This window comes from Microtus ochrogaster, unplaced genomic scaffold, assembly GCF_000317375.1.
Source record: "Microtus ochrogaster isolate Prairie Vole_2 unplaced genomic scaffold, MicOch1.0 UNK6, whole genome shotgun sequence".
NCBI classification, from domain to species: domain Eukaryota; kingdom Metazoa; phylum Chordata; class Mammalia; order Rodentia; family Cricetidae; genus Microtus; species Microtus ochrogaster.
In genome coordinates, this window is record NW_004949104.1 from 5,479,199 (window position 1) to 5,551,287 (window position 72,089).

Sequence of the window (72,089 nt, forward strand, 5' to 3'; positions counted from 1 at the left end):
GCTTAACATGTACATGCATGAAATGTCACAGTGAAACTGATCATTTTGTAAATTAATAAATCCTAACAAAGTGGCAGAAGAAACCTCTGTGGAAGTTGATGACAGATAAACCCCTACAAGAGCCTCCCATTCTCTGTGCCATGTGTTATTATGGTCTTGGAGAGGAAAAGAGGGAGACTCTATTATGCGTAAGATAAGTGGTCTGCCGAGAGGATGGCAGCTTTACAGTAGTCCTGGGAAGATTGCAAGTGGTCATGAAACACTTCTTGCAAGAGCTAGAAGCATGCAGTACAGGGCAACAGTTGGGGAAATGAGAGCCTCCTTTTTCGCTGATCCTTGGATAGACTCTGAATGTATCTCTGTTGTAGGTAGCTAGCATTATTGCATGTGCTTGGGAATGACAGACAGGAGCGAAACTGGCCATGCCTCAGCCCTCGTGGTGCATAGACGCCCTGCGGAAGCGACGGACAATGAGCAAACAAGTATGGATTATGTCATATGGTGATAAGTGTCATGAAGAAAAATGAGGGAGGGAGCAGGGATAGCAGCAGCTGGGAGGAGAGCTTGGTGACATTTTATGAGAAGAGGCAGGGGAATCTCTCTAAGAAAATGACATTTGAGAAGCGATCAGAAGGGCGGGTGGGTGATCTATGCAGATGCCTGTGAAAAGATTGCCCAGGCATAGAGAACAAGAAGAAAAGGCTTGAGCCTGCAGTGAGCTTGGCTTGACAATCACAATGAAGCTCTATTTGACTTAATGAGTCACTATGATCTGTGCTGGTATATATTGGTATAGAACCTAGTTTTCCACCGAGACAGTCATTAACTTCAGAAGCCAAGCACAGCTGAAATTAGTTTTTTCAGACATCTACATCTAAATGCCAAGTCCACCTGTTCAGTGTCTTAAAGTTTTCCCCCCATGTAAGGTACTCCATGTTTTTCCCTTTCTCGGTGCTCTACTTCAGCCATATTCATTTTAACCTCTTCTGAACATCCCTACCCATTCCTCGTTATCTTCCTAACAGCCATCCTCACTCTCCTGCCACATTGAATAGAAGCTGGGACGCCCAAAGACCATACTTCCTAAACTCCCTTCCTTCTGCATTCTTCATAAAATATTCACAAGAAGAACCATGTTCTCAGTTAGAGGAGAGAAATGGCACCATTGAGGCCTCTGCAAGCGCTGGCGGGCTAACAATTTGCTTGTCTCCACAGCGTGTCTCTCATGAAGGTCCTTTGCAATTATTCTCAGCCTGAAGTTTGACCTAGCAACATCCAGAGGTTTTGTGATTTGCCTTCAATACTCTGAGTGGGCCCTGCTCCAGATCAATTAAATCAAGTCTCTGGGGTGCTGAACAAGTCTTTGTGCTGTTATACAGCACTCTAGGTGACTGCTGTATACTGACACCATTGCAAAGCATTACTCCGCTGCCCAGCTGGTCTCTAACTTCTCGGAACCACAGCCAAAGTCATGGTAGCAAAGGCAGCTCCAGACTGAGTCGCATTCTTGAGTTTGGATGAGGCACGGTGGTTCTTGAGTAGGTAGTAACTGTAGCTGTAGCTGCACCTTGGCCAGTCACCATGACAGTGTGACTTATATAACTGCCAGATCTGCAGAGTCAGCCCTCAGCCAGCTAGCTCCCTGCCCTTCCAAAACCTCACTAAGCTGCTTAAAATCTGTACTAAATCCTTTTCTGCTAAAAGAGGTCATGCATTGTTCTTCTGTCTGTCACTGAGCCCTGACAAATATTTAAGTATGACCATATTACATCTTTAGTTAAATATTTCCCTCCCTAAGTCGGAAATGCCTTCGTGTGATTTACAAGGTCTTTTGTGACCTGTTGCCTATCTTAGGGAAAACTTTGATAGTACTTCAGGATAGACATAAAGTTATACACCTGTAATCCTAAGACTCAGAAGGCTGAGGCAGGTGGATCACAATTTGAAGGCCAGGTGGAACTAAATATCAAGTCCATTTAACAGAAGAAGCAAGTTGTCATAAACCCAGAACTATGAAGCTGGATCAGAATGATGGTGAGTTCAAGGCCATCCTGGCTACACAGAAAGCTCAATAGCACCTTAGACAACCAAAAATAAAAATAAGTAAATATGTCAGCAATCCAGAACTTAATTAAGAAATTGCACGTGTAAGAAGTGTTGCAAGGCAAAAAACAAGAATATATTAGGTCAAACAGTATGTATAAGAATACATGTCACTAAATCTATTTTTTTTTACATAAACAACCTTGAGAGACTTTCCAGATACTGGTCTTATAAAAGGTTATAATATTTTATTATTTGCTACTCTCATTTCTCAAATTTTTCAAAGAACATGTAACAAATCTATCCAAAAACAAACAAAAGAACCAACAGTTTAAACCATTTTCACTTAAAAAAAAAAAAGAATATGATATTTCTAGTAGACAACCCAAACCAAATTATCAGTCCCCCCTGGATGAACCAAGACCTTAAAAAGGGGGGGGGTCCTTTCTGTGGGTGCTGCAGCTCAGAGGCCCTTTCTTTAAGGCCCATTTCCTTTCATACAAGCCATCTTGAATGCTGCAATGTCCTTTCTGGTGGAGAAAGAGGTGACAGGAAATGTTATAAAGGCAGAGAGGAACTCAGTATCTTGAACGTCGTATCTATTTGCTGGCTTGCAAGATAAAAGTGAGAAAGAGCCCTCAACAAAGAACTGAGATCAAAGCAGGCCGCAGGGAATTAGGAGACATTTTCAATATTCTCTGGTATCTCCCGCTTCCTGTGCTCCTCCCTGAGCAGCATGCGTTGTGCAGGAAGAGAAAGTCATTTGATATTGACTGAGACACACACAGATAAGAAATCATCAAAACATGTTCCCAGTACCTCGAATCACCAGGAGCTTTAGAGAACAGATAGATGTCACTATTATCTCAAGAGTATCTTACCTGGTCCCTTCAATAACTCCGCATGATGGCGATTTCTGCATCATTATTTTAGGTGGGGAAATTGAAGCTCCGGGAAATTAAATCCCTTGCTCAGATCAGCACAATTTATAAGTGGCAGGCCGGGTTTCACAGTCAGCTTTCTCTACAGATTGTCAAATGGAAAATTTACAGAAACAGCTCAGCTTTCCACCAGGTCTACAAATGAGAGAGGGAACGGGAAGAGAATCGCCGAGGGAACACAATAGCAAGCAGGGAAGTCCCTTGAAAAGCAAACAGAACCTACTAATACCCCTTTTGTCAAAGTCAATTTGAAAAGAAACATTCCTTTTGGAGACAAAGAGGAGGTTAACTCAGGAGACTTTGTGTGGGCACAGGCTCCATGATGCTGAGAAGGACCCAGAATTTCTCTGTCCTGTGCTCTTGACCATTTTTGCACCCCCAAGTGGTCAGCAAGAACCACAGTGTTTCTCTCCGAAAATGGTTAGCTTTCCGTACTGCTGATTTTAACATCAAAAATGCGTAGGAGATTTCTTCTTTTAATAAATACTGTCTACTTTGCTGAAATGTGCACTAACTGGAACAAAAGACACCGCCTCCAATATCTTTCCCACCCTTCCACCTGTATATTTTATGTATATATATATTTAGGTGACTCTTGAGAACATTAATATTGATCCTGACAGTGAAAAGACACATGCCCAGAACATAGTTTTCTTCTATTTGCAACAATTCTCTTTCAAAATATTCACAGCTATACACTGTACACCATGTTTATTGATACTCACTGTAGCAGTACTGATAATAATGAGGAAAAACACAGAGTGCTGGTCAATAGATGTATTATCAGAGAAACTGTACCAGAGCCCCATCTCAAAACAAAATATACAAAAGAAAAATAAGCTAGATATAAATAGAAATATGTAAATTTTTGCCTATCAATCCTTCCTCCTAAGGGATTTCATGTCTGTCTGCGAGAGGGGTCAAGTTCAGAGAGCTCTAGGAAAAGCCTTTTTACTCTTCACCCCTAAATCACTAATGAAATGAAACTCTTCAACCCAGATGATTAAAGGGAACTGCAAAAGGTATAATTAAGTTGCACCCGACAATGGTCAAAGTAAATGAACTTCGTTGATTGAAAGAAGCCAACACAACAAAACCAAGCTAGTAAGGTATGGGAGCTATTTTTGCTACTACCTCTGACTCCATCGAGGCATCCAAAATTTTCACGCTCTCTCTAGCTTCTTGCTATCAGCTCACAGACTGATCTGGAATCATTCATTTACAGCTTACTGGGGATACCTTTCAGAGCCAAGGTAGACCTGGCTGAACAGCTCAAGAGCCTATTCCCAGAAGTTAGTGGGCTGGAGAAACATATGCAGATAAAACACTCCGTATCTTGTACAGTAGAATTTCTTTCTATTTCCCCCATTTTAAAAATAAGATGTTTTCATTTTAAATGTGTAGTTTTCAGCTATAAAGGGCCAAATGTGCATTTGTGGACTAGCAAGAAGGATGCCTTTTTTAATACTGTTGAAGAGAGAGGTGTGACCTAAATTCCAACACAATTGATATCCACACATTTAGAAAGCATTGTTTCTACTCCAAATGACTCAGGTACTAAATTAGAAATTGAGGTTTCTAAGCAGCACAGATGGCTCCTGAAGGAGCATTTGCCTTGAGAGCAGAGTTCCGAATATTCTTCCTGAAGGTGATAGGAAGCCACTGGGGTTATGAGCAAGAGTGACAAAAGAAAAGTGACACTTTCAGAAATCAATTTGTAACTGGTGTGGAGAATGTGCCAGAAAGGGCAGAGTTGAAGGCAAGAGAGTTTGCAAGCTTCTGCTTTGTGTCTGCCACAAAATAATATCTCTCACATCGAACTTCACGTACTCATTGGAGTAATGATACGATGCTAGGATTTGTGTAGTCATTTGGCAGGTTGAATGCCTCATTGAGACACAATGGTTGTGACAGAATCATGCTGCTGTTAAACATCTCTACTCATGTGAGAGAAGAAAGCATATAGTAATAACTTAGGAGACATTTGACAGGTAGGAACCTTAGATCACCTACTGTGGTGATGAGCACTCTCCAAAGTGATTCCAATTTGGTTCTTCACCAAACCATCTGAACTGATACTTAGAGTTTTCAGTCCTTCACTCCAGGTTAGAATGTACCTGATGAGTAGACAGGTCGGGAAATCGCTGCCACAATCCAGAAGATTATTTAGTCATCTGGTCGCAGAAGAAACTGACTTCGGGGGATTACTAATTCCAATTAGAACTTTTCAACAGGAGACAATGGCAAACCATGTGAGAAAAATCAACAAATAATTTAATTAAGACTGGAGATATAGCTCATAGCTTAGTCAGGAAAGTGCTTGCAACAACATGAATTTGGTTCTCTAGAACCTAAGTGAAAAACAATAAAAGACATGACAGTCAAGCAAGCAAAATTTAGGAAATCCCAGTGCTTGGAAGGTGAAAGTAGGTAGAAAACGAAACACCTCCCTCCCACCTCAGCTATCCACCTTTGCCTGCTAAGTGGGTGCTAAGATGGAGGCAGATCATGTCACCAAAAAGAAATGTAGATATATAACACATAAGGAATGGTAATTGAAGTTTTTCCCTAACCACCATCTACATGCACACACGCTTATACATGCATGCACATACACAAAACAACAACCACACAATAATAAATAGCAATAATAATAAATAGATTATGTTATTTTTGAAAGTAAATGTCAAAATAAAAAGGATGCATTGTGCCATTTTCTCCATGGATATGATAGCATCTGAGAGCCCTTCCCAGAAGAAAGGAAGTAGAAACTGAGAACAGAAAGTAAACACATAACCCAGGGAATTATTTTAGCAAGAAGAGAAGGCTATAAATGACTGAGCAGTGTTTGAACAGAATTAAACAGACACAGAACTAGGAGGATTCGGTGCCACTATAAAAAATAAAAGAAAAATGGAACCTAACCCTATAACTATTAAAAGTAACAAGCATTGCCATTGGGGTACTGGGCTACCACTAGGTGAGAAAATATAATGACTTAACTCTGAACGAAATGAATGAATGAATGAATGAATGAATGAATGAAATTTAGGTCCTGGCAATGCTGAAGCATGCATGGGCAGCCCAAATATGGCAGTTCTGTGGAACTTGTCCATATTGGGTTTCATGGTCTAAGTTGAGAAGGATGACTGACCAAGTTGAGGAAGAGAGAACTCTAAAAGAACTCACAGCGAACCAAGTAAAGCCCACCACACTTTTCTCTGAACAACTGGGAGGTAGACTGTACATGTAGCAAGAAAATATGGCCCAGGAGACAACTACAGGGGTTTGATCTGATCAGTTAGTCCTGTCCAGTCTGACTGACAGGGCCGCACCTCCTGAAGGAAGCACCTGATGTATGGGGCTGCCTTGGACCAGAAGATCTTGAGTTTTTTGTGATTCAACACATAAGCCAGACAGGTCTTTGTCTGCATGATGAAGCTGGACCAACTTGTCTAAGACACTAAGGCTGCAATGCTGCATCATATAGCTCTATTTTGGAATGAGGAAAGATCTAAAGCTCAAGTTTGCTTTTAGTTTGACGATGGCATTGAACAAGGAGGATCTTGGGCCTCGGGGTCATATGTTAGACCACAAACTATCAGAACTCTTTCTGATAAAGTGGGGGTTGCTTATTTTTCTTTTCCTATTGAATGACTTGAACCTTGCTCAGGGTTAAGGTTCATGTAGTTCTGGGTCTCCTAATGATCTGGCCACCCCAAGTTCATCCTGACTTCTTTCAAGGCTGCATTTGGACTCAGGTAAGCAGTCTTCAGGAGTTAGAGCAAAAAGAACTAAGCAAGCCAAACTTAAAGGTAAGGCTACGGTTCAAGTAACGTAGAGAACCATGTACAACATCAACAGCTTCCATTCCAACTTGAGTGAACTGTCTCCATTTCTATCTCCTGAGGGAAAAAAGAGGTAACACTCAGGAGTATACTCTCCTCTGTCACCTGTGTTCCAGCCCCTATCAAAGAGAAGAATCCCTTTTCCTATGGTACATTAATACCTTTACACATGCATTGTACTTCATCCCTCTTGCCTACCTAGGACCCTTCCTTTTCTTCTAAACTGCTGTTTTTACCTTGTCTTTCACATACCTTCATCTCTCCCCTCTCAAACGGATCCTTTTCAACATAAGCAATACCCAGGGCTCTCCTTTAATTTAAGAAACTTTGCAGGACTGCATCTCTCTGAGTCCATACTATTATGGACCCCGCAGCGTCCCTTCAATGCTATATTTCTCAGAAAAGCGATCGAGCCTCATCAAGTCCATTTTGCCATCAGCTTCTCTAACCTTCTCCAATACGCCCTCCACTCACCAAACTACTAACGTGCTTCTCAGTTCTCCTTTTGGTCGCTCACCTTATGCCAGAGTCAATGGGCGTTTTCAGTTTTTACCTTATTGGACTGTTAAGAATTACTTTTAGGAGTGATCATGACTTCATTTCAGAAACTCTTTCCCAGGCTCCAGTAAGAAGGACAACATCACTTTCTCTATCTCTATAAAATTTAATTTTTTTTCTGTGTCTTCCTCCCTGATCCAGCCTGCTCTACTTGACTGATGCTTGGCTAATTTTAATATTATTCCCTAGCCATTTTCTGTTAATATTTTTCTTCTAGTGATGATTTCCATCTATATAATCTAAACATCTATACTATAATGAATTCTAGTGTACATATATTCACTCTGCTCCTCTTCTCTGAACTCTAGAATACAATTTCAGCTTCCTACTTTAATATATTCATTCGTATAAAATATCTTGAACTTCATAATGTCCCAGAATGAACTCGAGTTCCCCTCTCAACTTCTGTTTTTCCCATATTACCCCTTCTCTCAGTAATGTAAGTGTGTAAATTTCAGAACTGTATGAGTAATCTCTTATACATCCATTTTTATTTTTTTTATTTTTTTTTTTTTTTTTTTTTTTTTTTTTTTTTTTGGTTTTTCGAGACAGGGTTTCTCTGTGGCTTTGGAGCCTGTCCTGGAACTAGCTCTGTAGACCAGGCTGGTCTCGAACTCACAGAGATCTGCCTGCCTCTGCCTCCCGAGTGCTGGGATTAAAGGCGTGCGCCACCATCGCCCGGCCATTTTTAAACCAACCCTAATCCTTGAGACTCTTAACTCTTGCGTATCCCTGGCCTTCATTCACTTGTCCTCACGCCTGGAGCTCCCACACTGGACCAAACCCCTCTTGTTTTCCCTGTATCTCAATACTTAGTTCCTAACTGGTTTTCCTGTGTTTATTCTTGACTCCTTCCAGATGGTTCTCTATGCTGTGTGCATTCCATCATATTCCAAACCTGAAACTATCATCCTCAGTTTTAAGTCTCTTTCTGTCACCTTCCCCTGATTTACTATAATCCTACAAGCCCTTCACAATCTCATGTTTACCAGACTTTCCATTCTCTATCTTAACTCACACATTTTCTTTATGATTTTTCAGGGTAAACTACACAGACTGCTCCGAACTACCCTCCCTTCTCTCTCTCCCCCTCACTATATGTGTGTGTACGTGTGCATATGCATGCATGTGTGTATACTTCACATTCATGTACTTCTCTTAGTTCACTCAAACACTGTCATTTTAAAAATATGCATGAAAAAAATCCCTGAGACATTCATATCCTGACATCATAGTCTTTTCTGTCACCAAAACAGAATATAAAAGTCTTTTTTTCTTTGCCCATTACCCAGACACTAGTACTCTCACATTACAAAAAAAAGTATAATTAATAATTATTACTTATTAAAAATTAAATGACCCCCCTCCCACTATACTACAATCTCTCCAAAGTGGTATTCCTTATATAAAATAATTTTAGCCCACAGTAACCTCAAATATTCACTGAATTTTTTCTGTTAAATTAGGTAAGAGTTCAGAAACAGGAGTCAACTTAAAGTTAGTAAGAATAATCATCATCATCATCATCTTCAAATCTCAAAATCAAGTTAGAGTCAAGCTAGCAGAAAGGGAGTCTCATGTCCTTTTACTCATATTTACTGTCATGAATGTAAGAAGTTCATCAAGCAGCCTTAAAGAGGACCAACCAAGGTAGAGTTATCCTCTTACAGGATTGCTCTATAAAGTAAAAAGAATGTATTTTTTCCTACATTGATTTGTGTGGGAATATTGTTCATGCAAAGTTCAGAGGAGAACAGGTGGAGTTGGTTCTCTCCTTCCTCCATGTGGGTTAGTCCCAGGGCTTGAAACATATCATCATGTTGGGTAGCCAGTGACATTGCCCACTGCTTCATCTCAACAACCCTGTAAGAAAATGTCTTATTAAGTAAAACAGCCATAGATTGATGGGTAGATTTGGTTTAAGCTCATATAATGCGGCATCAGACAGACAGCAGGAGTCTTTAATCCCAGGTACCCCAGTACCCAGAAACGTGCCTGGCACATAAACAATTCCATTAGTGGCTTGTTGTGACTGAATAAGTGGTCCACCCTCTTATTTCCTTAACAGGAAGATTCCTTGACTATATTTGTTGAATAATTAAATCTTCTCTTTGAAGAGTCAGGCTGTCCTTAGAGGGATTAAAATCAAAGCTTCTAAAAAAAATAACATAGACTCATATATGATATGGATTCTGAAAGTGGTGGGCTACTCAAAATAATCCTGTTCAGATAATTCTGAATCCTATTTATTTTGTTAATTCTTGACAATCAACTAAAGTATGATGTCCTTTAGAAAGCCTTCTTGATTCCCAGTGTTTAATATTCAACATCCCCACATAATACTCCCAAAAGAGTGTAGCACTATGGGAATATCTTTTTCATAACACGGTTCCCATTTAAAAAAAAATTTCACTGATCTTCTCCCCGAGTCTCTAACTTCATTTGGGAAAGTAACATTGTCTTATTCTTCTAATAATTCTTAATTCCTAATATAGTATCTGGCACCTAGTAGATGCTAAATACATTTCTGTTAAAGTGAACTCAATTCTTGAAGATATTCATAGATGCTATCAATTTTATAACCTGATTCGCTCATGCATTAGCTTCCAGCTAGTTTTTTCAACTAATCCCTGTTCATACCTGGGAGGAATGATAACGTATCATTTCATAAAGACTTTCTGGACTGCTTTCAAGGTGCAGAATGTCATCTTGAAAGAATTCTAATCAATAATGGTTTAAATTAGATATCAGAGAATCCAATGCATACATAAGTGCTTGCAGTATTTATATAAAGCTAAACTCAACAGCTTTTCCCATTTCTTTCCTTCATTTAGCAGGACATTTTAGCTGATATTTCTGAACTGCTTGGTAGAGCTAATGCATTTTTATTAAAGCCTCCTTGTCTCCGCGGCATTCTACCATGATTCTCATGAGTCTTCATTTTATGTATACTTTTCCTTTGTTTGCTTTATTGTCAGAAGAAAAGAATTTACTTTGATTCTAGTTAAATAAATAAGGCTCATCCAAGTTGCATGTAAAACTTAAAAATGCAAGGCTGAAGAGATGTCTTAGCATGTGAAGTGACTTGTCACCAAGTCAGACAATGTGAGTTCAATCCACACATGATAGAAGGAGAGAAGGAGAGAGCCGAGTTGTCCTCTGATTTCTCTATATGTGCACTGTGGCGCGCGCGCACACACACACACACACACGTAAACACACACACACACACACATGCAAAATAAATGCGGTTTTTAAAAGTTAATTCTAATGTAGGGATCAGCTCTTCCCTCAGCGTTGTATAACATGTGGTCAATAGAGATCTTTCCATGGGTTTCTTTTCTCTCCAAATCACTTTTCTGGGATATTCTGGAGTTAAAGAGACTGCAATAAGATCCAGGGCACAGTGGAAATACCTCACCCTTAGGAAATGGAGTTCACGTGACTTCCAAAGGCTAGGCCACCGTGAGTCCATACACTCCATATAATAGCTCTCTTCAGGAAATGTGTTTCCCATGTGCATACTACCGGATAGTGTTAAAGCATCACAATGCACAGAAACATTTCCTTTAAAAACTGTGAGAAAAGTGTATAATTGCTTAAGCGAATTTTCTTTTTAAATGATAAATGGAAACAATGTATTGCAATGTCTTCCTGTGGTGGGGTTTGTCTTCAGAAAAAAGAATAAAGGTTAAGGCGGGGGGGGGGGTAATTTTCCATGTTCTTAACAGCTCTTCCATTTCCAAAAGGATTTGTGATTATCAACATTTTGCAGCATGTTTTTCGCTTGTTCTCTTGCACCTTCTCTTTCTTGATGCTATCTATACACACACGCGTGCACACACATACGTGCACACACAAACACACAATCTGCGTGTGTATCTCAACACAAAGCTCTAGCAAGATGCTTTAAAGCTTATTGTATTTCCCTGACTGATGTCCGTTGCAGCCATTTCATTATCGCCAGTCATTTCCCGTTTCTCAAATGTCTTGCCTCAACACATCTGACATTCTTCCAAGTTCTACTTCGGATCAACAGCCTAACTATTGTTGCTCTGCAGCGGCCCCTGCTGGCCACAGACACTCTCCAAAGTACCTGGCCTTTCTCGGTTGGGTTTGTCAAGGCTGGGGCTTAATCCTGGGGGAGCCATGTCTCAGTCTAGCCAAAGTAACCATAGTCTGTCTCACCAGGAGTGATTTAACAATCAGCAAACCCTGGACCAGGGCTGCCTGCCGTCTGCAGAGTACCAGCTGGTCATTGTTACCAGGGTGGAAGGAGGATGCCAGGCGAATGCAAGAGTTTAGCGCGAGTTTTTCTTTGTTTCTAGACACATTAAGTAAGAGGAGAGAGAAATTTGAAGCTGTGACTAAAATAATAAAAAGAAATCAATGCAGAAAAAAACAGGCCACCTGAAAATCTTCAGCTGAAGCACAAGTTGTGACGTGATGTCAAAGAGGCATTCTTTTCAGAGAGAAAGCAAATTAAATTATGCTCACACCGACTGCTCTTCCAATGACTCTTGATAAATGTTTGGGAGAGGAAAAGCTCCCTTTCTGCTTGACCTTAAGAGCTGTCTTACCCCAGGCCTTAAATGTTCAAATCTGAACATAAAACATTGCTTCATTCATCTCATAAAAGTATTTTCAACCTGTTCCCTTTAGCTGTTGCTTATCATTGGCTCATGCATCCAGACAAGGTACGGGTGCATATAGAGATGGAGGTATGGATATATTAATTCTGAGCTGAAGAATAAATACATTCATCATTCAGGATGACAGAAGCAGAGTGGAATATACTCAGGTGATTGCAAATTGTTTTGCCATGCAGCCATGAAAACTCCCTGCAATGGAAAGAAAACGGAGCAGGCCAGGTTATGCTAATAGAAAATAGCTGTTTTTCTCACATTTATAATTATACTTAAAGCAGTCTTCCTAAAGAGACTGGCATGTATATATTTGTAATAAATACACTATTCCTCTAAGACTGAGTTGAATAAAAATACAAGACTGGAGAACTAATCTACATGAGCTTGAATAATGCAGTGGAAAAAAACAGGATGTTGGTTGGGAGAAATGAAGGATACAAGAACAATACGAGACAGGAAACAGGACGCAGAAGACACTGGCTTCAAGATTTGTAGTATGTGTCTATTTTGGGACAAGGAAATTTATACTTAAGAGGAAGGGTGAATAAGAATAAAACAATGGAAGAAACGCCACATTTTTGTACATAATCTTTACAGGAAGAGCATCCTTCTAGTGTGAGTTCAGAGTCCCTTCCAACTCACATTTGATGAATGGTGTCATTTAACTTCGTGTTAAATATGGAAAACCAAGTGTGTCTGTTCCTAAGAGACTATCAACCAGCCAGACAGGGAGTCCTGTAGATCAGCCTGTGGTTTTTTGAAGACCTTTTGCGTAGCAGTGAAACATGATGGACAAGGCAGAGTAGCAGTGTCCACCAAGGCACAGAGGATGAGAGAGTTTACAAAACTAAATCTCCACAGTGCCTCTTTGTTTTCCCTATTTGAAAATAAATTTTTCCTGAAGAGCCATATAACGTCGCAGTTCAGACTGATAAAACTAAACACTCTCTTAGGCAAAGTGAACAAGCTGAGAGTTGTTAAGAAAAGAGAAAAGCCAAAGAAGTCAACCCAAAGTGCTGTATGTCCCCTCGATGCACTAAATAAACTTTCAATTAGTGACAGAGGACTTTGACTTATGGTAAAACTTAGCTTTACATGTCAGTGTACATGTTGAGAAACAGTCAAATCATCTGATCTGACCTTCATATGTACTCAAATTGGTAGACACTTGAAAACATACTACCCCAAGCCAGTCGGTAGTGGCACACACTCGGGAAGCAGAGGCAGGCGGATCTCTGTGAGTTAGAGGCCAGCCTGGTCTACAAGAGCTAGTTCCAGGACAGGCTCCAAAGCTACAGAGAAACCCTGTCTCGAAAAACCAAACCAAACAACCAAACCAAACAAAACCAAAAAAAAAAAAAAAAAAGCTACCCCAAAATATCACTTCCATAGAACCATTCAAAATCTCACACGTATTACCATCTCAGCAAGAGGAATGCCCTAGAATTTATTCACTGATAATGAATTAACAATAGAAGGAGTATATTCATATGTTATTGTGTGGTAAAAAAAATATTAAGTAATGTCTCATTATGCCAATGGGTACATGTTCCTTTGACAGCCTCCTTGGCAGCGATTTAAAAATTTGAATCTTGGGGGCAGGGGAAAATGTCAGGAGAGCCCAGCTTATTAAATTTTGTAAATCATAAGGCTTGTCTGCAAATGCTGAGCCCTGCTGCTGATTTAGATGTTGGCCTAGAAACTCTGCTGTGGGGACCGTTAAACAGGTCCAGAGTTTAAGTTGCACAGTAAATTATACTCCAAAGAAAGAGACTTCACATCCTGTTTCCATCGGTGCTGCAGCAGCTCTAGGAGATTGGTCCAGTTTTCCTGGGGATGTGCCTGGGTAGCTCCTCTGGATGGAGCTGAGTACACCTGGAGCTCCTGTCAAGTTCTATGACTTCTAATATCAAAATGGAGAACTAAATTAAAATAGGTTTTTTTGTTTTTGTTGTTGTTGTTGTTGTTGTTTTTCTATTTGAACAATCTTCTCAACTGGAGTGGAGAGAACCAAAATTCTTTTTAGGTGACAGCAGCTTGTACAGTCACTTTCACCAAGTGGCTATTGTTAAAAATAGCAATGACGACCTGCTTGGTAGTTGAAAAATAAAGGGTTGTCATTTTGAATCTTTTCCCTTAAAAGGAATAATGAATTGTCTATAGCTACTCTGACTAAAACACCCAGTTAGAGTCCACAAATAAATGAGGCCATAAAGAAAGCAAAGTCATATGTCAAAGAAACCTGATGCAATTAATCATTCTTTGTAGTAATTCTGTGACGGATCTTTCTAATGTTTTTTGTTTCTGAAGTGTAAACTGCTAGTTGGTGGTTAAGAGCTTATAAAGTTATCTAAAGTTAGAAAAATGCTCAAAAACATTTCCCTTAAAAAGTAAAGTTTTGAAAGTTTCTAATACTCAACCATTTCTTTTAAATTAGCTAAGAAATAATTTTAAACACAAAGTAAAGAGAAATTGTTTACATTTTATAAGTTTATCTTGTTTATATCTTGAAAATATTCTATTTTGTAGCTATTAAATAACCTTAACATTTTACTGACTGAAAACATATACTTAACTTGCCCCTAAGGTTGCTTTTATTAAAAATTTCCGCCTCCTCCCCGCCTCCCATTCCCCCCTTCCCCACTCCTCTCCTCCTCCCTCTCCAGTCCAAAGAGCAGTCAGGGTTCCCTGCCCTGTGGGAAGTCCAAGGTCCTCCCCCCTCCATCCAGGTCTACAAAGGTGAGCATCCAAACAGGCTAGGCTCCCACAAAGCCAGTAGATGCAGTAGGATCAAAACCCAGTGCCATTGTCCTTGGCTTCTTAGCAGCCCTCATTGTCCTCCATGTACAGAGAGTCCAGTTTATCCCGTGCTTTTTCAGTATGAGGTTACATTTTTAAATCATCATAAGAAAAAAACATCTTATTCAAAATCACTGAGGATGGAGCCCTCTCATAGCAGACATTTTTAAGTGATGGTCCATGATAAGCACAATGCATCCTGTTCTATGGACCTCATAAGCATAGAAACTTCACATAGTTTTCATGGCAAATTAGTCTCAACCAATTGCTATTACTAATTCAAATTTATGAAACCATTTTCAGAGAAAACGAAAATTAATGCCAATAATTTATTGAGCCCTCCCTACTGCCATTAAAGATTCTTAAAATCCAGTATCCTCACAGTGTAAGTTAAAGATCCTTAGAATCCAGTACCCTCACACTGTAATGGAACCCAATGCAGTTTTCTTAGATTCATTTTTTAAAATTCCCCCTTTGATTGTTTTTTTATGTTAAGACATTAGAATCAAGTCTGGTAGATATGATTAAAATGTGGTTTGCTATCAATAGGAGAAGGAAAGGCCAGAAATCAATACTGTGAAAGCTAATAAAGACAAATGTTCTGTGATTCACCAGGGAGGAAATAATGGATGAAAAAATGAATATGATTCAGCAGTGTAACACTGTCACCAAAAGGCAAATGCTCTATCGGATTGCATTAATAGACATATCATGTAAAACAAGAAAAGTGATTTTCCAATAGCAGCACTTCCCAGCACCATAGGCCCAAACTGGAAAGTTCCTACACTTTGGGACACAACCGTTACATAGGAGACTATGTAGTGTTCATAAGAGGACATTTGTTAAAGCACAAAGATAAACAGATAAAATAGATGATAAACTATTAGAAAAAGAAAGCCCATTAAGCACAAAGTTCTCTTCATGTCTGACATTCAGAGATGAGGGGAATTGAATCTATGTTCAGTCCAAGAAAAGTCCCCTAAGAGAGGACATAATTATTGCAACATGACATGCATAAAGGGAGCAAGGCTTTAAAAAGAAGTTGGTATCCAGCCATAATGAATGATAGAGTTTGGAAAAAAAAATGCATTCCAGCTGTTTTTTTTTTCCCAGACAATATTTACATTAAACAGGAAAAAAAATCACTTTCACATAGTCTCTAGGCCCTTGTCCCTAGGTACACTCAAAATAACCAGGATAGTCAGAATTTTCTAAGGAATTTTGGATTAATGAGTGTATGACAATGCACATCTTCGAACATTTGTCATTATTTCTCGGTTCATATGACATGATCTTTAGTCAGATTAGCTGAAAGAGCAAAACTGAAAACAGTATCTGGGAAAGTGCAGGCCAGAGTTACAAAGCAAAGGGGCCACTCATTGCCATATGTCCATGAATTCCTTAGACTGAAAATATAGAGTGTAACACTGACCACCATTGTTGAGAACCGAGAGTATTCTAAGCCATGTCCTGTATTTCTTGTAATTAAAACTCAATTTAGCACTCAAACAGGTTAAAGAACTATGCCCTATTAGCCTATTGTTTCTGTTTTACAAATCTAAAGCTCCAAGATGAGGAAGGTCCAGTTAATTTTCACTGATGAGTTTCCAGACTCCAGACCAAGATCCTGAGTACCTTTAAGGATAGCTATGATTCCCAAGAAGCTAGACTGTCCCTCAGCCGCCTCTGAGAATAATGTAAAGTCTGAAAGGAGCTAATGTCCCCAGCTTGGATGACTCCTTATGTACTAGTAGATAATGGCAGTCAGAGACCAACAACAGAAGAAAAAAAAAACCTATGAAGCAGAGGAGAAAATTAGAATAGAGATAAGGAATTGTTATGGTCTATGGATGACATTAACATTCATGTAGATATAAAGCCCCAAAAGAGTCCATCCTCAGACTTTCTAAAATCTGAGTAGTTTAGAGTTTTGCCTTTCTGTGATAATTTTAGGAAACTTTTTCTGAGTGTGGCATATTAAATTAAGTCCTACAAATTCTGAGAGTATGTGATTTACATAAATCCCAACATTGCTTTGGAAACATCACACTAGGGGGGCTTCAAAGGAAGCATGCAATTTCTATCTAATATAGATTAATTTAATATTTAATTCCTGACTAATGTAGATTAATCTCATTAATAGGGGCAACTAACTACAAAAAAATTCATATCTCCCAGGCTTGCAACTCTCATGCTAAGAACAGGCAATTGGAAGTGGAAACTGAAAAGCAATCCAGAATGTGGCCATGATTATGATAATTACCTAAATCGTCTCACTTACAGTATAAGCGTAAGCGATTCAGAAACCTTAGTCAAAGACACACTCGTGACATAGGAATATCTAGCTACTAAATACACTTTGCATTCATATTGCCTCATAAAAATATCAATGATTTTAACTAAGTTCCTCTGGCCCTCAGAGCTTCCAGATATTTCCATGCGCCTTGGTGTCCTTTTTCACTTTGTTTCCCTCTATTCTCTGAGCTGGATTCAATGATATCATACTTCACTTCCTCCATAATAATGGAAATAAATGGCAAAGGGATGGTCCTGGAGTAGATGGAAGGCTCTCGTCTCCATCACTGCATGGCCATGAGAAGCAATAGTGCTACTGAGGGCAGAGCCCCAGTTACCTTGTTATTTTATTCCTTCTCACTGTCTAAGAACCTTAGAGATCGAGTTCTTTCATAATGGTTCATTTACCTGCCTCTTGTAGATAAAATTTCACAAATAAATAATTATACTCATTCTTCTCAAGGAATTATTTTTTCAAAACTCCTGTGTGAAAGATAAAACTTTCTCTAATCCAACTTGAAGTTGTTGCTTGTAATACTGGCAAATAGATGAATTTAATATTAGAGTCAGAAAGTTATTTCTCTGGATTCTCATTCCTGAGTTGTCCTAAAACTAAAACAACACTAAACCAGTTACATTATATTCAAAGCCAGCTCACTATTGTGCTTTATGGTGTATCCAGGATTGACAAAACATTGTCCAACCTAGACACACATCAAATATTGGTTCAGATATTTATATACTTTGTCAACTTGGTCCTATGTCCTTTCTATGTATTTAATAATTATTTCTGCAGCATGATTATGAAGATTAGCAACAAAATCAAATTATTATGATGTTGTTCATAGCAGATTCCCAGTGAATGGTGTCTTTTAAGTACATGTACAAGGGCTGGGGAAAGAGCTCATTCAGGAAAATACTTACCTTGCTGACATGAAGACCTAAGTTTGGCACCCAGCTAACACATGTAAAAGAACTCCGGCTTGATGTTACACACTTGTAATGCCAGTGCTGAAGTGGCAGAAACAGACAAATCCAGGGAGTTTACTGGCTGGCCAGCCTAGCCTACTTGGCTAGCTCCAGGCCTGGGAGAGGCTCTATCTCAAAAATCAAGGTTTATAATGAATGTCACCATGGGTTGATGCATGTATGCCCCTCATGACATGTACAGACATGTACAAAACATCCCCTTCACACATGTTCACATAAAAGGAGATGCATATGTCCATTTCATGTTGCACACATTCAATAAAATGTTTAAAATGTTGTTGGAAAGACAAGAAAATACCAAAATAAATCAGTGATTTTTACATAGCAAAAATTTTTTACATTGGAATTGCAAGGAACTCTGCCAAGCTTCTATTCCCCTAGACCTCGTTTGTGCCTCTAAGACATCTGCAATGATAGGGAGCACTGAACAAGAGAGGGTCCAAAGCACCACACTTTCCATCCTAGAATCTCAGCTTTTATTTATTTGGTGCATGAGGTTTCCAAATAAGATGTTGTTTAAAGGCAAGGGAGATGGCTAAGTGGTTAAAGACAAATGATTAGATTTTGGATCCTCAGAACCCATGTTAGTGCAACATGAATGTGATTGGTAATTTAAACTGTCAATTTGATACTATCTAGAATCACTGGAATTTTCTACATCAGGGTGGCCTGTAGGCATGTCTGTGGTGTTTCTCTTGACTACACAATTGATGGGTGGCACTGTTTCCCAAGTTTCGATCCTGGACTATATAAGGAGGAGGTGAGCTGAGTCGTGAGTATGCATACAGCAATCATGTTCTCTTTGCTCCTGACTGTGCATGTGACTAGCTGCTTCATCTTCTTGCCTTGACTTTCCTATAATCATAGATTGTAACTTAGAACTGAGAATTAAAAGTAAAAGGAACCATTTTACCCCAAGCTGTTTTTAATACAGTGAATTTTGTCACAGCAGATAAAAAGAAAAAAAAAGGAAGAAAGAAACTAATACAGCAGGCATAGCAGCTGACCTGCAATTCAAGCCTTGGAAGACAGAGACAGGGAATCCCCTGAGCAAGCTGGCCAACAAACCTAGCCTTATTGATGAGCTCTGGGTATGGGTAAGGCTGAATCTATCCAAAAAAAAAAAAAAAAAGCAGAAAGAGAGAGAGAGAGAGAGAGAGAGAGAGAGAGAGAGAGAGAGAGGATGAAGAGTGATGTGGGGAAGATTATTGACATAAATTGGACATCTACATGCTCCAGCACACATCTATGCACACACACGTCTGTGTACACAACACACATCACCACCACCCTATCACAACCACTACCATACCACATATCTATATGTATAAAAAGAAGAAAAAGACTTTCTTAGCTTAGAGTTTATTTTAGTTGAATAATGTTGGAAACTATGAGATATCTAGAACATAATTAAATGTATTTTTTAAATCTTTAAATGTTGAAAAATTAAAAGAGTATATGTAAAATGAAAATACGTAATCTACCCTAGTTCAAAAATTTATAAAGTTAAAAGAAGAAATTGGTCAAATGCCCTTACAAATTGCTGAAGATTTTTATACAGAACAGTACTTCTATTTCGGTTGTACTAGGGAGTGAACCTAGGACATGACAACACAAGACACTCTACCACTGGGCTACAGCCCCTAGAATAGAACACTTTTAAAAAACCAAAGCACTTTTTTTAAACTTATTGAAAACAGATTTTTCTAGCTCCATTCATTTGCTTTTAAATTTCCTGGTATCCTTGTTTTTAACAGCTGAGTAATACTTCATTGTTTAAGTGTATTAATCCTGAATGAGGTAACCCAGACTGAGAATGACAAACATGGTATATACTCACTCATAAGTAGCTATTAGCTGTAAAATAAGGATAACTATGCTCCAGTCCACAGACCCAGAGAGATGAGTTAACAAGGAGGGTTCATAAAGGGACACCTGACTCTCCTTGGGAAGGGGAAATAGAAGAGATTTTGTGAGTGAACTGAGAGCAGGTGGGGGTGGGAACACCAATGATCAGGATCAGATGGGGCGGGGGCAGAGCCAACCCAGTCATATAACCGTCCACCTGCAGTCTGTCCTGCCTATGGGATGTGCTGGGATTGGTGCCTAGCCCAACAGAGAGATTTCATCCAGTTTTCAGTTTCATAAGGTCCCATTTATTAAATATTAATCTTAGTGCCTGTGTTAATGATGTTCTGTTCAGGGAGACTTTTCCTGTGGCAATGAGTTCAAGGCTATTCCCTGCTTTCTCTTCTTTTGGGTTTCATGTATCTGATTTTATGTGGAAGTCTTTGGTCCATTTGGAGTTTAGTTTTGTGCAGAGTAGTAAGTATTTATATATCTGCATTTTTCTACATACACTCACCCAGTTTGACCAGCACTATTTGTTAAAGATGCTGTCATTTTTTTCCAGAGTGTATTTTTGACTTCTATATCAAAAATCAGGTGTTCCTAGGTATGTGGATTTATGTCTGTGTCTTCATTTCAATTCCATTAATCAATGTGTCTCAAACCCGGAATCTAAAAAGACAAGACTTTTAGGTGACTAACCTAAAAAAAAAAAATGGAGTAGTAATTTTTAAAATAAATTTTTAAATGCTGTCTTAGATACATAAGCCTGTCCTAAAGCAATGCTGATAAATCTGCATTCAAAAGGTTGGTCTGATAAAAACTGAAGAAGTTAAATGGCTTCTTTCTGGTCAATCCTTTCTCTGAAACACAGACAAGCCATTTATACTACCTAAAGTTTCAACATCGGATAGTTACTTGAATGAATCAAGCCTGGAAGCCTTGTGGTTTGATTGTGAGTTATTTTGGGATTTTGGCACTCTAAGACACATGGCATGCTATTCAGGAAAGGATTTGGAGGGTATCATTAAAGTACATTTTACCTTTTGGTGTCATGGTTTTACCTGCACAACCCTGATTGGCCAGTCTAATGAGTTTTTGAGTCACTTGATAGTTTACACCCATAGTGAGAAGGGACTTTTCCAGTATATACCAGTGGGTTACAGCCAAGACACCAACAGACACAACCAGAGTACAAAACTAAGAGTTTACTATAATAAACTGCTCTCATTTTTTCTTACTCATTGCCACATCTGGAGAGAACTCACAGTATTAAGAAGAATTTGGGAAATTATGTAAGACTACTTTAATGAACAGTAAAATTTTAATCAATTTTTAAAATATCGTGTGTAAGTAACACTGGCTCATACTTACTTTCAAGTCTGAACAATGTTAACATAATCACTGTGTTATTCCTTTAAGAGTTTGTTTTCATGGCTTAGGGGATTTTTGTGTCTCTCCTAAGTGGAATTAAAGTTAGTTGATTGGCTAGCGGGAGGTGGAATAAGCTGGTATTAGTTGATTGGCTAGCGGGAGGAGGAAGGAGCTGGTACCACAGCATTCAGTGCCTATGAAACACAGTACTATGGGAACAGAGATGGGAAGCCACTGGGGGTTGGTGGCTGACACCATAGCAACAGAGCTAGTGGGAGACCCTGTCCATCAGGAAAAGTAGCTAAAGAACCACCCAACATTTCCAGAATAGCTTAATTTAGTGGGAGAATTCCCATGGCCCTCTGAGCAGAGCACAGAAAAAAAGCCCCCCCTCCAAAAAACTGATTACTTAACTCTAAAGTATACAACATGGGACTTCATAAAACTTAATATGCTCTCTAAATGAACAATCTTAGTTCTCAATTCTTTTTTTATATTTATTTATTAAAGATTTCTGCCTCCTCCCCGCCACCACCTCCTACTTCCCTCCCCCTCCCCCGACCAAGTCCCCCTCCCTCATCAGCCCGAAGAGCTATCAGGGTTCCCTGCCCTGTAGGAAGTCCAAGGACCACCCACCTCCATCCAGGTCTAGTAAGGTGAGCATCCAAACTGCCTAGGCTCCCCCAAAGCTAGTACGTGCAGTAGGATCAAAAACCCATTGCCATTGTTCTTGAGTTCTCAGTAGTCCTCATTGTCTGCTATGTTCAGCAAGTCCAGTTTTATCCCATGCTTTTTCAGACCCAGGCCAGCTGGCCTTAGTGAGTTCCCGATAGAACATCCCCATTGTCTCAGTGTGTGGGTGCACCCCTCGCGGTCCTGAGTTCCTTGCTCGTGCTCTCTCTCCTTAGTTCTCAATTCTTGTCCAGCACATTTGGCTGCATCTTCAAACATACTATTAGTACATTTCCAAACAAGCAAATTTAAATACAAATGCTTATTGTTATTTTATCCAGGTAAAAATATTCTCCTAGATTTCACAGATTCATTCCTAAATTAAATTGGAAAATTCCTGGAATGCCTCAAAACGGATATCCATAAGTACATCCACAAGGAGACTTTCAGTGTCTTTCTTTCCAAGATTTTCTGTATCTATAAACAAAATTGCTAGTGTAAATTTAGGTTTACATTTTGATTTCCTGTGTTTGTGATAATAGCATTTAAGACAAAAGCTAGTGTCTTCAACTTTTCTATACCACAACGTTGCTAACCATAGGCATGCTGGCATGCAGCTGACCTGTAGAATTTACTCAGTTTGCACAACTGCAACTTAACAGCCACTGAATATGAGCTCTGCATCTGGGCCCACCTACAGCCCCTGACAACAGTCACTCTGCTCTCTGCCTCTATCTCTTTGACTTTTAACTACTGATTTATCTACGTCAGTGTTCTTTTGTCTGGGTAATTTTATTTTGTGGGCATCTTCCAAGTCTGCAAAGATGTATGGGAAATAGTTTTTAATGACTGTGTATTACTTTATTTCATAAGCATAAATCTGCTGATTTTCAGTGTTTTCTATATTTAAATACATATATGTACTGCTTGCCTGTTATATTACATAATTAAGCCCTAAAACATAAATATGCCAATCAAATAAAATTGACTTGAGGGGCTAGCAAGATTGCTCAGTAGATAAGAGTGCTAATTTCTCTCACAGAGGACCAGAGCTGAGTTCCAAACATATATATCGAGTGGCTCACAACTGTCTCTAACTGAAACTCCAGTGGGGAGCTAACACCTTCTGGCCTCAAGGGGTACCAGTATGCACATATGCATGCACACATGCACAATTAGAAAGAAAGAAAGAAAGAAAGAAAGAAAGAAAGAAAGAAAGAAAGAAAGAAAGAAAGGAAGGAAGGAAGGAAGGAAGGAAGGAAGGAGGAAAAATTTTAACTGACTTAAATATATGAATTTTATCAAGTTCCTAAGAAATTAATTTTATTTCTTGTTTTTTTTTCTAAAAATCTATCATATTCCCTTTCTCCTTAGCAGCAAAACCTTAATTTCCTATATTTTAAACATTTAATACAAATTCTTTGATTTTCCCTTTTCTCATAATTATTCAGTCAATAGGTTCATTTCCATTGAATCTAATCATTCTCCATTACTGGGATGCCAAATTTCCATTTTTATCACAATTATATTCACCTAAGACATTTATTTCTTAACATTTATATCCACATTTTCCTTTTCTCATTTCCCAACATACATCGCATGAACAGTGAAGAAGAGAATCCAGTAAAGCATTCAAATAATTACACAAACATTTCCATCAACACGAGTCTGCCATCACATCAAAACCGAAATGATAGAAGATGTATTATCATAGATGCCAGCAGCCGAAATCAGCTCTCACTTGCCAACCACAGCTAAACATAAAGTGCTTAGATGAGCATGGGGGTGTTGCCAGAGAAATGAAGCACTCATGGGTTTGGATGACAGTTACACTGACAAGAAACACAGGAAGTCTAGCCTGTTCAGGGCTCTAGAAGAAAGTGTCCATCTTGTCAAACTGCCCTGGAGAGCAGAGAGCACAAGTTGAGAAGACGATCTGGAGTGAGGGGCCTGTGTTTTCTCTATGAGAAGGTGGACATATGGAATATACCAATGAGGTGTCATGAAATAAAAGATAGACTCGCCAAAGGGCAAATAGGGGTCTCTTTATCTCAACAAGACACACCATAGAAACTTAATGAATACTTAAATCAAACTACCAGCTTCAGGGGGAGGGAAGGAGGGAAGAAAAGTAGAATAGAATGATGGAGATGCAGAAGAAAGAAAAAGAGAAGAAAGGGCAAGATCTCGGGGTAACTCATGGCAAATGTTACTGAAGAATATAAACTAGGTGTCACTTTTTATTTCGACACAATGAGGAACTAACATACTGTCATCAGCTTTTGTGGCTGGCTTTCATGTTGACTCTGAAAGGAGTTCTCAAAGGAAGTTCAGAAATGACCATCCATAGTGGCCTTGATGTTGGTATAATCTAGAGTTTCCCCCATGGGGCATATTCAAGGGCTCGTTTGAATACTTGTGTCCTGATATGCAGGCTTCTTAAAACTTCACTTATGATTGTATATTTTATATTTTTTCACAAATTTATTGGTTCATAACTGCAGTATGAGGCAATAGGAACACCAAGACAAAGGCAGAAGGGATATCACTTTAATCAAGGTAAGTTTGATGAAATTTAAAGATCAAATATAATTTCAAAGACCTACATGGTTTTTCCAAATGCATTTTTAAAGCCATCTAAGAGCTACAGTAATAGTTGCCATATATCTGACACTGACTATAACTAAGAATAAGCAGTTTGCATCCAATCATCCATTATACTGGCAATGACTGGCTGCGTACATAACATTGCTCCAATTTTACAGGTTAGGAAATTCAGGGTCAGAAAGGTTGAATTGCCAAGTATGCAATAAAGTAGAGGCATGATCTGAATATTAGTCTGGTCAACGCTACCCATGGGTACAAAGCTTAGTATAGAAGTACAAAGTGCAAAAGAAGAAAATTAAGCCACACATTCCTCAAAGACACTTAATAGTTGCTTGTATGTTCAGAGTGCTCATACTTGAATCACTCAACTTATGTTCTAAAAGATGCTAAACTCAAAAAAGTGATCAATTATTAAGCCAGCTTTTAAAATGTATCTTTTTTCCCTGATTTTTAAAAATCGACTTACTCTATATTTGAAACAAAACTATTTGCTAGGGGCAAGATATGGAAGCAATGTAAGCATTCATCATTGGATGAAGGAATAAAGAAAATATGATCTATAAACACAACGTGATTCTTTTTTATTTGCTTGATCTTGATTTTGTTTTTTCTTTTTTTTATGGTTTTTCGAGACAGGGTTCTCTGTGACTTTGGAGTCTGTCCTGCAACTAACTCTTGTAGACCAGGCTGGCCTCAAACTCACAGAGATCTGCCTGCCTCTGTCTCCTGAGTGCTGGGATTAAAGGTGTGTGCCACTACCGCCCACCTTGATTTTGGTTTTTCAAGACAGGATTTCTTTGTATAGCCCCGACTGTCCTGGAACTCATTCTATAGACCATGCTGGCCTTGCATGCATTCAGATATCTGCCTGCTTCTTCCTCCAGACTGCAGGAAGTAAAGGCATATGTCACTACTACCCAGCACAATGGAATACTTCTGAACCTTGAAAATAATAAAATAAAATAAAGGAAATCATATCATTTGAGAGACCATAGGTAAAACAGAACATTATACTAAGTAAAACAAGACAAAAAAAAGACAGTTATCATGATCTCACTTGTATATAAAAGCTACCAAAAATTTGAACTAGACCATCAAAGAATAATAATAAAAATACTGGAAACTCAGTAGCAAAAGCAAGACAGATTTATGTTCAGTTCTGAAGAAGCTGAATATCAGCCTGGACTAAGGCAAAAACAGCTGGCATGCCAATTTGGCACAAAAACAGTAGCATTATATTCTTGAGAACATGCTCCTGTCCCTGATTGTCTCCTTTGCTGGAGAACTCTGCATTTAAGGCTGCAGATCACCACATCCGGATAGCTCTCTGAGCTCTGCACAAAATGGGGGAATCCATTTTGTGCAGAGCTCCCCTTTTCTGCCCAATCAGATTTGGAGAATGTCCCTAAACTCGAATGCCTGGCCTTAATTGGAGAATGGCCCTGCACAGAGCTCCCTGAAAATGCTGACTCAGCACCTACGTCCTGACCTTTCCTCCAGCCCATAAATAGGTGCTGTGTCGTGACCAATCACCCCTTCCCACCTGTAAACCTTAAGAACCCTTATATACCTTATCTCTGGGACAAGAAAATGGGCTTCTCTCTGAAGCTGACTCCCGAGTAGTGTAGGAGGTCTTTCTGTCTTTGTGTTGCTTTCACTGGTCAATAAAGAAACTGCTTTAAGAGAAGGCAGGCCAGGGTCAGTAATGACTTTGGGAAGGAAAACAGGGCTAAGCAAGAGGGGAGATGGGGGGGGGGGATCACAAGAGCAAAGTCCAGAAGCCTGCTAGAGCACCGGCCACCGACCAAACGTACTGAGTGGTCCACCTATGGTCCACTCTCTTCCCCAGCATCTTAGTTTAGACTTGTGCTCCCCGCCTGGCCCATCTCTACTGCACATTCATCTAAGAACCCTCCCCACAGAACCCTCCTCAGCATCCTGTTTTCCTTCCCAAGCTCATTACTGACCCTGGCCTGCCTTCTCTCAGCACTTTGGCTATTCTTCTCTCTTAGCAAGGTGCTGATGGCGTCACAAACACCCTGCCTCCCTCCCGAGAGAGATAGCAGGGGGATAAAGAAAGGCTAAATGAAGTGACTGAAGCGTCCACGTCTGGCTCACCTGCTGAAACTGAAATGTTTGCCGAGAGAGGCGTGGAGGTGAAAATGGTGTTCTGGTACAGAGCGGGGAGACCACTGAGGTGTCCTCGGAGGCAGGAGAAGAGCAGACTGCTAACTTCCTGAGGATAGGAAGCAATTGTAAAAATAATCCGAGGAGTGCGGTAGACACTCAGTGTTTTGGTGACATCTCCATAATTAGAGAACTGCAAATAAAAGCACTGACACTCTTGTATTTTTTTTTCTTTTTCTTTCTTTCTTTCTTACTTTCTTTCTTTAATTTTTTGAGACAGGGTTTCTCTGTGTAACTTTGGAGCCTGTCCTGAAACTCACTTTGTAGACCAGGCTGGTTTCAAACTCATAGAGATCTGCCTGCCTCTGCCTCCCGAGTGCTGAGATTAAAAATGTGTACCACCTCAAAAAAAAACTGCTTTAGGCCCTTGATAGGGCAGAACTTAGGAAGGCAGAATCAAAAAGATTTTACCTGTTAAGCTACTGCCATGTGGCGATACACAGGTTAATAGAAATAGGTTAAATTAAGATGTAAGAATTATCCAATAAGAAACTAGACCTAATGGGCCAAGCCGTGATTTAGTTAATACAGTTTCTATGTGGTTATTTCAAAGCTAAGCTAGCCGGGCGGCAGGGTAGAACAAGCGGTCTGGCCCCTCCTTGCAACACCTGAGAGTTCTTTCTGTCTTGCTCACAGCTGTCCAAACCCTGCTCATTGCCTCTGCTCCCTTTACACTCATGGGTCAACAATCCCCAAAGAAAAGAAAGTCCCCATGAGGAAAAGGGAGACACGCGTCACCTGAGTTCTTCAGGGAGGTAGATCCTCCCCAGTTGTCTAGCATCGTCTCTGTCCCAAATCCTTCTGGGGCTCAAGGTCGCCTTCCCTTTTAGGATATGTGGAATTAGTTAAAGAGCAGATTGTAACTTTTCAACCTGAAGTTAAATTAAACGGTGCCCAGGCATGCAGGTGTCAGCTGCTAGCTGGGGAAGATTTTCTGAGGTACATTCAAGAACTTGAAATGTACCTCATACTGAAGACAGGCCATAATGATTTGCTTTGTACAATCATTTCATACAAGTGGTTCCCAGGATGAGCAGAGAAGAAAGTCAAAGAGTTTTAGAAATATGCTGTGCAACATGATAACTGTAATTAGCACTAATAGCACAGATCTTTCAATTAAACTGTAAGCTAGAAGCTGGAGAGATGGCTCAGCAGTTAAGAGCACTTCCTGACGTTGCAGAGGACCTGAGTTCAGTTCTCCACGCCCACACAGCAGCTAAAAATCGCTGTAACTCAAATTCTAGGAGATCTAACGCCCTCTTTAACCCCGTCAAAAAACAGGCACACATAGGGTGAGTGTACACACATATAAACACTCACACATAAACTGAAAATAAGTCTTTTTTAATAAAATGAAATCTAATCATGTATCCATAAAGGATATCAATTTTAAAAATAAAACCTATCTAAAACATTGCCAAGTAGAAAGGAAGTGAGGAACTTTCCATGAAAGAACAGCAGCTTTAACCAAGGCGCCACACTCCATTGATTTCTTACATATGGAAGAAAAGACTATGTGTTTTCTTTAATGTCCAAAGAACAAGCCTGCAGACATCCTTAGAATGGCTTGATTCCAGTGCCAGTCTGCATGAGACAGTAGTAAAACAGCGCTCATAAGGACCTAAAAGGTGTGTGGAAAGAACAGCTGTTCATAATAAGAATTTCCAGATCAAAATGAACAAAGGAGAAATCTGACCGTAAAACTGTTTTCAGCATTGCAGGAAACAGGATATGAGGTAATTTGGGCCTTCCTGTTCATCACATATCTTATGAACAGAAGTGAAAGTTATGCAGTAGCATTTATTTCAAGGTCTAGTTCAATGCCTTCCATGGGTGGGCAGTCAAAAACATTTTATTTGGAGATAATATTTATGCAGTGATAATCAGTCTCCTTCAGTGTTGCAATTTGGGGGAAGAATATTGTCTGTGCTGAGGTTAAGCTTTGTGAGGTAAAATAAATAAACGAAAGGGCCAAGACCAGATGTGGAAAGTATTCAGATGAGAAATTAAGGTTTATGAAAAATTTACATAAACATTAGCAATTACAATTCGGAAAGGTAAATGCATTTACAGAAAAGTTTGAAACACGCTTTGGTCAACGCAGAGAGTGCATGACAATTATGAGTGCTTTTCATCCCTTCCTAATTCATCAACTCATGCATGCTTACTCATTCAAAGAGTGAAGGTGAGGATACACAAGGCTTCTGACCCTTGTTTCAGGGCAAGGGAGATCAATTACTTATAATTGAGTCCTTTTGCCTTTGTTTCTTGAGGTCCTTGGATAGTAAATTAACAAATATCAGCAAGCTCCCAAGAGTTTTGTCACAAGAGAAATTGAACTGCATCATTTTGTACAATGTTTTAATGCCGTGGCTCAACTTTATTCATGATTCAAAGGTCACAGAGTGGAGGGGGGTTTTGAGTTAAGAATCTTTATTTTCCTAACATCATGAATTCAAATCTTCTATCTTATTCGTAAACACACACACACATACACACACACACACACACACACAGACACACACACACACACGAGAGAAGAGAAAGAGGGGAGGAGGAAGGTGCGGAAGGAGGGAGAGAGATAGAGGGAGTGGGGAGGAAAGGGTGGAAGAGAGAAAGAGAAAGGGGGTAGTCTCAGAGATAATGAAAGAATATGGTTTATATGCAGAAAACATTTTAAACTGTACTAGAAGTTAATCTAGAAAACTATATTATGAAATAGAGGCAAAAGGATGAGGCATTCAAGGCTGCCCTGGCTACAGAGTGTCCTTAAGTCTAACTTGGGCTACCTGAGACTCCATCTGAAAACACCAAATATATATAAGATAAAAATGAGCTAATAGAAAAACGCAAACTTTTCCTTCATGAGTGGTTCATATTTCATATAAATTTGCACAGCCTTTTAAAGTAACAGTACTTAAAATATTCTTTTGGGAGCTTGAAGATGTGGTTCAGCAGTGAAGAGCACTTATTGCTCGTGCAGAGGATCCAGCTTCAATTTCCAGTAGGTGCATGGTGGCTCACAGTTCCAGAGACTAGACACCCTCTTCTGATCTCCAAGGCAGTAGGCCCTCAGGTGGTGCCCTAGACACAAGCAGGCAAAACACTGAGACATATAAAGTAAAAGACATACATCTTTTAAAATGTGCTTTTTTTTTTCTATCTAAAAGAATACTGATATTAAGGGACAGTTTATGGAAAGGCCTAAAACACAAAGCGTAGGAGCAGCAGGTCCCACCTCCTAGGCCTGCTTCCCAGCAGGTGGTAGGATGTCATTCCCTGCTTTGTCCACTACAAAGATGTCTCTTTTAGAAGCTGCAAAGGAATCTGGACTCAAAACCAATATTCCAAAGTTAAAGAAGCAAACACCTAGCGTCCAATCTGTCTCACTCAATACACGTATTAGTGGTGAGAAGAAAGCCACACAATGCATAGGACACTGTTAGCAATTCATGGGAACTCAAGTTTCATGCAAATGTCAGGTAAGTGAATGACTGAAAATCATTTCCATAGAAATGTCCTGTTTTGGTTTCTTAGAATTCACCATATCCTCTCTTTTTTTGTTTTCTAGTTTGCAACTGAACAACACTTGACTTGAAGATTCCAGGACCGTGTTAGCAAAGGGAACTTTTACCTAATGTCTCATGGTGTTGGAAAACAGATCTTGGTTAGCAGAGAAAATCAAAGTTAAAGTTGAAGTTCTTTTCCTTCCTAGCTGGAGGGGATGCCTAGAAGGGTCAGGTTTCCAAGTGTGGGAAGCAACACAGTCCCCTGGAGCAGCAGTTATACAAACATCCAGAAGAGAGAGCCTAAAACAACAGTGCCTTCCTCTTTCTGGGCTTTCTCCTTTCACACAGATTGTGCTTGGTGTGCACACCCCAGCTTCATCTTTGACTTCCTTTTGCAGGAAAGTCTGTTTTTACAATTTAAACAGACCAGATCTACAATAAATCTTTGCTAGCAGACACTGAAGCCTTGGGAAGAAGTCACTCTGAAAACTTGGAAAGGACCAAATTTCATTGTATGTGAGAAGCTCAAAAGTATTTATTTTGGTAGGAAGATACTGGGACTCCATCCAAACACACACACACACACACACACACACACACACACACACAGAGAGAGAGAGAGACAGACAAAAGGAAATTTATCATAAAATCCAGATAACCTGCAGAAATGATAAGCAACATTGTTCTCATTCTTTGCAACATTTATAAACTTAGAAATTACTAAATGAGAATATTTCTACCAATAAGATGTTTTTCACAAGAGGCAGGCGGATCTCTGTGAGTTCGAGACCAGCCTGGTCTACAGAGCTAGTTCCAGGACAGGCTCCAAAGCCACAGAGAAACCCTGTCTCGAAAAACTAAAAAAAAAAAAAAAGATGTTTTTCACAATAAACTTCTGGGAGAAGTCTTTCATAACAGGATGTGCATCTAGTTGAGTCATAGGTGAGCAAATTATAAGCATGAATTGAGTAGCAGTCCTGTGAAAGAAGTTAATCCAAGATCAAACAGAATAAAACCCAGAATAGCATATACTATTTCCAGCAGGAAACAATAAACATTTACTCCCTATTTACTAAATTTGAAATATTTAGTGAGTACTCATAATACTCGAAGTCAAAATTTTGTTTGAGCAAGTTTGCAGAGAATCCTCATAGAGGAGCCCAAAGGTGATGCATCTGGGAGTCTGACAACAGAAAACAAAAATTTAAGAGAACAAAGAAAAGGATCAGAAGCCATGACAGAGCTGGAAACTGATGGAAATGCACAAGACTGCATCCTGGATCTGTCTAGCTTGGTATAGAGGTGTTCCATATCAGTTCAGCAAAGTTCTCATAACAGCAAAAGGGAAGTTGAGGATAAAATGTATATTTTCTCTTGGTCCCCATATCACACCACCATGATTCCCATCTTCTCAATTTTCTGCTCAAATTCCCTTAGTACAGAAAAACTTCCTAAAGCTTCCCTCCATTCAATTTGGAGCGTAGTCTGTTCTCACTCACCTCCCCACCCACGACTTGCTCTTTCAAGCTTAGTGTGCTTATATCAGTACCTTTATTAGCGAGTTCTCACAAAAGCTAGGCATTGTGCCCAGGGCTCAGCGGGACTAAGGAGGTAGCTCATTCAGTAAAATGCTTGCCACACAAGTGTGAAGACTTGAGTTCAGTCCCCAGTACATAAAACGATGGGCATGGCAATGCATAACTGTAACCCCAACTTTGGTGGAGGCAGAAAGATCCCTGGGAAGGAAGACAGAAGAAGATATCTAACATCAGCCTCTGGCCTCCACAAACACAAGTATACATGTGCACACACACAATCACACATTCACACACCACATATACACACATAAAAGAACTAATACTTTGCCTAATAATTTGCAGCCTTCAGAAACTGTGTTGATACAAAAAGATTGAAATGTCCCTTCGAAGTCCATATGATCCTATAGTGTTCTGCCTCCTGCTTTACTGAGCTCACACTTCAAACAAATGTCCACCTACTGCATGATTTGTTCTGATGCCGTTCTCGATTGATGCTGAACTGTCTGGCTTTTGCAACACTTATCACAGCCAATCACAGCAATTGATTTAGTGGCTTGTCTTTCCTTCAGAATGACCCACAAGGCCACTTATACTCCAGTATTCAGGCCAATGCCTGTCATAGCAAAGGTGTTCCATAAAATGCCATTCAGTAATCATAAATAAAGGTGGCTTTAAAGTCACAAGAAGTAAAAGGGACTAAAAGCAAAGGCAATTCTGACTTCAAAGACATTCTTCTTCCAAAATACCACCCTGGTCCCAAGGAAATCATGGATAAAATTTCTTTCCTGGTGATAAAGAAGAAATAAGTTGCTATACCCTGTCCTCCTTAGTAAGTATTAAGAGAAAAACAAAAATAGATCCAGTCTTCCTTGTCCCTAAATCATTACATAGTAGGAGCTCAATAAATCTCTGTTGAATAGCCAACCATGATCCTGGCATGTAGATATCCTGTTTTACATGTTCCTCACTATCTACACAAATTAGTGAGCTCTATGTGCTATGGAATTTTGTTCTTCATACAGTTGTCCAGAAACCAGGAACGTGGGCATCACAGGAAATCCACTATAAATTTAGAATCCCAGGCCCCTTCCTAATCCTACTAAACTGGGATCTGCTTGAAACTTGACAACCAAGTACCTAATATACACAGTGAAGTTTGAGAAGCCCTAGTCGAGAAGAGTAGTTAGGTATGAAGATGGGATTCCCACCCCCAAAGGACTTGCAATTGAAGATAGAAATAAAACTCACCCAGATGTAAAGTACAATAGATAAACATTGTGAAATGAAAACCAGAGGGAAAGGGGACGGCACTACTCACTGTAACATAAATGCACATAGCAAATAAAATACAGATTCTAGGGGGCGCTTACACACATCTGGAAAGCACAGATCCGTCAGTATGGGTGCTGTCTTCCAAAAGCAAGTCTCAGTTTTACAAAGAAGAGCCTGGGCTTAAATTGGATAAATGCAAACAACAACCAAATTCACAAGCTAAGACCTTCTTTGCAGCTAAAGAGGAGTTTTCATGCAGTAGAAGGTTCTGGGGAACTTCAACAGTCTAAAGCCTTGTATGGGTTGTTATAGCTCAGTTACTATAGGTGAAGTACCGTGAGAAAGCACTTCATTTGCAGTGTTGCCTTAAGCGTGAGCTGCAACAATGTTTGGAAGAATACCTATGCAAACACTCAACGAACATACCAATTGCCACATCATAATCTTGTGGAAAAACAGGCAGTTGCGTATTGTGGGATGGTTTCCCACCCCAGACAGGCATTAGCTGCCCCACTGTCTTCCCAGTTCCTTCTGAAGCCATGACTCTGATGATAACTAAGGGGACAGGCGATCATAACACTCTTTACCTTGTATAAGGACATACAGTTTTACTCTTACATCTCCTAGGAAGTCCTCCATTCTTTAGCTTTACAAATCCATACTCTTGATTCCTAGGATGGGGTAGCAAAAAGAAAGTGTCTCAGTAGGTCAAATTCTGTTCTGCCTTCTGGAGTTGTGTGACATACCTAAACATGCCTCATCTTCCAAATGGTGGCAAGAACATGGCCACCATCAATGGGTTTACTAGGTAGGCTTTTGTCAGATGAGATGCTATCTGAAATGGTACTCCATAGCCATGTAAGGCTTCCAGATTTTAGTACAATTATCAATGAAGAGGTTTGTAAACATCTTCTCCTACAAGTGGCTCAGTAGGACACATTCCAAAGAATCTACGGCCCTTACCAGAGCTGCAGCAATGAGGAGACAGCCAGGAGGTTGACCTAAGCCCCGACATATGAAGACTGGGGTGGCTGAGGGGTATAACCAGTATAAACAGCAGCAGGGGGTAACTAGAAAGAAACTTTAATTCCACCGTGGCAATGGGAGTAGCTTCTGGGTTGGCTGGTAGGGCTGTGGTACCTTTGCTAGGCTGATGTCTGAAAAGATATGCCCAGGCACGTCTTCCAGCCAGCAGGGTTTTCTTCTCGGGAAGAAAAGTGAGAGAGCTACAAAATTCAGAAGCCAAGAGGTCCTGATTCTTCAGATCAAAGGGTCAAAACAACACAGTATAAAGATGGAGAGAAAGACAATGAAGTGCATGAATTCCAATGCCCTGCTTTGGAACTGGACATCTCCCTGCTGTAAGCCAGTGTCCTGTCAGGTGAGGGCGGAGGAGGTGAAAATGAGAGGAGGAGAGTGTGATTACAGTTCTGGATCTTTAATCTCCTCCTACACTTGTGCTTCAAAGGCTGGCGACGGCAGCTTTCTTGTCTCTCAGGGAAGTCCATAGCCAGGAGACTGTACACGAGAACTATCAGGAAACTCAGTTTTGGTTATGCCTGTGGGCTAAGAACAACCCTGTTCTGGGACACAGAGAAGGGAAAGACTGCTTCAGAGGTTTGAAAGATGTGCCAGTGTCTTCCCCAGGCTCCCGAGCAATTCTTTCCAATCCACCGCCGTCTTTCCAGCGTGTATCCCCTTCAAATCTAAAGGAGAAAAATCTAGTCTCTTAGTCTGTCTCCCTTTTATCGCTTTCACATCAGAAACAAGGAAATTAAATCAGTACCTGGAAAAATGACATAGAAAGCTATTTAAGACTTCAAATTCTTGACGATATGGAAAAATAGAATACTGTTGGGTGTTTCCTGTCTCCGCTTAAGATGGAATTATGGCATGCATTAGTCCGTGACTGGATGTAACTGATTGCCTCCATCCTTACATTTGTTCACGTTTTCTTCTCTTTGAGCTTTACTGCTTGAACGGTGCCTGTAATGAGGGGGAACATATTTGTCTCCCGGAGCTGTCAGCGATGACACAGGGAAGCAAAATGAATGTGGGAGGTGCTGTTTTGTTTCTAATTAGCAAGGGTTTTGAGTATTTATGTAAAGAAAAGAAGTCAACATTCACAGGGTTGAAATCTTTTGCCCTTTTCAACGTTTTCCTTTTAAAAGGAAAAAAAAAGATAAATTTTAATGTAAAGGAAATACTGTGTGTGCAATTCAATGGAAATGATAGGGACAGCTAAGAAAGAAACATGAAAAAAATAAATAAATCTTGCAGGTACCAAAAAGCAATGCATAGTTGAAGGCACCTTATTACTTTATATTATACTTTCTCCTTCTGAATAACTACTGTTATATAATATGAATCATTGATGTTTAATAATAGAAATAACCACAGTCAGATGCCAAATCAGGAAGAAAAGATCTGCACTTTGAAAAAAAAACTAAGAACTCTCTTAATGTACACGCCACGTAAGTGTTGAAGGCTTGAGGTTTGAAAGGGATCCTGTGGTGGGGAGCTATTGAAAAAAGCAGTTCTGCACAAGGGAGGGGGGCAGCTAGTTCCAAGTCTGCAACTCGACCAGCTGAAGGAATTGACACTACGAAAGTCTGTCTAGGCCCAGCTCTGCATGTGTGAACACCACCGCACACTGACACCCTCTCTGGTTGCCTAGTAGCAGCTGGCAGAATTCACTGTGTGGTGTGTCCATCCATCGAAATACCTACTGAAGTGTCTAATGAGAAGAGAGCTCTGTATTACACATTTCAAGGGAAGCCAAAAAAAAACAGACTCCATGACTCGTGACTCACTATTCCTCTGAGAAGACAAATGGCGAAACATAAAATGAAGAATCTCTCTACTGCATAGCATAACAACAGATACGGTGTTAATATGGGCAGAGTTTATTAATAGCACAAGATCACAAAGTAAAAACTCCTAAGTAGCAGTGTTTAATTAAAAGAAAAAGAACCCACTTGGAATGACAACATGGCTTTAATAATGTGTGCTTGCCTAAAAGAAAGAAAAAGGAAAAGAAAGAGAAAGGAAGGAGGGAAGGAAGGGAGAGACAGAGGGAGGAAGGGAGGAAGACAGGAAGGGAGGAAAGGAAGGAAGGAAGGAAGGAAGGAAGGAAGGAAGGAAGGAAGGAAGGAAGGAAGGAAGGAAAAAAAGACCACTTTTAGCAGAAGAGTCACCAATGGAGGAAAGCTCACAGGTGAGAGGCGTGTGTTGCTGGGAGGCACAGCATCAGAATGCAAGCAGCTAGAAGTCAAAGAAAAGCATTGCTGACGGCAGCTCAAAGGGATGAGAAGTACTTCAGCTCCTCCAACAAGAAACCAGGAAAGCTGGACAGCAACCACTGGTGTTAATTCCAGGGCTGCAAAATATGAGCTGTGATGTTTCTTTATTTATTTGGTCTTTATTTATTTATCTATTTATTTATTTACTTAAACATTCATTCATTTACTGAAAAAAACAGAGTCTTACTATGTAGTCCTAGCTATCCTGGAACTTGTTGTGTAGAACAAGATGGCGACCGCTAGGCTCAAAGGCGTTCGCCATCACACCCAGACTAGCTCTTGCCTTGATCTCAAGACGGCAACCACAGCTGCAGACATCATCATTTCATTGAGGTTTTTGATGTTTTTAACAAAGGAAAATGATGGATAAAAATATGGGGAGAGGATAAAAGAAAAAAAAAAGAAATTAGTTTGTTTTATTAAGAAACAGAAAAACCTTTTCAGAGCCCCCGCCTCCTGACGATGTCCACTTGTATGTCATTGGCCCACACTGGTTCTCACATCTGTACTAGGAACCAATAGGAAATCCATGAGCTTTCCCAGCTCTGGATGGCTGGCAGAAAAAGAGTAAGGAAAGCCTGGCAATGTCCAGGAGAAAGTGTCTTCGGCGAAGGTAAGAAATGCAGGTGGTGCTGAGATGAGCCTAAGGGCACAAAGATCTAGACGGTGTTTCTGAAAGATCTCCAAAGCACCCAGACCCAGAGAACACAAAGATTAAATTGTGAGTAGAAGTAACATCTCGGATATCTTGTTTACCAAAACATTCACACCCTTATAATAAACTTTCACACTTTCATGCACTGGAAAATTCCCCGTGTGACAGAAAAGCCGCCGCCTCCGAAGCAGGCTCCAGTGGTAATTTGCCATGCTGTACACAGGAATTCTCTGACACGGGAGAAGCAAGAAATAGAAACCACCCGCACCCCAGCAGAACTCTGCAATGGTTCTAAGGATAGAAGATATCGGCTTAAAGAATCCCACACTAATGTTCCACATTGTCGCCTATCTCTGCTCTGGTCTGTTATCAAACAAGTGACATCTGTTTTCTGGAACACCAAGGCATTTGTCTTGTTTATGAAAGCTTTGGAGCCTTCCAGGCACACCCTGCTGAATACTCAAGCATGCCATTCCTCCTACCAAGAACAACTGGCAAGATGAAGGGAGTTCTAGTCTTCATTTCCCATGACAAGTGTAGTCTCCACATGGAGAGTCTTTTAGGCCCCTCCATATGCTGTCATCCAAAGTGTCATTTTACTAATCTGTAAGGTACACCGACTGAGGGCAAGGAAATAAAGGCCAGGTGACTGTGAAGAAGAGTACTACCGAGGGACAGCAGAGTCCTGGGCAAAGTCTGTCCCATGGAAAAGCAGGCAGGCACTACGCTGACCCCAGAATGCCCCCAGAAGAACCTTGTCAAGTCCTCTAGCCAAACACCATTTGCTGAATTATGCTAGAAGACCAACAAGCAAATGAAACCCATCGTAGGTTTACCACAAAGACAGAAACACCAGGTCAGTTTGATTCAAGCCATCACACGCCACCAGAAAGCCTTTCCTTGTCACCAGGTTCTAAAACAAAGCCAGGAGGGCTGGAGTGTTCATAAGAGTTTTCAGCCCCCTGAGGCAACATCTAATTCCAGCAGTTGCAAACTGATTTGCTGAAACTGGAGTTTCTACATATACATGTTTCAAAGTCAGCAATGCCTAGGCAGTAAAGCAAAGGTGTGAAAAACACCATGCATGGTATCCAACACATATGAAAAAAGAAATACCATTTGTGTTGAGAGCCCCCCTATGTGCACCACTGGTTCCAAGAAATGCATCCCACGAACCCAAGAAGATGCAACCCTGAAACAATATACAGGTTTCCGAGCCTCACCAGCCTTGAATCCAGAGCTCAGCATGACCTAATGAAAGGTATAAACCACATCAAGAGGATCTGAGCACACAGAGACGGGGCGGAGAGAGGGGGACAAAATGATAACTGTCTAGAAAGCAGGATGAGGATGGAAAGACATAAAGGGACATAAAAAATGATGGAATGCAGAGAGGGATGAGACGGGCAGGGCAGTTAGAGTAAATGCCCCCCAACTCGAGAAAGCGAAGATTACTTAACATTTTCACAAGACCTTTTCTTTGCATGACCAATGACAACCAGGAAATGAGTGGGAAGAGCCGAGGAAAGGAGATAACCAAAGATTAGGGAGACAGATAGTGAGCTGAAGGCTCAAGCAAGCTGTGATGGTTTCAACTTCAATCTGTTGATGTTTGGAGCCAGCTGAGCCCTTGCCTCATGGGTTAACCTGCGTCTTGTAGCTTTTTACCCATGTCTCTAACTGACGTCACTAGTGGTGACACCACTGGGTGTAAGGAGCCCCTTCATCCCCAAGTTATGAAAATGAAATATGTCTCTAGAAATTGCCAGATGTCCCGGGAGAAGGGGAAGTAGTGCAATGCGCTCCTGCCTCAGCTGAAACCCGCTATTTGGAGAGCAGAGAGCTCTAAATACTTTCAATTCTGTCATATAAGTTTTTCCATTTCACATCAATATAGAGGGGGGATGCTAACGTTTTGAAGTTGTGGGTCCAAGGAGACAGATGTAGCAACAACTGTCTGGTGAGCCAAGCACCGACTCTTTCCTTATTTCTCTCTGTAATGGGTCAAGAAAAATAACTAGTTTTTACTATAAAGGAATTTCGTTTAATTTCAGGATATGACCAAACCAAGAATATACTACCTATTTATGAAACAGAAATTTTTCTAATAATTTGAAAGGAAAAAAAAAACATCCAGCCAAGAGTTTTGAAAGGACTCAAAAGGCTTACAGTACCTTTATTGTAAAGATAGAAATGGATGTGACAGGAACACTTTATAGCTTTTGCTTGTCATTTGGTTTTTATAGACATGACGCATTTAGTCTTGCAATTGTTCCTCCCTCCCAGCTTTCTTTCAGTATAAAAGCTCTCGCATTCTACCAGGAAACACTGCACCCCAGTTGCTGCTATTTTTAAACAGACTCTACAGAGTTGATATTACTATAGTTTAATGTCTTAGGCAAAAGCCTGAAATAGAAATAATTCAACTCTGTATCTTTACTAAGTCCCATATTAAATAAATACAACTTATAATAAGCATCTGCTTTCTAGTCATAGAACAGACTGCAAAGAAAATTGGGTATGAGGAACAGTGTGCACTCATACATGTGTGCAATTAAACCTTTTGAGAATGATCTTTTTTTTTTCATGCCAGTTTAAAAATTAACAAGGTCCGTGTCAGTGTCAGGCCCAAGGAAAGTACCACCTTAAGCATAGCAACCTAGCAGCAGCTCCTGCTGAGGTCTCTCGGGTTGTGCAGAGCCCCGTGGCATAGATGCTGGGGTAAAAAGCAGATAAACAAAAACCAAATTGGTTTAGAGGAGGCAAATTCAATAAAATTTATTTGGCATCATGAACACATTTCTCAAAAAGAAAGAAAAAGGTAATCATGTTTGATTTTAACTTCTTTGTTGTTTTTTTTTTTTGTATTTTAGTTTTTTTGTCTTAAAGACCTTGGATAAGAACTTGCAGAAGCTGGACGGTGGTGACACACACCTTTAATCCCAGCACCAGGGAGGCAGAGGCTGGCAGATCTCTGTGAGTTGGAGGCCAGCCTGGTCTACGGAGCGAGTTGTAGGACACCCAGGGTTGTCACACACACATAAAAAATATATTTAGTAAATTATTATAGAGATTTCTCTGTGCTGTCTTCAGACCAAAGGTATAAGCTTTTTGTCCTTTAAACAGTGACAGCCATTTGAAAAACTAACTGCTGGATTTTTCTTAGAAGAGCTCCCCACGAAAAGGACTTTAGCTTTATAAACAACCATTAGGTTGATAGAAATGAACTTACCTATCGACCGTTACTTCTGGAACTAGGGAGGGATGGCAGATTCAGGCAGGTAAAGGTGTAATAACGCAGCAAAGCCAACACAAATCTGAGGCCATTTCTGGACAACTAATTCAATGTTTTGAGATCAAGTCTGGAAGGAGGCCCTGTTGGGGTGGGGCAGAGGATTAACCAACGTGCATTGGTTTGGGATTGAGCAACAGCCTCACCTTCACTAAGGAGAAATGAAAATGTTTACATTTCTTAATCACAATAAGGAGGGGGGGAGGGATAATACAATTAACCCGAAACCAAACTGAGATCCTTGGTCACAGTATCTGTCAAGCAGCCAGGTTCTCTGTAGACAGGGGAACACATTCACAGTGATGTCAAGGTCAGGATCAGTGCCTGTTTGAAAACTATTAGTAAAGAGTATTTAAAATATTTGTTTAATCAATAATTCTGATTGTGGGGGGTCATACAAGGATGTTCTAAATGCCCAAAGTTTCCATAAACTCCAAAATTGTTTTCTTCATCATAGATAATATTACTTTAGATATGTGGTCCTGAAAAGAAGTTGAAACGAGATATCGCATCGCTGAGGCTAAAACAATCCTGTTGTTTTGAACACTGGGAAAGGAAAATGATAAAATCAGAAAGCCTGTAATGATGGTTAAAAAGCAATTCCCAATATTCATCTGTTAGTGAACATAGCAAAAACACAACAATATTATTCTACCTTGGAGGTCCTGCATTTGTCTTTTTCCAGACTTCTTCCATTAAAATAAGATTAAATGAGAATACAGGAAGGTTTGGGGGGTTGCTTTGAAAAGTTATTTTAGCACCGGTACAGTTTCAGCCCAATTTCCCAATTTCCTACATTTACTTCTTCAATATTTACCATAATTGGTGTTTAAAATGTTTAACTCTAGGCACTATAAAAATCTGAAGTCAATTTGTGTTTAATATACCTTGTTTATTAAAGCATAAAATTAGAAAATACATTTTCAAAAGATTATTCAAAAGGTCGGATTGCAGCAAAGAGACAGAGGTCGGGATGATGGATAAGTAATCAGATGGCTTCTGTTTAGCCATGCTAGAAAACTGAGCTGTGACCAAAATTGTATAATTCTCTTCCTTTGCTCTTTTTCACCAAGCCTTCAAAATATGTTCTCATCAACAGTCCCACTACTGTGTGTGTGAGTGTGTGTGAGTGTGAGTGTGTGTGTGTGTGTGTGTGTGTGTGTGTGTGTGTGTGTGTGCGTGTTTGCAGGAAGTAAAGACTAATGGAAAGAATACGTCATGTATCCATGCATGGAGTTCTTCACAAGCAGATTTGCATTGTCTCCATCTTAGTACCTGTCTTACTTTTCTAATGCTGCAATAAGATACCATGACCAAGAAAATGTATTTTAAAAAAAGCATCTATTTGGGGATTACAGTTATAGAGGTTAGAGTCTATACCCATCACGGCAGGGATTGTGGCAGGAGGCAGTCGGGCATGGCACTGGAGCAGTTGATTAAAGTTCACATCTTGATCCATAAGAAGGCAGAGAAAGCACATCACAAATAGTGTGGGCTTTGGAAACCTTGAAATCTGAAGCCTGCCTCCCATGGCACACCTACTTCAACTCTTCCCAAACAGTTATACCAACTGGCGACCAACTATTCAAACACGTGGTCCTCTAAAGGCCATTCTCTTCTAAAATACCACAGGACCCAAGTCACTTTTTAAATAACCTAGGTGCTTGCTGCAAAGTCTTTGTGATTACGACTGTGATGTGAGAAACACCACACACCTGTGTTACCTTTGCCCCCCAACCACTCTCGGAAGTGTGTACTCCTATACAAGGCTTCTTCTATCTATGTCATGTTTCCTGAAAGTATCTATGGAGTTTCTGCTCTAGGGTACTCATCTGCGCCCTCACCGTGTGTCAGACGGATTTCTATCAGTCTGATTAACTGCCTGAAAAAAAAAACTGACTGAAGTGCAAAAAGGTTTCAGGTCAGTTTGGCCCATGATCACTTGGTTCCATTCTTGTAGCCTGTAGAAAAGGAGGACATTATGGTCTATTTGTGGCAAAGGAAATCACTTCACGACCAGTGAGAGGCAAAAGAGAAAAGCGGGGCCAGGTTTCTACTATCCCCTTCGAGAGAGTGCATTCAGGCACCTAATAGCCTTCCAATGGGTCTCGTCTGCTAAAGGTCTCACCACTGTCAACCAAACCTTTAGCACAGGTGCCTTTGGAGGACAGTTAACAATGACACGCGATCATTTCATTCTGCTGAACCCGATGCTTTGGACTCTCCTTAGCTTCCTGACACTGAACTTATCTGCAGAGAGATACAAGTTTCCTGTAAATCCAATTTTCTGCTGGGTACAGACAGCTCCATTCTTCTTCAGCACATCTCCTATCAAAAGTGTGTGACATTCTCATGCTGAAACCGGCAGAGCGGTGTTAGCGTAAGAAAGCTGGCGTCTGGAATCGGCAGACATGAGTGTGCACCTTGTTGCTGCTGGTTCCCGTTTGGGAACGGGGAGTGTCAATTAGGCCTGGAACTTTGTCACCTCACCTGTAAAATGACCAAAATAATCCTTGCCTCTTCTAGCGTTGGGATTCAGAATGACAGTGTCTATGAAAAATATTCTGCAACCTATGGTTTCCTACAGGAATATTAGACTTTAAGGTAAACTTTCAAATATTTTTGCCAAACGTAATGCTGTTATGATATGTATTGGAATTATGATGTATAGGGCTGCTCCATGTGAGTTCAGTCTCAGGGACTCCCTCCTAGATGTTTACTGGGTGCAGCTGGCCAACAGAAGCAACAATAGGAGAGAGAATACAGGAGAAGATTCAGGGATTTCTTTCTAACTCTGCTTTGATGCCCCCTTGGCAACAAGAGTATCTGTACAGACTACCCCACCTTGTCTCCCCAGTTGTTGTAACAACACTTTAGCATCAACCCTGAGCAAGGCAGCTTACCTCCCGGTGTGCATTTCCCTGTTTGTAAGTACTTTTATGTACTTCTATTAAAGTCTTATTTGAGCCATCTGGACTGGATTCTGTTTCCTGCCAGACTCTGATTGATACACTAATATTGAGTCCAATAACAGGCATGCAATGCCTGAAACACAGGGTGGGAATTTGAGTTCCCTTTTATGATCAGGGTTCTGTATTATTGTGGATTACTTTCCACTCTCCTCTTCTTTGTCAAAAGCAGGCATTACTGCTAATATTGCCTGGGGATACATAGTGGTAAAGATGGCTCTCCTGAAGCTAAATAGAGGCAAACAAAATCTCTCCGAAGTTTCTCGTTATCAGAAATTATTATAGCTTTAGGGTGTTTTCCTTTTCTTTCTTCCTCTGTTGAAATGATGCATAGCAAGTTTTTCCGGTTAAGACTAGAATTGTTCTTATTATAGAGGGGGCTGTGAAACAATTTCACTTTTTAAATATGTTTATAAGTTTTTAATGTGAATTAAACTCCCTCCATATTTTTATGGAGAGAAAATTAATGAAGAAGTTATTAACATTGGAAAATAGGCTATCTCAATTACACAGTAACTTTTTCCCAATGGTTTTCTTAATATTTATATATTATCATCATAAAGGCTCAATACAATTTATATAATATGGAGCCATTATTGTGAGAAAGATCCATTAAAATAATATCTCCATCCTACAGACAGACTTAAAACCCCATAATGGCTCAGAGGGAGCCAAATGCAGGATTACATGATAGGCCAGAAGCTGTGTCATGGTCTACCAGGCCAGGTAAGTAATACACATTTCACAGAAAGCCAAGTAAATAGTTACAGAAACAGAAAAGTCTCTGTAGGGTACATGTGCAGTCAGGCAATTATTAAAATATGGATTATGGAAGATTCTCTTTTCTCCTCTTTTCTAGGCTTACCATTTTAATAAGAACAAAAGTAAATCAAAATGTGTGTGCACAAAGACACAGAATACATGCTAATAACTTCAGGGACTCTGCTTTAATCGACTAAAGGGATATATTTCAGAGTCAAGAAATGACATCTTGAGACCCCTTCATTCCGTCTGGGTGTTACAGCTGATATGGAGCTGTGTCAGGCGAGCTAAGAACAATGCGTGCTAGTCTGATGCCTGGATATTATAGGTGCAGCAATAACTAGCTTGCAGAGCTGCAAAGAGCAGAACCGATTTCCACCTTAATAACCCCTGTGGCATTTTTCAATTTTCCAGGCTGCCAGTCAAATGAATGCATGTCTGGGAAGGAAAGAAGACAAGAAAGGGAAAAGATTAACCTCTGAGATCCATGATATAAATTCCATTGGCTAAAGCTGGTCATATGTTAGAAAACAAACATGGGCAGTGATAGTCCTATCTAAACACTGAGCCTAAGCGTTAGAGAAAAGATTCTAGGAGAAAAATAGGAATCTTCAGGGTCATCAGACTGAAATAGGCTTGTAGTACTTGTTAATCATGCTGATTTTCTCTTTCTTTCTGTTGGATGCAACCCTGTGGCTTTCATCTGATCTCCCCACTTTGTAGCCAAGGGATGCTTCTTAAAACACAGACATGATAGCTAAAGAATGAGAATATGAGCAAAAAGTTCAAGACCATGATGGGTTCACCCACTGAAACAGTTTGCCTGAGCTAATGGGAGCTCACCAACTCCAGCTGGACTGGGAAGGAACAAGCATAGGACCAAACTAGTCCCTCTGAATGTGGTTGACAGTTGCATGGCTGGGGCAGACTGAGAGGTCACTGGCAGTGGCACCAGAATTTATCCCCACTGCATGTACTGGCTTTTTGGGATTCTATTCTCTTTGGATGTATACCTTGCTCAGCCTAGATATAGTAGGGAGGGCCTTGGACCTTCCACAAGGCAATGTGCCTTACCCTCTCTGAGGATTAGATAGGGGTGGGGTGGGAGGGTTTGTAGAAGGAATGGGAGGAGAGGGGGGAGTGGGAACTTTGATTGGTATTTTTTTAATCTACCAAAATTTTTTAAAAATTAATTTTTTTAATTTAAAAAATATAAACTAAAAATTTATAAATTAAAGAAAAAGACTGACATGTTCTATTCAGATGATGGAAGCTTGCAGAAAACACAGGTCTGCTCCAACCTGCATTTCTGTTTCTCTAACACAGTACATAAACAGGATTCAGGATATTGCCCTTTCCTCAACATCCACTCTTCAGCCTGTTCTTAGACTCACCTTGTCCACTGGGAAATTAGATACCTTCCTCTCATTAGAGAGGCTTCCATCAGCAGTTGATGGAGGCAGGTACAGGGATCCACAGCCAAACAATAGGTGAAAAGAGAGCCCAAATTGGAGATCTCCATTGGGTCCCTTCCCTTAGAGCTCAGGTAACTCTGAGGAAGAGGAGGAGAAAGAATTGTAGAAGCCAGAGGGGTCAAGGAGATCGGGAGAATGTGGCCCACAGCATCAACTAAGCAGGGCTCACAGGAGAAAGAATTGTAGAAGCCAGAGGGGTCAAGGAGATCAGGAGAATGTGGCCCACAGCATCAACTAAGCAGGGATCACAGGGACTCACTGATACTGGAGGGGCAATCACAGAGCCTTCACGGGTTTGTACCAAGTCCTCTGCATATATGTGGTGGTTATGTAGCTTGTTGTTTTGTGGGAGTACTAATGGTGGAAATGGGGGTGTCTCTGACTCTTTCATCTGCTCTTGGGACTCTTTTCCTCCTACTGCATTTCCTGATCTAGCCCTGATATGAGGGTTTGTGCCTGGTCTTGTTGGAACTTCTTATTCCATGTTTGGTTGGTAGCCCTGGGCAGGCTAACATTTTCTGAGAAGAGGAAGAGGAGTGAATCTGGAGGAGAGAGGAGGTAGAGGGGGAAATGGGAAGGGAAGGGGAGCTACCATCGGGATGTACTAAATTTTTTTTGATTTTTGAGACAGGGTTTCTCTGTAGCTTTTGGTTTATACTAAAAATTTTTAAAAATTAATTAAAAAAACTTTTATTTGGAATAATTTTAGATTTACAGAAATGTTGCCCAGTTAGTACTGAGTTCCCATAAGCCACCACTCAGTTTCAGTTTCTCCTAGGGTTATCATCTTCTATTTCTGTTTCTCTGCCAAAGCTGTGAAACCAGCATTGATTCACTATAGTAAGCAAATACCATACATTATTTATTTAGAGTTCAAAAATTTTTCCTTTGGTATCCTGTTTTCATTGTTCATAAGTCTAGTCACCATGGCCTTTTTTTCTATTCTTTATTATACCCCCAACAGAGTCACTGGGTATTCCATCGCAATGCTTAAAGCTCCCCCATTCTCCTTCAGTCCTCCCCAGACCTCTTTGATGTGTGGTCTCTGCTCATTGTTCAGATCTTGGCACCAATGCCACTTCCTCAGCAGACCATCTATGGAGTCTGAATCTAGAGATGGCTCCTATGTTGTCTGCCTTTATATTAGGTGCCTCTTTCATATAGCTTTTCTTAATCCGTGGCAATATTTCCTTCTTGGTGATTTGGTAATCCCCTCTGTATACTGTGAATACCATTGGTTAATAAAGAAACTATTTTGAGCCCATGATAGGGCAGAACTTAGGTAGGTTGAAAAACTAAAATGAATGCTGGGAGAAAGGAGTCAGAGTCAGAGGGAAGCCATGTAGCTTCCCCCACCAGACACGGATGCCGGAACTTTAGCCAGTAAGCCACGTGACGATGTACAGGTTAACAGAAATGGGTTAAACTAAAATGTAAGAGTTAGCCCGTAAGAAGCTAGAGCTAATGGGCCAAGCAGCGATTTAAATAATACAGTTTCTGTGTGGTTATTTTGGGAGTCTGGGCAGCCTGGAACAAGCAAATGGCCTTCCTCCAACATCATAACTCTATTTAAACTTTCATTTCTGTGCCTAGACAATGAAGGCTATAAAAGCATAAACTCATCTGTTTGTGCTAACCATTGCATTCACAAGACAGTAGAGTGCAAGGTGTGCAGAGGAGTTATTTTGATTTTGTTTTATTTTAAGAAAGGTGCTGAACAGACAAATGAAGGATTAGAAGCAAGTTATAGAACATCAAAATGAATTAGACAGTTAATGTCATGGACTTCCAAAGAGGGAAAGATAGAAATATAGGGATAATGACTGGAAGACTTCATGGAAATAAAGAGTTTGGCACTATCTGAGTCTTTTATGGATATAATTAATAACTACTGAAAACCTATGAAATGCCAAGCACAGCACCTATGACAGCACTGGATTTTAACCAAAGAGATATGATCAATGCGATGTTAAAGAAACAACAGAGTAATATGGAGGATGGATTGAAACACTAAAAACCTAGACACTGAAGAAACAATTAAGATAATAATTCATCTATGAAATACCCAGTAGTGGTCAAGCATTGTGGCATACCACTTTAAAACCTCAGCACTGGGATAACAGGCAGGTGTAGCTCTATCAATTTGAGGTCATCCTCCTCTATAGAGAGGATTCTAGACCAGCCAGAGTCTTAAAGTACGACTATACCCCAACCCAACCTTCCAAAATACTCAACCCTGAACTAAAGATCTGGTTTAGAAAAGAAAATACTGGGGTCATGGACTCAACAAGAACTTGCAGGCACTAAGTAATAGGATATGCCATTCAGTTAGAGGAAACTGCAAAGAGAATAAGTTCAAACTTTCAGGTTGAGTTAAAGGTTTCACGATGGAAGCGATGGATTAGAGCCCAGGATAGATGAATTCTGGTTTTGAAAAGTCAAGGAGATTGGACTTCATTAGTAATGAGTCATTAAGCAATAATGACAGGATGAAAGGGAGATATCTATCAAAAGAGGAGAAGCTGCACAAAGGGAAGATATGTTGGGAAACAGCAGCAGAAATTTGAGCACTTCTTTTTGAATGCTAATGTTAGAATCATAATGAAAATGATGTACCTATGACACTTTTCTGAAAGAAGATTGACTTAAACGTCCCTGAATTAGCACCCATTGCAGTGGCCAGCAAGGGCAATTTATCTTCAGTACTTACAACGGACCTAGTTACTTTTTAATGGAAAAAAAACATAAGGGAGGTCTAATAGATTCTCATTATCTATAAGTGTTTATTATTGGCATTCCTTATAGCAGTGAGATGAGACATTTTAAAATAAATAGTGTACATGGCATTTCTTATAACTGTCTTCTTACTTCTTATACAGTTAAGAGTAAAATCAATATTTGGGATGTGTTTCTGTGATTATGTTCTCCAAATGTGCCCTCATGAACTCCAACTTCAGGATTGACACAGCATTTGGTCTCTCCTCACACCATCCCTGGGGTGGTGGACAAGACCTAAAGCAAACATCAAAGTCTGTCTGTCTGTCTTTACTATACAGGTCATGAAAGACTGCAGCTTCCATGATGTCTCCTTCAGATCATTTTTACTCTGAGAAGCCAGTTGTTATAGCATGAGAACATTCAGGAAGTCTAAAAAGAGACAAGGTGAATACGGTAGGTAAAAGGTTTGGGGGCATGAACCACATCCACCAAGGGCTTAGGCTCATCAACGACCACATGAGTCTTTGGAAATGGAGTCTCCAGACCCAGTCAGGACTCGATGAAGCTATCGCTGCTGCCAACAGCTCAATTGCTACTTCACCGAAGCACCTGATCCAGGGCCACTTCATCAAGCTGCTCCCCACTTTCCGCTCTCACAAATGACGTGAGATTATAAATGTTGTTTCAAGGTGTTAGATATGGTGCTGATTTGTTACACAGCAACACAAAATTAAAACAACTTTGTACCATTGAACATGGCGTGTTAGCTAGAAAATTTTTGGTTTACCTTTGTTTAGGGTACCATTGTGTTCAAACTGTTGGATTTTCTTCCCTACTTCCTACTTTATTTTTCAGTTCCCATGCTCAAGCTTCTGTCCATAGACTTTTAGCCTCATTTTCCCAATTTATTTGCCAAAAATTCTTTGAGACCTTTATATGCAACAAAGCAACAATATTAAAATGGTAAATATTAAATAATATTCTAATGTGTATCATAGAGATCACAACTACTTCAGAGTAAAATTATAGGGCAGGGTCTCTTGCTGGCAATTATTCTTAGAAGTAAAAAAAAAAAAAATGAATACCAGAAAAGTTGTGGTTTTAGATCAAGTTCCTCAGTAGCAGATCTTGAGATAACATTGCATTAAGAAAGTTCTCTTAAACAAATCATACAGGGAATGAGATGAGCAGGATAGTAAAGGGAAGAAGCTTAGCTCTGTTAATACTTCAAAGTTTCCAGATGGCTATTTAGTTACTTTTCGATTGCCGTGATAAGACACCAAGACAAGGTAACTTATCAAGGAAATAGTTTATTACAGTTTAGAGGATTAGAGACCATGACTATCATGGCTGGGAGCAAGGCATCAGGAACAACTAAGAGCTCACATCTTGATCTGCAAGGCAGAGAGAGACACACTGGTAATAGTGTGAGTTTTTGAAACCTCAAGCCCACCACATCCCCTCCCCCACCCCTGCACCCGGTGTCACACCTCCTCCACCGAGGTCAATCTTATAATCCTTACCAAACATTAACACAAACTAGGGACTAAGCACTCAAAACTTTGAGATTCTGTAGGTCATTTGCACTCAAACCACCACAATAGGGAATCTACAGTATTCATCCCTGCTTCAGATAATGACACGAGGCACAAGAAATGAGCTTCCAAACCTCCATGCAAACGGCCCACTGGCTGGAATTCTGGGAAGGCATGACTGAAGGCACTGTGTGGCAGGAATGTATACACAAACACACACCCCACCACCACCACCACCACCATATTATATAACGTAATATGCACGTACAAACACACACATGAGAAAAAGCGTGTGTGTGTGTGTGTGTGTGTGTGTGTGTGGTGTGTGATGTGTTAAGGTATGGTAAGGGAACTGACAGGTTCTGGGTAGTGATCCAAGACCTGCCCTGGAACGGAAAGATCCCTGTGCTGAGCCTTGTACAATATGTAGAACTGATGCATACATGGAGGAGAAAATATTTTACAAAATACACGATTGCAAGGCTTCATAATTAACTAATAAAACTTCTTCCCAATTCAACTTAAACTTTTAACTCTTCTTAATCCCAAGGAGAACCTTTTTTGAAAATAATTTCCTTTATTTTTCCCAAGCATTACCTTTGTAAAACCTATTTATAAAAAATAGTCTTTTCAAGTTTTAAATTCCAATCCCAGTTCTCACTCCCTCCCCTCCTCCTGTTCCCTCCATCTCCCCCCTCCCTCCACCCCTATCCACTTCTCAGAGAGGGTAAGGCTTCCCATGGGGAGTCAACAAAGTCTAGTTCATCACTCTGAGGCAGTACCAAGGCCCTCCCCCACTATATCTAGTCTGAGCAAGGAATCCCTCCAAAGAGAATAGACTCCAAAAAGCCAGTTGCACTAGGGATAAATCCTGGTCCCACTGCCAGTGGCCCCACAGACTTCCCCCGCCATACACTGTCACCCACATTCAGAGGGCCTAGGTTGGTCCTATGCTGGTTCCCCTGCTGTCAGTCCAGAGTCAGTGAGTTCACTTTAACTCAGGTCAGCTGTTTCAGTGGGTATCCTCATCATGGTCTTGGTCCCTTTGCTCATATTATTCCTCCTCCCTCTCTTTGAAAATGAATTTGAGAGTTCAGCACAGCGTTTCACTGTGGGTATCTGGCTCTGCTTCCATCAGTTGCTAGATGAAGGTTCTATGATGACAATTAAGGTAATCCTCAATCTGATTGCAGGGAAAGGGCAGTTCAGGAACCCTCTCCAATACTGCTTAGGATCTTAACTGGGGTCATCCTTGTAGATTCCCAGGAACTTCTCTAGTTCCAGGTTTCTTGCTAGCCCCATAATGGCTTCCACAATCAAGATATCTCTTTCCTTGCTCACCCTCTCTGTCTTCCCCATCTCGACCACCCCATTCTCTCATTTTCTCCTCTCCACCCCTCCCCTTATTGGTTATCCTGGGATTTTTCTTTTTCCATATGAAGTTGAATATGGTTCTTTCAAGGTCTATGAAGAATTGTGTTGGGATTTTGATGGGGAATGCATAGAATTTGAAGATGGCTTGTGGTAGGATTGCCATTTTAATTATACTGATCCCACCAATCCAAGAACATCGGATCTTTCCTTCTGATATCTTCTCCAATTTCTTTCCTCAAAGGCTTAAAGTTCATGCTGTACAGGTCTTTCACTTCTTTAATTACTGCTACCCCAAGATATTTGATGTTATTTTTGTCTATTGTAAATGGTGATGTTTCTCTGATTTCTTTCTCAATCTCCTTATCATTTGTATATAGGAGGGCTCCTTTTTTTTTTAGTTTATACAAGAAAAACATCTTGTATCCTGTTGCATTACTGAAGGTGTTCATCTGCTGTAAGAATTCCCTCATAAAATTTTTGGTGTCACTTATGTATACTATAATATCATCTGCAAATAGTGAAAGTTAGACTTTTTTCTTTCCAATTTGTATCCTTTTGATTTCCTTTTTGTTTTGTTTTGTTTTGCTTTGTTTTGTTTTTGTTTTTCGAGACAGGGTTTCTTTGTGGCTTTGGAGCCTGTCTTGGAACTAGCTCTGTAGACCAGGCTGGTCTCGAACTCACAGAGATCTGCCTGCCTCTGCCTCCCAACTGCTGGGATTAAAGGCGTGCGCCACCATCGCCCGGCCCCTTTGATTTCCTTTTGTTGTCTTACTGCTCTAGCTAGAAGGAGAAGCTTTTGAGCCCTTCTCTTACACAAGTTATTAAGGCACAGTCATTTGACTTTAGGAAATAGCAATAAGAGATACAAATGCTGTTTTTAACAGGTCTGGGTCAAGACTGCAAATACTATAAAAGCATCAGTGTCAACCTGGAGTAAAGAGAAATCTCAAAGGGAAAAGAATGAGCCCCATCCAAGTATCTTCCTTTTGTATTATTATCCCTGAACTGCTGAAATTTGGGGACAATTTTACATACAAGCTATTTAATAACAAGTCTCTTTTCTTTTCTTCTTTGGTGGAATTCATCAGTGACAAGCAAAGTGTAGCAATAGCTCTCCTTCTGCGCACACTTTAGGATGTAGTCTAACTTTATCTGTTGTTGGGAATAAAGACATAAATTATTAAGCCCTGCTTGCCTGATCAAGAGCCTATCTTTCAGAAAAATCAGGCTTCTGGGAACTACCACTCACAGGAGCTCTATTTTCTGGCTCTCCATCAGAGCTGCAGACACCTCTCCCCAAAGATTCATCAACCGCCAAACAAAGAGGAAGGCAGGTCAATGACACCCAAATCTGCAGTTTCAGCAGCTTCGGAAGTTTCATGACCAAAAAGAAAAAAAGATGAGGGAGTTTAAAAAAAAAAAGAATAAAGAAAAAAGCACACACAATCTCAAAGGCACATTAACAAAGAGTTTCAGAATCCATAGGCTACATTCTGGGAAGGAGGCTTTCAAAATCCTGTAACAAATAAGCTTCTGGTGAAACAATGATAGACTACCAAGCAGGACCTTGGTGGCTATGTGTCTTCTTTGTATGGTTCGCTAATGTATAGGTTCACATACTATTATTTTTAGAAGCATCGTTTTACCGAACGATTGTTTCATGATGTTGTATATGTTATTTTGACAACATACATGTGAATAAAAACATATTAAATGACTCAAATATACAGAATATAGACAATACTTTACAGTTAAAAAAAAATTCAATGTATCCTCAGGTATTCTTGTAGTTGGCCCTAAGTTATAGAAGATGATCAAGGGACGGGAACCACTGTATGTGTGGCTTTGCTCACTTTTTATGTGCGGAACTTGAGACTCTGAGAGGTTAAATAGAATCACATACAACCTACTGATGAAGGTCGATCACCCATCTCACTCTCTAAAGCTTTTCTACTGATATCATAGTTCAACTGAAAAGGTTATAGACAAATTTAAACTCTAAAGGGGTGGTGTAGAGGATTTGAAGACTCTTTTGAAGATGAGACACAACACAATGAAACTCTAATAGTTGAAAGGCAGGACCCTTTATTACTTACAGCTCCAGAAGACGGAAGGCTGTTCAGCAGTGACACATAGGAGACTCTACCAACGAAGCAGAAACAAGCTCGAGGTGGAAGAAATGGCTTACTAATCAAGGTGGGGTGAGCTAGGCTTTCCATGTGTTAGCTAACTGAATAACTACAAGGGCTTAGAGACAGAAGTGGTACCCTAGGGATTCAGATGGGTGACTGGTATATTTTGACTGCAACAGCCCCATAAGGGAAATGGCCAAGGTATGGATATAACCATGTGTAGGATGGGCAGCTAGCAGATATTAGGCATGTTATTACAACTGGAAAAAGACAACTAACTTACACTTTTGTTCATTATGTTTGCATAGCTGTGAACATAATGTTGACAAAAGCAACTCAGAACAGAGATGAGTCCTTTTAGGACATGGATTCAGAGGGGTTTGGTCCACTGTTGGGAGGGAAGCAATGTGGAACAGCTCAGAACATGGCAGTGATGATAGAAAAATATAGCCAGGACCATTTATATGACAGCAAACAAGAAAGCAGTGATAGCCAGGGTCAAGATAGAAGCTTCAGAGACTCACCACTAAAGGCATACTTCTACCAGATAGAGCCCACCTCCCAAAGTAATGCCACTGGCTGAAAAACATGTATTCTGAACAAAAGCCTAATAGAAGATGTTTTAAACCTTGTCTTAGTTACCTTTTCTATTTCTGTAATAAGACACTGACCAGGCAACTAATAAAAGTAGGCATTTATTCGGGGCTTACAATTCCCGAGAGTGAGTACATGACTCTTAATGCAGAGAGCATGGCAGCAAGCTATCAGGCATGGCCCTGGAGCAGTGACTTAGAGCTCACTCAAGTAGGGGGCAGATAGCTCTAAATGAGAACAGTGTGGGCTTTTAAAACCTGGAAGCCCACTCTCTTTGACACACATCCTACAACAAAGTCATACCTTCTAGACCTTCCCACCTAGGGACCAACTATTCAAATATATAAGCCATTGGAGGCCATTCTTGTTCAAACAATCTCATCATGGGTATATGAGTAGCTGGTCCTATGCCAAACCACATGCAGAGAAGCAGCTGTGAAACACAGCAGACAGTAAATACAGTTCATCAAAAGACCAGGGGCCGAGGTCTTCTCTTACTCTTCTAATGTGTGATTTTGTTTTCCGAGGGAATATTGAGACAGGTTCCCATAGGAATATCAAGCTGGCCTCGAACTCATGACCTCAGGCTCCCCAGAGCTAGAATTACAAGCAGGCTATTATGATTTCATTTGTTCATCAGGTTCATCATCTGTAAACTGAGAATTCACATAATTTACCTCCCAGAACTCTTATGGAGATTCACTATAATAATGCATACCAAACACACATAACCCATATGTTTGTATGATATATAACATTGTAGCCAAAAGAAATAATACACTAATCTCAGATACTATCTGAATTAAATAGAAATTTTTTTTAAAGATCACATTCTTATCATTACAGTTAGCAATAAGCTTTCCAGTTCTCAAGAACGATCTTTTTGCCACCACAGAGAAAGGTATAAATTGTGGGTTCTTGATACAATAGCTCACAATAGCTCCTTCCAACATGTTAAGTTCTATTGCCTCAAAATAATAAACTGCTAAGACAATATCATGCATCATGTTAATGGTGGAATAGTCAGTGGAACTCCCAAAGCAAGAAGCTTGAAGCTCACAGGCAGATGCTAAGTTTTGTTCTTTGTTACCTCATCCTTCTTTGTAAAGCCCTGATTTTACAGAGCAAGAACAGCCTTAATATAATAATCAGAAAAAAATATACGAACCATGAAAACTCTAAATTCTTAGGGAACACAAAACTTTAAAATTGTCAGGGGCAAAAGCAAGATGAAAATAAATCAATTCAGACTTAGAAAGACTACTTTTGGGGGAAAGATTTATAAGGAGGATCAAGGCGTGGAAGCCTGAATATAAAACATTCAGAACTCTTTCCCAGACTTTCAGAAGTCCTCATTTCTCACTTCATGTGTCTCGGGAAGCACAGTTCTTTGATGTGAATAAAGGAGACTCAAATTGGACTTGGCCCTGACTCTTTCTCCTTAAAGTTTCCTCCCTGGTCAGAAATGGGTGGTCTAGAGCCAACTCCACAACTAAGGAGGAGACCTGCCTGTTAGAGACCTAAGTTAGGTTAGTGCTCATGTCTGAAGAGCTTTCCAGGAGAACTCAACAGTTTCGAGCAGGTAGCTAGTTCTCCTCCTGTGCTCTTTCACCACAGAAACAAGGCACAGGTGAAATATTCAACCCCACATATTTTCAGACATCATAGTGCATACGTCATGAAAGTGCTGTGTCCTAAGCATTAGATTCTCAGAGAAATAGTGGCACACACTTTAAAGGTTCTTAGTATATTTCTTTGATTTGGTTTGGGCTTGGGTTCAGGTTTTTCATTTTGTTTGTTTGTTTGTTTGTTTGTTTGCTCGTTTGTTTGTTTGAGACAGGAGCTCACTACATAGCTCAGGCTATGAACTGATGATACTTTCATAAGCCTCCCAACTGTTGGTGTTTCAGGCATGCACCGCCACACGAGATTAAAACACTTAATCACTCTTAAAATGCAATAACCTGCATAGTCTACTTTTAGAAAAAGCATCGTAAAACAGGAAGGCCAATCCAAACAGAAATCTCCCATTATTACTCACCCATGACTCCAAATAGTTGGACCCACGTACAAGTACACAGATAGCAGCGTGTACTTTCCTGCACAGCCTGTTATCTTAAGATTTCTCTTATGTTACTCCAAATTATCCAATCTCTACCATTAACCCACCTTTAGAATTGTCCCTTCTATCTCTGTGGACAGCACTAGATCACTGATCCGCCATAGGCCAGGCACTTGAGGAGAAACAGACCACTACACTAGGCTTAGAAGGGCTAGGATATATTGTCCCAACAAGTGGAAGGGAGGACACTGGCTATGGAAAGAATTCTGACACTTCACCGAGCAGGAGCTGAGTTGGACCTTTTAGCGCTATCAGCTCTAGAGTGTGTGACTTAGCATTTGAAATACATCATCTCAATCCTGAAACACTGTGAGGGTCATCAGTAGTCTTATTTCACACGTGAACAAAATGATTGTATGAAGGACCAGTAACATGACCAATGGATCAGTAATGTGTCCAACAACATAGTCCTTTTCATGCTGGTGCCTGAAACGCAAAATTTACCAATCCTGAAACCTTTGCATTTGCCTTGTGTGCCGCAATTTGAAGTAAAGACTTCTGCAGCTATTGTTTCTGTTGGCTTATGATGGGTGTTTCTGTATCATTGGTTAGTTTTCTTTGGAAAACCTTGGTGAAGAACAGACCAGAGATGCTGTGCAGAGTGCCGGTTTGTTTATTCCAAAGCCACCTAAATCAAATTTACCTATGTGGGGATTATTCAGCAAAATGGCCACACAGAAAAACAAAGAGAGAACCAGAGGCTTGCCAGGAAGTGCCGAGAACAATAGAGTTATTAGGAGAAGATACCAAAATAACATTGATTTCCAGGAGAAAATGTTCCTGTTGTGATCCTCGCACACTGATACCACAGATGGCCCCAGCTTAGCTGAGGCATGCTCTGTGCTTCAGCTGTTTACTTAAGCAGCACCGGGGTTCTCAGAAATAGTTGCTATGCCAACCATCCCTGGGACTATATATACATTCATGACCAGGGCTTATTCCTAGGGCTTTGTTACCTCTCTTTCAAAAGTTTGAATCTCTCACTGCTAAACTGCTTACATTCATGCATTACTGCCTCTGATAGTCAGCAGCCTTTTCCCCAGCAGGTGAAAGAAAAAAAAAATAAAATAAAATAAACCAAGTGGAGCTCTACAAGCTAAGCAGAGCAATGTCACACTTTTTATACTCAGGAATCAGACTATTCTCTGGACCCAAGTCTCTAAAGACAGGATGGCTCAGTGGATAAAGGGCAGGACTTTGCCATCTCTTATTATCTGTCACACATGAGTGTCAACACACACATTTTCAGAGGACAAAGCAGAACATGTTTTTGAGATGCCAGGATGACAGCGCATTTTGAAATTTTTTTACCATGGTTTTAATGGGCCACATTTAAGAAATAACCATCAGCCAACATATAGGGCCAATCAATCTACCTCTGGTCTCCTGTTAGAGCCGCATTTAAACAAAACAGTAATGTCGAAAGCTGAAGAGCGAATGCTCTTTAATTACCTTTCCTCCAGTTTATGTTATTTTGATGGCTTTTGTTCAATTGCATCTGAATTTTCAGTCTGTTTATTTTATAATTATTGGATGACTACATGCAGTACTGCCACTTCAATTAGGTTTTGATGGCTGATAAAACCATTGTTGACAGGGAATGCACAAATGAATTCGCGGAAACCAGATTAGTGATATTTGCATTGTTGCAGTTAAATAAAATAAAGTGTTCTGGCAGCAAATCTGGGGGAAAAATAGGAAGAAAGAGAAATCCGTTCTATGAGAAATGGGGCTTGCGGAGAAGCCGCTTCCTGTTGAGAGATCATTTAAACCTCAAGCACACTGCCACTTCTACTTCAGACAGATTATGAAACTGAAAAACAATCATATAATCTCTTCTAAGAAGACGTTTTCCACCAGACAGATTGCTCGAAAGGAGAAAGAAGCAGAAAGCAAAAGTAAGCTCTAAATACTCATAACACATGCTAAGTCCATTTGAATTGATAAGGTAGAAACGCACGGCGATAAAGCGGAAGGGGTTAAGGCTTTGTGTTCACCCAGAAAAATCAAGATCCGGGGAAGAGAACTTGGAAACAGCTCCATCTCTAATTAACAGCTGAAACGCGGCAGATGAGGCTGAGTGAAAGCAGACAACTTCCTAGGAACAGACCCTGCTCAAGCAGGGCTGGGCTTGCTTTGTCACAGCTGTAACAGCCATGTGAATGACAATCTCCGAAAGCGAAAATATTGTCAAAGAGGAAAGGAAATCTGCTTCTTCTTCCAAGTCAGCTCGAGAGCTGACGCACAGCAGACAACAGGGCCATGCGTAGCTGGTCATATTGGGCAAAAAATCAATCTCGACCCAGCATGACCACCTGGGCCGTGCACTGAGTTTAGCGTGTTCATGAAGACCTTATATCGCAGCGCCAACCATATAGGCTCCCAGGCTCCGGTTGCAACTTGCGATACTGGCCAAAGCAGATTTGGATCAGAACCCATAACTAACATGATGTCAGTGCCCTTAACCATTTAGTTATTACAGGTATCCACTGCGTTTGTCATCTTGGCTAGCATTCACATATTAAATCCATCTCCCATTTATGTCCCTGACCTTCATATTCAGCTGAATTACAGGTCTTCGCCGGAAAAATTCACTTGTGTTGGAAGAGGCAATGCCCACTTACGAGATTCTAAATAGCCTGACACTACGCATTCTGGAAAGCAAACCCCAAATATCTGGTAGCTCATCTCATTTTTAATTTCACCGTTTGTTGATAGCACCAGGAAAGAACTAAATAGTATTGCCTGTGTGCCAGGTCCTTTTCTAAGCACTATGTGGATAATTGATTTAATTTTTAAAACATTCTGAAATGTTGCATACCTTAGTTTCTTCCAGCCCCATCTTACAACCAGGGAACAAGAGGAGAAGAGGTTCCTCAGCAACTAAGTAGAAAAGACAGGCTAGACCAGTCCACACTGCTTGGCAAATATTATCTAAGTCTTTGAAGATCTGGGTGTGGTTGGGGGGAGTACAAATAATTGTAAATTGTGCACATTTAAGTGTTCCCATTGCACATCCCTTGCCTATGAAACAATTAAATTAATCATCAACTGCCTATTTTTATGATATACTATCCTTTGATATCCTCTAAACTTTGATTCTGTGACAATTGAACATACTAAAACCCAAGGACATCCAAGACTGCTGTATAAAATGGCACTGTGGTTGCATATAAATAAATAACTCCCTCCTACATACTCAATTATTCTAGAATACTCAGAATACTTGATCCAAAGTAAATGCCAAGTGAGTAATTGGTATTATAGATTTGGAGATTCGTGGCAGGGAAAACTTCTGTACATAGTTGAAACAGAAACAATTGTTTTTTTTAAAAAAAAGAAAAAAAACACACATTCCTTCTACAGTTGTTTGACTCCTCAAACAGAATCTGCAGCTGTAGCCAAAAATAGTGCTACAATAGTTGTACAGTTAGAAACGTGTTTCTGGTTGTTCCTAAGTGTTAAAGAGTTATCAGCATTTCAATATGAAAACTTTACAGCTAATATTCAATTTTATTTATAATGTACTTGATATACAAGTTAACTGCTTCTATTCTTTCCTTTCCCACTTAGTAATTAGCTCTGTAAATATCATATCTATTTGTAAAATGTTCCCTACCTACTCTCCAGCTGTGTACAGTACTTCATATGGTCCTCGTACAAGTCAATGAATTCATGTAAGTGTTGTGTTCTCAAAATGATAGAGAGAATCCATCAGACATGGGAACATTAAAGACAGAACTCGAAAGGATCAGCTTTAAGAAGGACACCTGGAAGAAAGAAAATGACAAAGCCAATGCCTACAGAACGTCAAAGGGTTCATCCATATCTAACTAGTGACTACGTCAGACAAACAGCACAGGAACCCAGAAGGCTGAAAAGAAGTTGTTGGCCAAGAAAGCCTAATTTATGGGTTACAGACACCACTGACTAGGCTGTGAGGAGTTTTCTGAATGGGAGAAACCAAATTTTCTATCTTACAGAGTGCAGTATTTGGGAGTTGAAGATATGCCTCTGTGATTTATGAGCTATTGCTCTTTTTGCAGAGGACCTCAGTCAAGTTCCCAGCATCCAGATGGTGGCTAACAACCATTCATATCCCCAGTTCCAAGGGGCCAAAGGCCCTTTACTGACCTCCAATAGGCACCAAGCATGCATATGACATTTAGACATACATGAAAGCAAAAACACATATACACATAAAATAACACAAATCAATAATTTTTAGGAGTTTACTATTTGAAGAGATAAATACACATCACTGTGCATAAATCTATACAAAATTTCCCATAGATTTACCTTGTCTCTTGGGAAAAAAATGGCTTAAAAAGTGATGATGTTCTCACTGTTTTGTGCCCCAATTCCAGCAGATGACCAGGATGTGACTCAGTGAAGAAATTATTTAAGTTTTTCTTGAGAAAAAATAAGTGCAGTGGAGTCATTGAGTAAGATTCTTCCCGTGGATCAAAGGTCTACTGATGAGCAGACCATGTTCAAGTTTACAGATCTGTCACAACACAGATTCTACAAGCAGTTCAAACTTTTCCCAGTACGTTAATTCAGGCCCAAGTTCTCAAATTAGCTTTGGTTATGGATTTTGAGAGCAGTCATGTTCATACTCAGACATCATAAGTGAGTCGCAACAAGAATTGTTGAAAGGCTCAAGGCATAGCTGAACAAAATAAAAGTGTTATAATGATTTAAAAATTGCAGTTAGTTGCATGTTTGTATGCTGGAAACGGCCAGGAATTATTTATCTTCTCTCCTGCTTGCCCCCTTCTCTGCCCTAACCTCAAGTAAACACCACACATCTACATTAATGGAGCAAAAGAAATGAATATTTCCTGGGCTGGGGCATATTGTGAGGGCTGCTGGGGCAGACCAAGGGTGTTGACTTTTGTCCACTCTTCAAGCAGACATACCACCCAAGTGCCCAGAAGCTGGGCCAATAGGTTATTTCAGGGGTTAGGCTAAAGTAACTGCCTTTCTGCTTTTCATTTCAATTACATATAATTTACCTCTACATAGCCTGTAGATAAATCATGTGGCAGAGCCTGAGAAATGCAGCTGCACATCAGACCTGAATGCTTAGTCCAGGTGAACCTGAATGTATATGACCGAATTCAATAGATGGATTTATTTCTTCATCTACAGGGGAGGAAGTTAGGTGCAAAGGGTATTAACTCCATGGCAATAAACAGAAACTGCTATTCTAGAAACTGTGGCATGCATTGTGGCCTGTGGCATTATGTTTATGTGACTCCTTCAGAGCTGACTTTTATCGCATCAGAAATAAGTCTACCTAGTAAACAACACGCTGGTTAATAAATGCGACTTTGCTGCTATTGCTAACATTTTATCTATTTTTTAAGTGTGTTTTCTCCTCAGCAGACATAATAATTTCTTCTTAATGAATTTTGAAAAAAACAACTGAGAAGTTTCACAAGGAGGAAAGACAACTGATGTCCCTTTTCAAGTGAGTTTCCCTTTGAATCTTGCATTCATTGGGCTTGATATATCCATAAGGAAGCTACAAAATAGCCAGGAAAAGAATAAGCAAACTGCCCTCTTTCATCTTCTCAGTGTCCTCTGTAGAGGAATGAATCCAGGGAAGAGGAAAGGGGACAGAAGGGTAAAGGAAAGGTTAGGGAACTCTTTCCCAATACCAAGCTACACCATGAAAATGAAACCTTACAAACTCCCTTCTCTGTAAGCTGGGTGAGTTTCTGGCCCTTCCTGAGCTTGTTCCCTGTTCGGTCCTCCCCCGCACTGCTAGGTGAAGGATTTCACCTGTGATCCCCTAATCTCTCTAGCTCCACTTCCTTGCGCTCTGCCTGCCAGCCTCTCAGCTGTGATTGCCCTTCCTCCAGAGGCCTTTGCTCCTGCTTATCCCTTTCTTCTAGCTCCCTGACCCCGCCCACGTCTCCAGCTGCTCTCCAGGACCTTCTGATCACCCTGGCCTCAGCATTTTTCCCTAGGATCCCTCTCCTAGGTTTTTCTCTGCACTTTCTCTGCCCTCCGTGGCATTCTCAGCTTTCATTAGAAGTCAGAAAATCTCAAAAGGTTCCGAGATTAATCTCGGTTTGGGTAAGCACCCAAACCTGTGGGTGCTTAGACCAATTTTTCTGAAACTCTTTGGAGTGGAAAAATCTCACTGGGAAAGTCGACCTTACGAAAGTTCAACTACTTGCAGTTTTATGAGGAGAATAACTTCCCCTCACAGACAGACCTTTCTGCTTCTTTTTTTTCAGCTAGGTGAAAAGATGGCCATTGTTTACTGTGAATCATTTATCTTCTCTCACTTGACTGTGCTATGCAAGACTAAGAAACCTGGCGATCATTCATTCACTCATTCATTCAGTAAACACTACCCAACACCTACTATGTGCAAAAAGTACAGGAAGCTGGACTTTACTTTTATCATCAGGGGATAGTTACAGTTTATGGTAAATACCGTTTTAGACAATAGATACTGCATGTGACTAAAACTAGACAGGAAATGTTAAAAATTTTACTGCATGTGTAAGTCCCGCTAAGACCCTTCTTCCTCTGTGTAGAATTTGATGAAGATATTCGACATTGTTCTTTACCTCCTACAGACTTACAGTACACATTAAGCAGGGAGTTATTGACTTCTATAACCTTAAAATATTTTTATTCATATTATAGAATAGTCCATGTGCTTTTAGATTCAAAGTTTGTATTGATCCTTCATTTCTAGGTCATTCCACCATGATTTTATAACCAGAAGAAATAGATATCAGGAAGACACCAAATAGAGTTTCTTTTCTTAATTTCTCTATCCAACATTTAGCACGTATGTAACTTTTCTTTTCTTTTTTTTTATTCTGTCCTGTTTGATTTTATTATTCTTACATTCTTTGGGGAAATTTCAAGTGAACATTTGTAGTCACAGGCACAATTCTATAGTCTGAAAACGCTTAAGACATTGAAGCAGGGGTTAAGCCACATCTTCTGTCCCACTAATGTCCAGTCACTTGCTCAACTACCCCTTCAGCATAGGGGTCCTGAACTGGTGAGACATAGAAGTACCAAAGAAGTGTTATAATGGCCTGAATAGTATTCCTTCAAAACTGGCTGCGAATGCTTCTCAGTAACCAGGAAAAGTAGCCTTGACCACACTCTCCAGCAGTTTCTTTTGTCTGATACTTTCTATATCTAGTTCCACGGCACTTTGGCTTCTGATTCCTAAATTGCTCATACTTCACTCTAGTGGGAGGTAAGTTATGGGAGGAGATGATGGTTTGAGATTTGGGCTTTGTTTTGAATTTTTTTTTGTTTTTCTTTTGTAGTATTAAGGATTAATCCAGAAGCTTCCATATGCTACTAGCCATACCAGCTATATCCATGGCTCTTTTTTCACTTTGTGTTTGCGACAACACCCCTCTCAACTAACTAAGCTGGTCTCGAACCTATTCTGTAGGTCAAGACAACCTCAAACTTGTGTTTTCCCTGCCTCGACCTCCAGAGGAGGTCTAGCCACCAGGACTGGCTTCTGATGATAATTAAACAGTCTTACTCTGCTGAAAATACAGTAAGAAAACCAACTTTTCGTTATGGCACACTGTCCTGCACCTTCATAGCAAGACGTCTTGAAAAGGTAAATTAAGGAAAAGCCTTCTGCACTATGGGGTAAGGGAATCCATGAACTTAGAAGAATTTTTCTCTTTTGAGAGCCACTGGAAACTCATGATTTTCCAGTACTAAGTTTGATTCACTTGTCAGTCAAATAATATTTATAGATAACTCTGTAAACTAAAATACATAGACTATTGTGCCTCCTTCTGTGGCATGGTGGAGTTGTGACAATCCACAAAAGGACAGTAAGGGTATAAGAATTTCTCGAGTTTCTTAAATCTGAAGGAGCATACCTACATATAGAGAGCATCAGTACAATACCAAATTCATTCCAGCAAACAGGAGGCCAGGAATAAGTCTTCCAGATCAGATCATTTACTTCCTGTCTCCACACCATTTAAATTCCATGGCATAAGGTTAAATGACACAACTGTGTCTGAGGAGGCCAGAGTGGTATGTGATGAAATATTCACTTTAAGCAGATTAAAGCCTGTGTTTTCACTCAGTTCCTAGTTGGTAATTTCTAGAACCATGGAATACCCTGCCTGATATCACTGAATCTATATCTGGGGGACTCGGGCTTGACGGAGTATAGAAACCAATGATATGCCCTAAGGTGATGGTTTCCTGTCAGCTTAGCAGTTGTGCATGAATCTATTGATATTTAAATTCTCATCTGTCACCCCATAGCCCCTCAGTCAGCACACCCACCGCCAGCCACTCAGGCTGTGGCCTGGCAGGGTTTTCGGTCTTGCTGCCTCTGTGTGTAGTTTTAAATTAAGGCTCTATCGTTCTATTTATCAAGAAGACTCAGAAGTCAACGGATGGGATGAAACTTGCTAGCTCAGAGAGGCTGAATAGCAAACAGCTGATCGGGCTCTTTGGCCAGAGATGCTGCAAGAGACATGTCTCTTCCCTCATACCAGATCCAAGAGCCCTCAAACTCTAGTCCCTACCCTTTCCTTCCTGTGTGTCTTCTCTATCGAAATTGCTGGCTTCTCTATGGCCAGTTGCTGTCAGTTGGTCACTGGTTCTGCCCCTGATTCAAGGTATAACTTTATTGGAGGAGTCTTGGGAGTATCACAATGTGATCAAAATATCCGACAACAGTGAAGAACCATGATCCATGTAAGATCTCCTCAAGCTCTGGAGAGACAGAAAATAAAGCCAGACATGGGATGTCCAACCCTGTGTATGTGTCTGTCTAGTCCTAATAAAATGGAGACACCACAGATTGGTATGAACTTCCACAGTTGCGAAAACTACATCAGGCATCACTGTTGAGAGAAATGGATGCTATGCATTCAGCACAGGACACAGGACCACAGGGAACTCTATCACTCACCTCCCAGGCTTCTCTTGGTTGATTTGAATATGCATTCATATGCTGAAATAAATAGCTTCTCCGAGCTCTGTAAATCATTCAAGAGAACTGAACAACAGAGATTTCTCAACAAGAGCCTCAAAAGCCTCCATAGGAGTCCTGAAGGAAGATGAACTTGCTGTTGGTAGGTAGTCATAAGCTATCAAAACTGCAAATGGAGCTATATGGGGGGGGGGGATGAGGGAAAATCTGAAATCAAGACATTCTAATGTTTCTTCCTAGGGATTCTATCTATAACAATGCCAGCTATCATAAAAAAAAAAACCCTGTCTTTTTGAACTCCAATTTCACTCCTTTATGGAATCTCAGAAAGTGGTCTGTGACACGTGGGTAACGTCCAGGAAACGGGGTTCCCAAGGATTCCCCACCTCTCTTCTCCACAAAGGGAAAGAAAGGGAGGCCAGACAGCTCACCTTCCTTCCATTCTCAGCATAGCAGTTGTTCACTACGTTTTTCCAAAGCTGTTTCTCAATATCATCTCATTAAGGAAAGAGATAATTATGATATTAACATCTTGCTTCCAAGCACTTAGTGAAGTCACAAGCATTTAGCATCACCCTTAAGAGGAATGGGTACCAACGTGTCTGACACTGATTATTCAAATCCAAGTCTCACAGTGATGCTGAACACCGACTGGATTTCTTTTCATTTCCTGCTACGAAGAGCAGATGTCTTTTTCAGTGAACCAACTCCAGTTGCCTGTGGGACTAGAAGGAAAATACAGGTATGTGTACAGATTCACCTTAGAAAACACACACACACACACACACAAAACTAGGTTAATTTTACCTATGATACTAATAGCATGCTGCCAAACAGAAAGGCTTTCCCAGCACCAAAAATTTGCCTTCTTATTAAAGATCCCAAGCCCAAGAGTAGAAATGTAGCTTGCATGATGGCACTTGCCCAAGGTTTCTTGTATCCCAAGTCACTTCTCCTGTAATAACAGCACTCAGCAAATGGAAACAATATATAGACACCATGTCACTACAGTTTCTGTGGCTTAGGAAACATTCCCCAGTACTGAACTGGGCTCATTCTCAGGCACATATCACTCCTTTCATCCACACAAGAGCCCTGGAGAGAGAAGGTGTCATCGTTCCCATTTACAGAAATGATGGAACCAAAGCTCACATGGGTTACAGAACCTGCCCAAGCTAGCAACAGCCGAGCCAGCCTTCCAACCCAGTTCTGCCCTCCCCAAAACATTTTTGGATCACTATGCACTGAGTGTTCTGGTTAATTATATACCCTGATTATAGATAGCAATTTAATTTATCCTATATGTCATTAACTAATTGCTCATTTTTAAAGGATTAAAGTCCAGTGAAAATACTTTTGAGACTAGCACCACTAAAATTCTACAGAATATCATTGGATTTTTCTCGAATGTTTCAAATGACACTTTAAGCCCTTGTGATGTCTCAGGTGCATCATTCAGGGGAAGAGTGATCGCACTAATGAAGTATGGGTCAGAAGAATAACAGATAAATCAGCCTCCACTTACATATAATCGCTCCACTAATTCTCATAAATACTATTGCAGGGTTCATGATGTGGTGATCTACTAACTTCCTTTCAGCTCAAGTTAACAAATCTTTATCTAGCCTCCTGTGTGCCAAGCCCCGTGGTCAGCTCTGGGCAGCAATAGTAAGTGTAATATAATGCCTGTTCTCACAGAGACACATTTGGACTCTGGAGTACTCCATTATCGCCCTTATGATAGAGTTACCTTGTCAATATTTAATTGGCTGGAAGAGGAATATTAACAGCTTCAGACCCACATTTTTTTTAAATTGCATGTGTTATGTCACTGATGCTGTAAAGGACTAAATACAATTTTTCTCTTCTTTATACCAGGTTTTCAAATGAGCTATCTATTGCTACCTTCCATTTCTTCTAAGCTTTCTTCTTGAAACCTTTTCCAAGCACACACACAAAAACATGTATGCACTTATATGTGCATTACACACATGCACACACACACATGTATACACACATGTACACATATGCACACACGTGCACACACAAGCATGCGCACAATACGCATATGCACACACATGCACACACACAAACATGCACACACATATGTACACGTGCACATAGGCACGTACATAAATGTGCACACAATACACATATGCACACACATACACACACACACACACAAACACCTATCTTAGTTATTAAATCATTTGTTGTTGTTGTTGTTGTTTGTAGTGTTACCTGGCATCAATCACTACCCATAGTCACAGGAACCTTGAAGAAGAATCCCTCTTCTGAGTCTTGGGAGGGGAGGAAAGCAAGGAACAAAGGTGGAAGGAGCTGAGGAAAGGGGGCTTAGCTTCCCTTTGGCAGGTGTCGGGGAAAGGGAGAGTCTTTAGGAGCTCACTGGATCAAAGGCAAGTAAGAAGTTTCCAGGCTGCCAGTCACAAAGCCACCAAAACCTCACTTTTAATGAAAAAGAAACTGTTAACTCCTGCACTGTTGTAAAATACTTACCAAAGACACCTTCCCTGCTAAGTGCCATTCATTTCAAGAGTGAAATGCTATAACAGAGAAAAGCGCCCAGGGCAGCTGGGAAGGAGAGAAGGATGGAAGTGTGTGGTTCAACTATCCCTGTAGGGGAGGGAAAGCGTCTCTTTCCTTGACAGCTACCCTACTTAACTACTGTGCCGTCAGCCCTATTCGGTACCAATGAAAATTCAGCCTGCCAGCAGATCCCCTGCCATCCGCCTTATGACTACTAGCCTGTAGTCACGCACCTTGAATGCTTAAAGTCCACGGTGCTCCCAGGGGCTGCCATTTGGGGGGCAATTAGACGATCCATGGAAAGAAACTCTGCCACTTGGCTGAGGTTTCAGAACGTAATTGGAATTCTGGTAGAGTATTCAGAGCGATAATATTTCCCGATTTCTCTTCTTTACCTCTGTGCTGGTTTAATACCCATAGCCAGCAGCCATGGAAGCCGAGGGACTGACAAATGGCCGCCAGGAAGGTCTGGGCCTCCAGAACATCAGCAGAGATGTTATACCACTGCCAAGGAAGGAAGAGGAAGAAACAAAAACAAAAAGTGAGCCCGGCTTTTAGCCTCAGGGCTCAACCAGGCACCTGCCAATTTCTTCACCCTGAAATATGAAGAGATTCCACATGGAAACATTTTCATTGTTGGGTTGTTGCTGATTTTTTTTTAATCCCTTTATTTGGATTTGAATGGTTAGTGCTTGAAAGTCTCCTTATATGGGGCAAAGAGGAAGCTGAGACAGTTGTTCAAAATCTGGAGAGGAATAGCAAGTTTCAACTTTAGCTTTAAATTATTTGTACTAAATAGAATATATATATATACATATATATATACACACATATATATGTATACACACACACACACACACACACACACACACACACATATATATATATATTCAGGAAAACCAAGATCTTTCTCTACCAAAATGTATCTATGTCAAGAAGAAAGAAAAAAGAAAAAGGTAGGAAATTTGGAACTTTTGCCCCTACAGATGCATGACTAGGACAGAGCACCAAAGACGCCTCCCTCAACCTTTGCAGCCCTAGCTGTACCCAAAGCTACAGGACTGTGTCAGCGGTCAGCTCGCAACCTCCGAAGCCTGAGAAATCAGATTATCTCTTCATATATTTATAACTAGGAGATCTTATCATATAATGGTACATGCAGCTTAGAAATAAGGTTTCTTATTTATTTTGGATTTTCAGAGACAAGGTCTCATGAAGGAGCTTAGGCTGGTCACACACTCATGATCTTTTCCCTTCGGCTCTCTAATTGCTGGAGTCACATGCACGTACCACCAGGTCCAGAATGAAATCGTTTGGATTGGGAGGAAATGGGGAAGAGCAAGCGGATGAGGGCAGGTCTCACTGTAGTCCAGGCTGCCTAGAATTCACTGTATAGCCCATGTTACCTTCAAATTCATTGCCTTCTTAACACATTAGCTCCCCCATGCTACGATAGATAGCTTGGACACAATCTACCTGGCATTTTTTTTCCAACAAGTTTTTTTCCAACAGCTTCTTTTTTCTTCACTACTCCCTGATAATTTCTGTTGGATAATTCCTCTAACTTTCAATTAATAAATGCAAGATCCTTCAATTCAGATCTCATTAGTTAAATTCATAACCCTTCCTATTTCTTAGGCATATACTTAAAGAGGTAGATGGCTCAGATATAAACAATGCCTCTGCATGACATTTTACTTTTCCACATAGTATTTTCAAATACACTAACCTCAAAACAAAAGAGAACAGCAAGTGGCCTACTTTCCACCCCAAAAAAAATCCATGCCATTCTACACCTAGCTTCCAAAGCCAATATAATGTAAAATTCTTAAGAGACTTTAATATAAGTTAACAGGGACATTAGTCGTTTTTATTAAGAATTAAACTTGGATTGACTTTATAGTCAGCTTTTATTCATCTTCCCTTTTCTATGATTGCTAGAGACAGAATGATTCTCTATGTTCCAACTAAGACTCCTAGGCACACGGAAGGTTTCTACTGCACCAGAATCCAGCTCACAAAGGGCAAAAGTACTGACTTTTTTCTTTAAGACAGAAACTGAGTGGAATATCCCAAACATATAGTACTGGTGCATCTGAGGCTTCCATTTAAGGGGCTAAAGAAGCTAAAGGTTCTTCCCCAACTTCAACTTCTCCTCTGCATTTGCTGGGATCCTCTGAACAGCAACCCAGAAGCTGAGAGCATGTTCCACAGAAGAAAGGGATGCTCTGAGCTCTTGGGGTTTCAGGAAGTCAAAATTAGCAGCACAATTGCACCTAGGCAGAACGTAAGGCGGGTTACTCCCATTTACTAAACCCTGTCTTTGTTCAGTCCTGGATTAAGAGTTGAGTCTGTGTCTGGGGGATTGAATGGGTCTTCCTCTGAGCTCTTTTGTATGTTGTTTTCTGAAGAAACACTGAGGGTTCTGCTTTATCTCACAAACCACAACATGCACACTCTCCTGCGTTGCCTGGCTACAATTTATAATCCAATGGCACCTCTTGACAGCTCAGCTGTACTGACTCAGACAAGTGGCCAACCCTCACTGATCCTCAGTTGACTTACCCATGAAATGTAAACACTACCATTGTTTTAAATAAAGTGACCAAGATAATGCCATCTTGCCCGGATCTTACCCCCATTCCATTTTGTGTCTGCTTTGGTGTTTTTCAGCCCCTAACCCCTCTATAGTCACATCCACTTTAGCAACACATTTGGGACTTCCTACTATCCTGAATGTGGCCCGAATGTATACCCAAACAACTGATGTATTCTGCCAAAACAAATGCTATAAAGCTTTCCTAGCCTGTAACTGACAGTGATGACACTGTGGCTTTTGCCTTTCTAAACATTGTACCCCTGAGCTTCAGTATTGTGAGTTCTTCAGGGCAAAAAGCTGCTCTATGTCGCTGGGTTAAATAAAGGACTCTTATTTGACCTTATATGCACGCTGGTCTGTAACTTTGTCACCTAGACTATAACATGAACCTGTATTACTATTACTGTCACACTCCTCCTGACAATCCCTTATTAACTCCTCTGCTGCTTGATGCCTTGGTCGCCCTCCCCCCTCGCTCTCTCGTTTGTTTTGTTTTGTTTTCCTTTTGAACCAACTGATTTCAGTTAGAGATGCTTACATGAGCATAGGTGAAAGTTCACTTACTGGAACACTGGCAATTTACCAGAGATTACACCACTGAAGAAAATATTACCCCCTCCAAAACTGCCAGCAACTCCTCATAGAGGGATGGGGTTTGTGGTGAGCCGACTTTCGTGCTTGTCTTATTCAGGTAATCACAGATCTATGAGTACTGAGTGGCCTCACACTAGGAACATGCCATGCCCAGAAGACAGTATTCCCCAACTCTCCCGTTTGTCCCGTTTATAGTCTTTCTGCCTCCTCTTCTGTGATGTTCTCCAAGCCAGAAATAGGTGATATCAATGATCCACTTATTACTGAGCACTCAGCAAGTCCCTACACTCAACATTTTAATCAGTTACGACTCTGTAGTTACCACCACCCACTGCAAGAAGAGGCTTCTCTGACTAAAGATGGCATGACTACTTTCAGAACACTGGCTGATTTCTGATAGCTGTTGTTCCAATATTGAAGACCAGCCACATTTTACCTCCCTCCAGAACTACCGTTAATAAACACATCCTCTTCCCTCAACCTCAGGTCCCAGGCGTCTACTGACTGATCCACCTGTGCCTTCTCATGTCTTTGATTCTGAGTCTGCATTCTTCTTTTTAATTTCTTTCTATTAAAATAATAGATATGTATTTTACCACATGCTGGGCTCTCGCTGGAGAGGAGGTGCACATCTTCTTAGACTGTCCCCGTAGATTACTCCTGGATGCCCCACATACCCCTCAGGTTAATCATGTCTTAGTTTAGCCAGCTCTTCACCATCTCATCAGATACAGGCATTTCTCAAATAGCTTTGATCTTTGTGATTGTTCAGGGTAACCCCAGTTCTCTATCAAAGAAACTCTTGTCACCACATCTGATCTTTTTCCTTTATGTCTGCTAGTCTCTTAGAGAACAGACAGGTTTGCCATACCTGGCTTACACCAACCTCTTCCCTTCATGTCTTACCTCCCAGATGAAACAGATATAAAAGCTTCCCAACTCGAGCTAGTAATATAGTCAATTATTATAACCCAAAGAGGTGGGGAAAGGGAATATTTTTATATTTATATCATTTTTATATTTATATGTCTGTCCTCCACTTCTGCCATCTTCAGTCTGCCCTGTCGAACTCCTCAGGGGCTGGGGTATAGCTTAGTGGTAGAGCCCTTGTCTAGCACCACAAGGGCCAGCATTCAAACCCCCAGTACCTGTTTCCTCCCAAAAAGAAGAGAATGAATTCCTGTTGCCTACCAGATAGAGCTGATAACTTAGACTAGCCAGGTCGTGAGGAAGTACTCAACCTAAGAAGTGATTACATTTTATGATCTTTGACTGGCATTCCTATTGTTTATGCCTGATTGTAGCAGAAATCAAAATGTTTCCAGTC